General features: G+C 50.6%; 3 protein-coding genes across 3 annotated transcripts; 2 read left to right on the forward strand and 1 right to left on the reverse strand.

The window, feature by feature from the left end:
• Window positions 1-14552: 14552 nt before the first annotated feature.
• LOC309799083 (uncharacterized protein) lies at window positions 14553-33903 on the forward strand (the record flags this gene model as incomplete). The annotated part of the gene is made up of 7 exons (XM_082612109.1): window positions 14553-14668; window positions 15936-15988; window positions 19503-19650; window positions 20796-20971; window positions 23204-23286; window positions 23407-23460; window positions 33781-33903. The coding sequence occupies 7 exons, from the start codon at window positions 14553-14555 to the stop codon at window positions 33901-33903; spliced, it is 753 nt and encodes a 250-aa protein (XP_082468235.1).
• Window positions 33904-35855: 1952 nt separating this feature from the next.
• PLA2G2C (phospholipase A2 group IIC) lies at window positions 35856-47448 on the reverse strand (the record flags this gene model as incomplete). The annotated part of the gene is made up of 3 exons (XM_082616289.1): window positions 35856-36007; window positions 45407-45510; window positions 47306-47448. 3 exons carry the CDS (start codon window positions 47446-47448, stop codon window positions 35856-35858), a joined length of 399 nt encoding a protein of 132 aa, XP_082472415.1.
• Window positions 47449-65334: 17886 nt separating this feature from the next.
• UBXN10 (UBX domain protein 10) lies at window positions 65335-66697 on the forward strand. The gene has a single exon (XM_082615126.1). The coding sequence runs from the start codon at window positions 65503-65505 to the stop codon at window positions 66343-66345; it is 843 nt and encodes a 280-aa protein (XP_082471252.1). The 5' UTR covers window positions 65335-65502; the 3' UTR covers window positions 66346-66697.
• Window positions 66698-70829: the final 4132 nt, after the last annotated feature.

Below are 70829 nucleotides of genomic sequence, written 5' to 3' on the forward strand. Positions count from 1 at the left end.
TCTCCCTCTCCCTCTCCCAGCCCTCTTCACTCTCTCTTTTAAATCTAATTTTCCTTTGTTCCTAGACTCAGTCACCAACTGATCATCTCATATGTGAGAAAGCAATCTGCATGCAAAATAATTAAGCAGCAAGTAAATGAAATGTCTCTGGCATATTCTTTGACACTCCTCCCCTCTGTGTGCTCAATAGTCATTCCCTTATACTCTTACCAATGTGGGACCTTACTGTACAGTCTTCTAGATCTGGGGTCTTGATGGGACATAGGGCTACTCTCCAGAGCCCCAGCTTCCCCCAAGCTGGTATCATTTCGGCAGGAGCAAAAGTAGCCAGGATCTCTGCTGCTTCCAGAATAGATGCTACAAAAAGTTCTCAAAATCTGCTGTCCCAGAGACCCCAGTGCACAGCTGAAAGGCTGAGTTTGAGATCAAAGGGAATGTGTTAAAACTCTGGCTTCTTCTCTTACCAGCTGTGGGACCCCGGGCAAATCACCTGACCTCATGAGCCTTGGCTTCCTCATTTGCCGAATGGGGACAATGTGGGGGCAACGGTCCCTCCTTCCTCTGATTGCTGTGGGGTTTAGAGAACACATGCACACAGCACACTGCACCAAGTCTCACCCACAGAGATGATGCCATTATGGTGACCACAACACGGGCTGTGTAGCATCACATGGAGATGAAGAGGCTGAGAGGTGGGATTCGAACTCAGGCTGCCTCCCCAGTGTTCCAGCTGCTTCACTGGGAGAAAGCTGCTCGGCTCCGTCTTCCATTTCCTCATGTGTGAAATGGGGCAGTGAAGCAGTGTTACTGAACCAAACTTGGGTCTTCTTGCCAGCATACAGTAAAGCCAATCTACTGACCTCGGGCTGTGGTGAACCAAAGTGCATCATTTATTGCAGGGTGCCAAGCAAGGAATCCAGGCTGCTAATGTTCAAAAGGCTTGAATTCCTCTGGTGGCTTTCAGGGAAAGGTTTTTAAAGACAGGATGAAGGAGAGGGGGTTGCGGGGTGTGTGATCAGCTCATGGACATTCTTCTGATTGGTTGGTGGTGAGGTAATTGGGGGTAAATCTCATTAACCTCTGGTTCCAATCATTTGGGGTCTGTTAATCCGCTGTTAATCCTATCCACTCTATCATCTCAGTGTATTTTTTTCTCCCTAGAAATGTGATCTGGGTTTTAAAAAAAAATATCTTCTGTTTCTAATTAACATGCTCAAGCTTTCCTCTATCTTCTTAAACATATAGAATATAGTTATAACAACTGTCATAATGTCTTTATCTGCTAATTCTATCATTTGCGTTGTCTCTAGGTCTGTTTCTATTGATTGCTTTTTTTTTCTTATTATGACTTTTAGGTCACCATTGCTCATTGTTATAGAAAATACTATGGGGAATTCCTTGGTGGTCCAGTGATTAAGACTCCGCAGGGGGCACTGGTTTGATCCCTGGTTGGGGAACTAAGATCCTGCATGCCTCACAGCATGCCCGCCCCCCAAAAAAAAGGAAAAGAAAAGAAAACACTATGATAATAAATCTTTGTCTATTTTTAAAAGGGGGTTTCTTTAAACTAGGTTTTCAGAAGTGAAACTGCTGAATTAGAAGATTGAAGCGTCTTAAACTTCTTCCTCTTTCTGAAATTGGTAGGAATTTTGAAACTCCCTTGCTTCTGGTTCCATCAGCAGCATATAATAGTTGGAACTGGTCATTTCCTGAGACTTGCCAGCAAGTCTGGATTTTTACTTTCCTGGAAACAGTGGGGAAAACACTTGGTGATAATATTAGGCCACAATCCATCAATATGTCCAAGTGGTGGACAGAAAGGAGCAGGAGAAGACTTAGACACTGAAGTGCAAATTCTATTAAGAATAGTTACCATCAGCTGGAGCTCAGAGAGGTTAGAAACCAGGCTAGCGTCATACAGCAGGTACGTGGCAGAATTTGGGTTAGAATAGAGGTCTGCCAGAGCTGCCCTATGTGCTGGGCACTGTCCTAAGTGCTCCACACATGGTAAATGTAAGCAGGTACTGCCCTAATCCCCATTTTACAGATGAGTCCTTTTACCCAGGGGCTACTTCCTTGCCCTCCCAACATAGATGGAGAAGAGCTGGTAGAGCCTGGAGACTGCTGCCCCCAGCCTCAGTGCAGAGAAGAAGGTAGACCCCCATCTCCTAAGAGACACCCCCATGGGGTGAGAACATGTCCTTTCAGCCAGTGACCAGAGTCCTCCACGTGATGCATCCCTCCCCGCAAAGCCCCATTTACTGAAATGATCCCATTGCCTGGATTCCATTCATGATGAAACCTGCCAGAGGGGGTTAGAGATGCAGCTCAGAATTACTGAAGGTTTGCAGGGGAAGAGGAAATTTAAAGAAGCTAGGCTTAGCTAGAGATTATCATACTAAGTGAAGTAAGTCAGACGGAGAAAGACAAATATAGGATACCACTTATATGTGGAATCTAAAAAAAAAAAAAGATACAAATGAACTTATTTACAAAACATAAACAGACTCACAGACTTTGAAAACAAACTTATGGTTACCAAAGGGGAAATGTAGGGGGAAGACACAAATTAGGAGTTTGGGAGTAACATATACACACTACTCTATACAAAATAAATAATCAACAACACCTACTGTATAGCACAGGGAACTCTACTCAATATTCTGTAATAGCATATATGGGAAAAGAATCTGAAAAAGAATGGATTTATGTATATGTATAACTGAATCACTTTGCTGTACACCTGAAACTAACACAACATGGTAAATCAACTACACTCCAAAATAAAATAAAAATTAAATTAAAAAAATAAAAAGAGGAAAACAGGTAAAAAATAATAAAGAAGCTGGACTTCCTCAGGGTCTTCTGAACTTCATCTCTGATACCATCTGGCAGGGGGCGAGGAAGGAGGGAGAGAGTTGAGATTCCTTTGTGGCGTAGTGACCCACTTTTCTCCACCTGCACCCAAGCAGAACTAAAGTAAGTGAATTAAACAACCAGAAACCACTCAATGTCTGTCTGCTGCAGAATGGTAGATGGCGTGATTACATCACATCGACAAACTACAGCTACACATAACAACCCGGGAAAATCTCACAAACATAATGCTGAATGAAAAAAGCTGGACACAAAAGAGTGCAGGTTGTAAGAGAGATTTATATGACCTTCCCAAATAGTCAAGCTAATTGGTGCTTTTAAAAGTCAGGACAGGGGCTTCCCTGGTGGCGCAGTGGTTGAGAGTCCGCCTGCCGATGCAGGGGACGCGGGTTCGTGCCCCGATCCCGGAAGATCCCACATGCCGCGGAGCGGCTGGGCCCGCGAGCCATGGCCGCGGAGCCTGTGTGTCCGGAGCCTGTGCTCCGCAACGGGAGAGGCCACAGCAGTGAGAGGCCCGCGTACCACACACACACACGCACAAAAATTCAGGACAGTGGCTACCCATTGAGGGGCGTGGTGACTGGAGGGGTTTCTAAGAGGGTTTCAGGGGTGCTGCTGATACTCTGTCTCTTTGGGTATTGGTTACATTGGTGTATTCATATTCTGAAAATTCGTCCAGCTGTTCACTATTGTTTCTTTTGGCGGCACCACACAGCATGTGCGATCATAGTTCCCCGACCAGGGATCAAACCCCTACCCCTCCAAGGGAAGTGCAGAGTCTTAACCACTGGGCCAGGGAAGTCCCCAGGCTGTTTGTTCACTTTTGATTTGTATATTTTCATGTATATGTTATACATCCATAAATTTGAGTAATAACAATGATAATTAGGATCCTGACAGTAAAAGCAAGTGGACTCAAACTTCACTAGGAAGTATTGGCTTGGCCAAAAAGTTCATTCGGGTTCATTTTCCCCGAATGAATTTTTAGCCAACCCAACACTTCAGATACCCTTCTAGATGATCACATATCCTTCTGGATGATCAGATAATCTTTCTAGATAACCCAATATCCTTCTAGGTGATCCAGTATCCTTCTAGATGATCAGATATCCTTCTAGATGTTCAGATAGCCTACCAGATTATGAACAACTGAAGTTGTGTAGTAGAAACAAATTTCTACTTTGATATCAGGCAAATCTGGCTTCGAATTCTAGATTATTCATGGCATTACTTTGATTACATTACTTCATCTCTGTGAACCTCAGGTTTCCCATCTGAAACTGGGGCCAATCACGCTTCCTCTGAGGCTTGTTGTCATGATTACAGGTAGAATGGTTGGCACACAGTAGGTGGTCAGTAAATGCATGGCACCTGGTGACCCCTCCGCCCAGGAGAAAAGAGTTTAAAGTTCTGACCTCCCCTCACACCTCAGGCCCAGAGACTCTTGCTTCTAAAGAATAGAGTTGGTCACAGAGCAGGGAATTTCCACTTTGACCTCTCAGACAAGTGGCCACAGAATTACTTTCAAAATCACTCAAAATCCCCCTCTAGGCAGCTTCAAGTTGGTCATTGCTTGAAGGTTCTTCTTGTTTTCAGACTTGGCCTGGGCCCCTGCTGCCTTCCTCAAGGTCACATCATCCTGGAAGGCAGCAGAGCCTGGGTGTTCAGAAGGGGGTTAGACAGGCCTGGTGTGGACCCTGACTCCCCCTCTGCTTTCTCCTCTGTTAAGTGGGCTGGAGGAACATGAGAATGTCCAGCTATCAGAGTTCTTGTGAGGATTCTGAGACATGGGGCAAGGACGGTGCTTGTTGCAAAGGGCAGGTGTGGGTGGGGCCTGGCACCACTTTGCACAAGTTGATTTGCGTGGAGGTGGTTTGATCTGCCTCAGGAGTTGGGGTGTGTGACTGTGGACACCAAGAGATTTGTCTGGTGGCTTTGGCCTGAACCCTGTGGAGAGAGCTCTGCAGAAACTCCAGGCGTAGGCTCTGGTCACTGGCAGGGGCTCTGCAGGGCACAGGGGACAGAGGGGTGCAAACGTGGTGCAGGATGGGTGCGGCTCTGAGGCTGGAGGGTAGGGAGACCCCACTGGGCCCCTGAAGGCCCACAGCTTTGGGGTGCTGAGGCCTCCAGGAACAGCTGCGGAGGTGGGTTTGGCGAACAGAGCAGAAGACTATGAGAGCCTGGGGTTCCCAAGGATCCCTTGGAGACTCCCAGAAAGAACGGCAAGATTTTACTTCGTGGGGACTTAGGGAGGGGCTGACTTATGTGGGCCAGACAAGAGGCATTTCTTACTGTTAATATGATTCCCCCAGGGGCCACAGCCTGTTGAGAGATGGAATATTTCCTGCCATATCAGTAAACAAAGGATGTCACGTCATCAGCGATTGCAGCCCCCCAACGTGAGCCGGTGAACCCTGAGAAAACTCAGGAAGGGAAGACTGCCTGCCATCTAGCAGCCATCAGACTGCAGCCACTCCCTACAGCGAGCCCTGAGGAACCTCAGGATGTGAAAACACAGGACACTGGCCTCAGATAGCTGAGGTGCAGATCAAAGGAATGATTTCAGTGAGCCCAGACTCCTGCATCTTCCCATACATAGAAAAAGTGCTAATTCCTTAACTTGGGATATCTGGTTTTCTTTAATTAACAGTAATCTTTTGATCTTCCTGACTACCTGTCCTTTGTTGCAAAACTCCTATATATTCTAGCTACCCACCTCTGGGGGAGCAGTTCTCTCAGGGTTACTTGAGATGCTGCTTCCAGGGCTTGAAGTCCTAAAAATTCCCACAGAATGAAACAGGACTCTCAACTTTTAGGCTGTGAATGTTTTTCTTAAGTCGACACTCTTGAGACCTGGTGGAAGGGTATACCCAAGAGACACATCATTCACTCCATAGGAAATAGCAATGTTTTGCCTTTTACATGAGGTCTTTAATCTCACCATGTGTATGGTGGGTATTGTCTGTCCCATTTGCAGATGGGGTTAGTGGGGCTCCGAAGGATCAAACCACTTCTCAGGCAGAGCTCTGGCCAGACCTGGTCTCCTCCCTTTGAAGTCTGATTCTTTTCCAGTGGGGCATCGCCATGGGCTATATGCACAATGGGTGGTGTTATGGGCTGAACGTGTCCTCCCACCCTGTAAAATGTATATGTTGAAGTCCTAGGCCCCAGTATCCTATATGGAGATAGGGTTTTTAAAGAGGTAATTAAGTTAAAATGAGGTCATTAGGGTGGGTCCTATTCTAACATGACTTGTGTCCTTATAAGAAGAAGAGATTGGGACATAGACAGATACAGAGGGACAAACCATGTGAAGACACAGGGAGCAGATGGCCACCTGCAAGCCGAGGAGAAAGGCCTCAGAAGGAACCAACCCTACTGATACCTTGATCTCCGACTTCCAGCTTCTAGAACTGTGAGAAAACAAAATTCTCTTGTTTAAGCCCCACACTCTGTGGTGCCTTGTTATGGCAGCCTGAGCAAACCAACACCGATGTTAAGAGAGCCCAGAAATAATAATGGATGCATAGGCAGGCTTCCTGAAGGAGGTGAGCAGCTGCTAGTCATTGCCCTCTTTCTTCTGCTTGGTCCTCTTCCCCTCCCCACAATGTCCACATGCACCATGCCTGCAGTAGAGACCTGGTCTGAGGGACTGGCCTGGTCCTCAGGCTGCTGCCTGTAACCAGGCTTTCCCTGACTCACAAGGCTGAGCCCAGCTTGTTGCCTCAGTTTCCGCCTCCATAAGATGGGAATAATGTCCTTTGATGTCTCCCTCCTCCAGGATCAACTGCTTAATGATTAGGAATTATTTGGCGATATAGTCATTATATACGTGTGTGTATATATAAAACATTTTTGTTATAAATGTAGAAGCAGTATATGTTTCTTAACTTTTTGTTTCTTTTAAAGTCAACTTTACTGAGGTATAATTTCCACAAAATTTGGTATAGCCAGTATTTTTAATTTCCAGCCCTCTAATAAGTATGTAGTAGAATCTCGTGTGGTGTTAATTTTCATTTCCCTAATGACTAATGATTCAGAGCATCTTTTCTCTATGCTAATTTGTCAATCAATATCTTCTTTGGTGAAGAGTCTGTTCAAATCTTTTGCTCATTTTTAAAAATTGAGTGGTTTGTTTTCTTATTGTTGAGTTCTGAGAGTTCTTTATATATTCTGCATACAAGTCCTTTATCAGATGTGTGATTTGCAAATATTTTCTTCTGGTCTGTGATGTGTCTTTCTGTTATCTCAGTAGAGTCTTTAGAAAAAGCAGAAGTTTCATTTTCCTGAAGCCCAATTTATTGTTGGCTTCATATCTTCTATATTCTCTTCTATATCATGCTTTTGGTGTTGTACCAAGAAATCTGCCTAATCCAAGGTCACAAAGATTTTCTGCTATGCTTTCTTCTAGAAATTTTATAAGCTTAGGTTTTACATCTAGGTCTATGATCCTTTTTAAAAATAGATTTTTAAAAAGTTTTGGTAAAATATACGCAACGTAACATTTACCATCTTAACTACTGTTCACACTCTTGTGCAACTATCACCACCATCCAGCTGCAGAATTCCTTTCCTCTTTGCAAAACTAAAACTCTGTATCCACTAAACAAGAACTCCTAATCTCGCCCTCCCCCTCCCCTCCTCCCTGGCAACCACCATTCTTTCTGTCTCTGAATTCGACTCTCTAAGTAGCTCATACGAATGGAATCATGCAGTATACATCCTTTTCTAACTGACTTATTTTACTCAACACAATGTACTCAAGGTTCATCCAAATGGCATGTGTCGAAAATTTCCTTCCTTTTTAAAGCTGAATAATATGATCCATTAAAAAATAGCTTGGGGCTTCCCTGGTGGTGCATTGGTTGAGAGTCTACCTGCCAATGAAGGGGACATGGGTTCGAGCCCTGGTCTGGGAGGATCCCACATGCCGTGGAGCAACTAGGCCCATGAACCACAACTACTGAGCCTGCGTGTCTGGAGCCTGTGCTCCGCAACAAGAGAGGCCGTGATAGTGAGAGGCCCGCACACCGCGATGAAGAGTGGCCCCCGCTTGCCGCAACTAGAGAAAGCCCTCACACAGAAACGAAGACCCAACACAGCCAAAAATAAAACTAAAAATAAAAAGAATAGCTTTACAGAAATATAATTTGCATATCACACCATTCATTCGAGTGTATAATTTGATTTGTTTTGGTATATTCACCGTTATGCAACCATCACCACAATCTAATTTTAGAACATTTTCAACATCCCCCAAAGAAACCCTCCCCATTAACAGTTACCAACCTCCTCTACCCCATACTCCCTCCCCCAAGCCCCAGGCAACAACTAATCTGCTTTCAGTCTATAACGTTGCCTAGTCTGGAATTTCATATAAAGGAAATATGTGGCCTTTTGTGGCTGGCTTCTTTCATTTAACATAATGTTTTTGAGGTTCATCCATGTTATAGCTCGTATCAATATTTTATTCCTTTTAATTGTTGAATAATGTTCCATTGTATAGATATTCCTCTTTCATGTATCTATTTATCAGTTGATGGACATTTGTTTCTCCTTGCTTTTTGGTTATTATGAATGATCCTGTTATGAACATCTGTGTGCAAATTTTTGTGTGGGTGTATGTTGTCATTTCTCTTGGGTACATACCTATATACCATATATATAGCCATCCTAGTGGGTGTGAAGTGGTAACTCATTATGGTTTTGATTTGTGTTTCCCTAATGACTAATGATGTTGAGCAACTTTTCATGTGCTTGCTGGTCATTTGTTTATCTTCTTAGGAGAAATGTCTATTCAAATCCTTTGCCTATTTTTAAATTGGGTTGTTATCTTTATTGTTGAGTTATAAGAATTCTGGACCCAAGTCCCTTATCAGACATATGATTTGCACATGTTTTATCCTATTCTGTGGGCTGTCTTTTTATTTTCTTAGTGGTATAGTTTGCAGCACAACATTTTTAATTTTGATGAAGTTCAATTATTTATTTATTTATCACTTGTGCTTTTTTTTGTAGTATCTAAGAAACAATTGCCTAACCCAAGGTCACAAAGATCTACTCCTATTTTTTCTTCTAAGTTTCTTCTGAGTTTTATAGTTTTAAGCCTTACAGTTAAATCTATCATCCATTTTGAGTTAACTTCTGTGTATGGTGTGGGGAAGGAAACCAGTTTCATTCTTTTGCATGTGGATATCTAATTGTTTCAGCACCATTTTTTGAAGACCTCTTTCCCTATTGAATTATCTTGGCACCTTTGTTGAACTATGATCCATTCTGATTAATTTTTGAATATAGTGAGATGTATGGATGAAATTATCTTTTTTCCCTCCCTCCCTCTCTTCCTCCCTTCCTTCCTTCCTTCCTTCCTTTCTTCCTCTCTTTTCTTCATATTGATAGTCAATTGTTCCAGCATCATTGTTGAAAATCCTCCACCGGGGCTTCCCTGGTGGCGCAGTGGTTAAGAATCGCCTGCCAATGCAGGGGACACAGGTTCAAGCCCTGGTCCTGCAAGATCCCACATGACGCGGAGCAACTAAGCCCGTGCGTCACAGCTACTGAGCCTGCACTCTAGAGCCCGCAAGCCACAACTACTGAGCCCGCGTGCTACAACTACTGAAGCTCGCACGCCTAGAGCCCGTGTTCCGCAACAAGAGAGGTTACCGCAGTGAGAAGCCCGCGCACAGCAACGAAGAGTAGCCCCCACTCTCCACAACTAGAGAAAGCCCACATGCAGCAATGAAGACTCAATGCAGCCAAAAATAAATAAAAGAAACAAAAAGAAAGAAAATCCTCCACGGGACTGCCTTTGCACCTGTGTCAAAAATAAATTTTCCATAAATGTATAGGTCTAATTCTGGATCATCTATTCTGTTCCATTGATCTATTTGTCTATCTTTATACCAATCTACACTGTCTTGATTAAAGTAAATTTATAAGCCTTAAAATCAGATAGTATAAATCCTGCAGCTTTGTTCTTTTCAAAGTTGATTTGATATTCTAGGTCCTTTGCATTTCCATATGAATTTTAGTATCAGCTTGTCAATTTCTACAAGAAAAGTCTATTAGGATTTTGAATGAGAGGGCATTGACTTTATAGAGCAAATCGGGATAATTGGCATCTTAACAGTATTCAGTCTTCTGATTCATAAACATGGTCTTTCTTGATTTCTCTGGGCATTGTTTCATAGTTTTCAATGTACAAGTCTTCCATATATTTTGTCAGATTTATCCCTAAATATTTCATATTTTTGGATATTATTGTTAAAGTATTTTTTTCAATTTCATTTTCCAGTTGTTTACTGCTAGTAAATAGAAGTACAATTTTCTTGTATTTTCATCTTATATACTTCTCCCTTGCTACTAAACTCAGTTATTAGTTCTAGCAGTTTTTTTGTAGATTCTACAGGATATTTTTTTTTACATGGACTATCATGTTTATGCCAATAGAGACAATCTTACTTCTTTTCCAATCTGAATGCCTTTCATTTCTTTTCTTGCCCTAGTGAACTGCCTAAAACCACCAGTAAAACATTGAATAGAAGTAGTGAGAGTGGAGATTCTTGTCTTGTTCCTAATCTTAGAAGGAAAAGTAATCAGCATTTCCCCATTAAGTATGATGTTAGCTGCAGGGGTTTTTTTGTAGACGCCCTTTTTCAAGCTGAGGAAGTTCCCTTCTATCTCAGTTTTCTGACAGTATTTTTCAAAAATCAGGGACAGATGTCAGATTTTGTCAGATGGATGGGTTTTTTTTTGCATTTATTAAGGGGTTTTCTTTTTTAGTCTGTTAATCATTGATTGATTTTTTAATGTAAAACCAAACTTTCATTCCTCACTTGATCATTTTGTATTTTCCTTTTTATATCTTGTTGGACTCTGTTTGCTAACATTTTATTAAGAATTTTTACATCTCTGTTCATGAGAGATATTAGTCTGTAGTTTTCTTTTCTTGTAATGTCTTTATCTGGTTTTGGTGTCAGAAGAATAGTGGCTTAATAGTATGAATTGGGAAGTATTTCCTCCACTTAAATTTTCTAGAAGAATTTGCGTAGAATTGTGTCCTCTCAAAATTCATATGTTGAAGTTAACCCCCATTATCTCAGAATGTGACTGTATTTGGAGATAGGGTTTTAATTGAGTTTAAATGAGGCCATTAGGGTGGTCCCTAATCCAATCTGACTAGTTTTTATGAGAAGAGGAAATGTGGACACACAAAGAGACAGGAGGGATGTGCATGCACCGAGGAAAGACCATGTGTGGAGCCGTCTGCAAGCCAAGAAGAGAGGCCTCAGAATGAAACCAACCCTGCCGACACTTCGATCTTGGGTTTCTAGCCTCCGGAAGTGTGAGAAAGTGAATTTCTGTCGTTTAAGCTACCCAGACTATGGTACTTTGTAATGGCACCCCTGGCAGCCTGATACAATTAGTATTATTTCTTCCTTAAGTATGTGGTTGCATTCACCTGTGAAGTCTTCTAGACCTGGGGTTTATTTATGAAAAGGTTTTAAACTGCATGTTCAATTTGTTTAATAGATGTAGGGGCTATTTCCAGTTGAGTGAATTCATGTTTCTCAAGGAAAGTGACTGTTTCATCTTAGTCATTGAATATACTGCCTTACATTCATTTTAACACACAAAAATGACAGACAGTAAAACCACCAGTTATTCTACTGTCTAAAAATAACCACTGCTAATGTTTTGCTGTATATCTTCCAGATAATTTTTATGCATGTGCCCACCCACCCCTCAACAACCTCCCCCCCCTTATTTTTTTAGTTTCCAATAGTCTTTTTTTTTTTAACTGGGGTATATTTGCTTGAAAATGTTGTGCCCACCCTGCTTTTCTTTTGTTTGTTTTACAAAATTGTATTACCTTTAATATCCAGGTTTTTTGTATTGGTAAATCTTTGAAAACATAATTATGGATGGATGGTTAATCATTTGCTTAACTAATTCCCTAACTGAACGTGCTTCTGATTTTGCATCGTAAAGAACGCCACAGTCAGTATCCTCTTTCATTTGTCTCTGGGAGCTACTCAGGTTTGTATCTTGGTTTATAGTCCCAGAAGTGGAATTACTGGGTCGACCAGTCTATTGTTGACTTTTGATATTGAGCACTCTGCGATTGGGGGAGGAGGGGGGAGGGAGGGGGAGGGAGCGCCCATCCTCCTCTCAAGGGACCAAGCCCAAATCAACGCAGCCAGTGGGAGTGTGTGATGAGAAAATGGCACAGGACTATGCAGGGGCTCTCAGGGCCTCCCCCACTGCCACCCCCCCACCCCAGCCATGGCCTCCTTGGCATAGATCTAAGTGCCTCCTGGTTACCTGCATGTTGGCGGCTGTATCATCAGTATGTGGACTGGACTGGGCCTTACTTCTTGGTTCTTCCTCCTTTGGAGTGAGTTATATCATTAAGAGGCATCTGCAAAAATCAAAGTGAGTACTGAACTGTGCAGGCAAGTGAAGGCAGAGACCAGCCTTACCCTCCCATCACCACGCTCTGTTCTCAGGGAGCTTACAGTCTGATGGGGCAGATGCAGCCCCTGTCCCAGGAGAACCCCTGGCTTTTTTGGAGGAAACGATAGGATCCCTGGATCCCTGGTTTGAGTGCAATGTCAAGACTCACAGACCAAAACACATACAGGTGCCTACAAAAGACTGTATAAACAAGCACAGGTCAACACCTTCCACGTAAGGATGTGTGATTGGATGCACTGGGGCTTTTCTAGGATAACTTCCTGGGAAGGAGAAGGGCCTGGACCCGCACAGAGGAGGTTGGGCAAGGGAAGGGTGAGGGCTGGGAGAACGGGGAAATGGCATGTGGGATTGGCCAGCCAGTTGGTGTGGTAGAGCCAGAAGTGCAAGCTGGAAAAACTGGGGGTAGGAAGGGAAGTGCTGGTGTGGGGGGAGGGGCGGTTCTCTTCTGTTCCTTGCCAGCAAGTTTGGGACCATTGGGAGGGAAGGGCCAATGGAGACGATTTGGATTCTCATTTCCAATGGTACTCTTCTTCCCCCCTTCCTTTTTCCCCTCCCACCATCTCAGCTCACCTCAAGGCTGGAGAACAGACCTCTGCTTGGTAACAAACAGGTCTTTATCTGAGCACCTACCACATGCCCCCATAGCACACAACACCTGTAATCTGTTATTATCTGTGAGCAGAATCCTTGCTCAGTGATGCCCGGTTATACCCATCGTACAGCTGAGGACACAGAGGCCAGGGAAGGGAGCTATCCTACCAGGATCTCAGAGTCAAGAAATCAGGGTGTTGGGATCGGAGCCCCTGTCTGTGCAACAGTCCACACTGCCGGGGGCTCCCAGGGCTCCAGCCCCGCTCTGTTCCTCCCTGGCCCCATCTTTCCCCCACACGTGCCACCTCCAAACAGAGGCAAATGGCACTGACCCCCAGGCCACCAGGATCTCAACCGGAGGCGACTGGGCCCCCCAGGGCACATTTGACGATGTCTGGAGATACCTTTGTTGTCACAAGTGGGGGTGGGGGGGGAGGGAGAAGGAGAGGAGCATGGGGAGGGGTCACTACCGGGTCTAGTGGTGGAGGTTAGGGATGCTGCCCAGCCCCCTAGGATGCCTAGGGCGGTCCCCACCGGAGAGGTGTCGGGTCACATGACAGTGGTGGTGGCGCAGAGTAGCCCTGTTCCAGATCTGCAGGCTCGCCCTTCCGAATGCGAGCTGGGGGCTTCCTGCTGGATGCGTGTGCCCGTGCCCCTCCAGTCTTAGCCAGAGGTGGGCACCAGCAGCTTGCAGATGTGGGTAGGCAGTTCTCTGCAGATTCTGGACTAAAGCCCTTCCAGATGTGAAGGGATGGCTTACAGATGTGCGCATATCCACACGGAGGGCCTTCCGGGCAGAGCCTCTCCTTGACTCAAACTTGCTTGGTCTCCTTGAACTCTTCTCCTCCTAGGCCTCAGCTTCTGGGCTCCCATGTCCATCTAGGCATTGTCCAGTTTTAGCATGACATCTGCTAAGTCACTTCAGCCAGGGTCCCTCATCCTTGATATCTGATGGGGTGCCTCACCCACCCCCCCACCAGCCCCAGGTGATGTCTGATCACCCTGCCTGCCTTCAGCAAGAATCCTATTGGGTGGGTTTAGCCAGAATCCCCCCAACCCTGATGTTTCCTCTTAGGAATTTCCCATCCTCTGACCCCCATGCTGTGCCTTGGCTACAAATTCCCACTTTTCTTTTTTCTGTTTGGAGTTGAATCCAATCTCTTTCCAGCCCCGCAAGACCCCATCATAGCGGTCCCTACACTATCCAGTGGCCCCCTTGAATAATTAGTCTGCCTTGCTGTGCTTTAACAAGTGTCACTGGATAATTTTTTCATCCTTTTCAGATGGGAAGAGAGAGAACTTTGGGCTAATTTCCTTTCAGATGCCTGGGGAAGGGCCAGCTCCTCTTCAGGTGCATCAACTCCCACGCCCCGCAGGCCTGAACACCCTGGAGTGGGAGTTACCAGGCAGCTGTGGGCAGGGCTGTGGGGGGAGGTGGAGCCTCCTTTTTCTAGGCCATGTGTCACCTGCGTCCTGCCCTGGGGCATTGCCCCGCACTACCGTGCCACTGCAACAGAGAGAAGCTGGGGTCTGCTCCCCGGAGACTTTGGGGTGGATCGCGGCTCTCCTTGAGAGCCCTATGTTCCTGGCCCCCCAGAACCCAGAACATGGCAGATGGGACTCAGGCCAACCCCAAAGAGTTCAGGAAGAAGGGGCTGGTTAGACACCCCTCTGGGCAGAGGGGCCCGAGCCTCAGGGCCTCTTCTCCTTTGAGAAACTCCAGGTACATGCCTGCTTCCCTGGGATGGAGCCCTCCTTGGAGAGGAGCAGGGATGAGGGTGGGGAACTGGCTCCTAGAATCCGTTTCTTCAGAAAGGAGAGCTCTGAGTCTTTGACGGTGGCTGAGATATGTCATTGCATTTTTAGCACTACAAGGGCCCTTGGGATCATCTAGCTAATCCTTATAGGCACTTGAGGCCCAGAGAGACTAAGGGATCTATGGATGATCACACAGCATTTTGGAAGTAGAGCTGCAGCTAGAACCCAGGGACCCAGGTCTCTTGGCTCCGGGCGCAAGAGCCAGCCAGCAGGTTGGGTCACGTGACTCCCTGGCGTGCAAATGGAAGGGGTTGGTTCTGATCTGTGACGAGGTCCAACTCCATGAGACAGGAGCTCCCTGTCTTGGAAGCTGATTCTTGCTCAGAGTGGGAGGGAAGGAGGCTCCCGGTGCCTCTGGGCTCTGCCATCCTGGGGGCTGTCCCTCCAGGAGGTGCAGGCAAGTGGGAGGTGCTCAGATCTTCCTGGAGGAGCTAATCACAAGGCAAGAGCAGCAGGAAATGGGGCATCAGGAGATGGTGTTGGGCTTCCCTGGTGGCGCAGTGGTTGAGAGTCTGCCTGCCGATGCAGGGGACACGGGTTCGTGCCCCGGTCCGGGAAGATCCCACATGCCACGGAGCGGCTGGGCCTGTGAGCCATGGCTGCTGAGCTTGCACATCTGGAGCCTGTGCTCTGCAACGGGAGAGGCCACAACAGTGAGAGGCCTGTGTACCGCAAAAACAAAAAAAAAACAAAAAAAAAAACAAAAAAACCCGATATAGACAATAATTTAATTTTTTGAGTAATGATTAGAGTATCAACACCAACAATTTTTTGGTTTTGTTTTCTAAATCATGAAGAACAATCCACTTTTTGAAGATGCACAACATCAATCCTTCAATTCTCTTCTAAAAGTGACAAAGGGGGCTTCCCTGGTGGCGCAGTGGTTGAGAGTCTGCCTGCTGATGCAGGGGACACGGGTTCGTGCCCCGGTCCGGGAAGATCCCACATGCCACGGAGCGGCTGGGCCTGTGAGCCATGGCTGCTGAGCTTGCACATCTGGAGCCTGTGCTCCACAACGGGAGAGGCCACAACAGTGAGAGGCCCGCGTATCACAAAAAAAAAAGAGATGGCGTTGACCACACCTGTAACAAGGCCCAGGAGGGAGCCGCAGGCCAGGAACCGCACGCAGGGGGAAGGGACGGACACAAGACCAGGGTTTCTTCCTATCTCAGGTCTTACCTAGGGACGAAGACGTTCATCGCCATCGCCATCCTGGCCAGCTGTGGTGAGTGAAGGCGCTGGGAAACTCCTCCTTCTTCCCCGACACCCCCAGCCTTTCTGCTGTGACTCACCCACGGTCCACAGGACCTCAGGCCTGCCATCAGGTCTCTGCTTCCTGGCTCTGCCCCTGACTGGCTTCATCCCCTCTTTGGGGCTCTTTACTCCTCCAGGCACCTGTAAACATAGCCGGGTTGGTCGGCATTTACTATTTACGAGCCTCAAGGGTGCAGGGCCTACAGCTGAGCAAGCATTGTAAAGTGGTGGTGGTGGCTTGGCGTCAGGGCACTTAGGGACACCGGGGTGCTTGTGTACATAGGAAAACGTGTTTGTGTGCGTGTGTACATGCAAAGCTAGTGAGCTTGCGTGCAGATAGCCGCATGTATCTATGTGTGTGTGGGTGTGTCCGAGCACGTGGTGATGTCTATGTGTGTAACACACATCAGGATGATGTGTGTGTGTTCACAGTGGCGTGTGTGTCTCTAGAGCGTGTATATGAAAGTAGGCTGTACACATCTGCACACGGCAGGTGTGTAGCAGTGTCTGGGTATGAGATGTACTGGAAGACATGGAGCAGGTCTGGGGGCCTTCTTCCTTCTTCTTTCTGGAGGGGGGCCACCCCCCTGGACAGCTGAGGCTCCTGCCACACAGGCAGGCATCCTGGTGGCAGTTGCCCTGTGTAGGCGGAAGATGGGCTGAATGTCCCACTGGCTTTCTGTCCACCTGTTCAGCATTCCCTGAACCCAACCAGGTTTGAGACAAAGGAAGAAAATATCAGAAACGAAATAAGGTTATATGTGGCCAGACGTGAGAAACAGTTGGTTGAATTCAGGCGAAGTGACTTGTTATTTAGAACGTAACCCCTTGAGTTCAGCCCCGCCCAGGGGCCTGGGACAGAGGCTGCAGCCTGAGTGCATGCAGGTTTTGTTCCTTCCGCTTGGAGTGGAATGTGCACGTGGCCACTCTGGGTGCTGTGTGTGTGAGAGAGTGGGAGTGCGTGTGCATGTGTACAGGCATGGGGGGTGAGTGTGGGTCTGCTTGTGAGACTGTATGAGTGTGGGAGGTATAGGGGAAGGGCAGGCCTGGCCCAGGGGCCCAACAAATCCTGGGAGGGGGCACCATGGGGGAAGCAAGGGTCTGGTGCTTGCCAGGCCCCGAGCTGGGCGCGGGCCTGCCCGATCTCTGGGGGCTGGGATTGTTATTCCCATTTTGCAGATGGGAAAACAGAGGCCCAGGGAGCTTTAGTTCTGGGCCTGCCTCTGTCTGACTCCAAAGTGAATGTGAGGTTGGCGAGTATGAGAGTGTGTGTCTATGTGTGAGGCGTGTGAGAGCACAGGAAGTATGGGTGGGCGTGTGTCTGCGTGCGTGTGTACACTTGTGTGGTATGTGGAGGAGAGTGTACGGTGGGTGAGTGTGTGTTTACGTCTGTGTGTGTGTTAGAGTGTGTGTTTGTCCGTCCTGTGTGCAGATGGGTAAGTTTTAGGTGGGAGCTGATGGCTGGGGGCCCTGGGGATGGAAGCTGCCCCCTGCCAGGGGTAACACCTCCAGGATGTGGGAGTGGGGGTGAGGAGGCCAGGACCTCACAGCGGGCGATGCAGCTGGTGCCCTGCAGGGGAATGACTTTCTTGGCTGCTCTCAGATTTGGGAATCGAAGTCAAAGAATTTAGGCAACCTGCCTCCGGCCGCACAGCGCTAATGGAGAGACCTGTTTGCAGATCTGGGTCTGTCTGACCCCCAGGCTGCTTGGCACACATTTGATTCCAGCAGCAAGAGCCCTGCAAGGCTGAAAGGGTGGGGGGAGAGCTAACATTCCCGGGGACCCCTCTTGGCCCCCCTCTTCCACTCTCTTCAACAGCCCACGTGGCCAAGTCAGAGAGAGGCCTACAGGATGCAGGGACCCCTCTCACCCTGCCCCGGACCTAACATAACCATTTACAGGCTCTAAACCATCCTCTTAAAATTGTCATTTCTCCCCACTCCTTCTTTGTTTCCTCTCTTGTGTGCTACTTATTTTCTGTAATGATGAAAATCCTGGAGCCAATAGACAGGAAGACACAGGTGGAGCAGAATTCCTAAAATCAGCTCTCTGAAAGGGAGGGCAGGCCTTGCCCAGGGTCCCAACAAGCCCTGAGAGGGGGCACCATGGGGGCAGCGAGGGTCTGGTGCGTGCCAGGCCCTGAGCTGGGCGCGGGCCTGCCCGATCTCTGGAGGCTGGGATTGTTATTCCCATTTTGCAGATGGGAAAACAGAGCCCCAGGGAGCTTTAGTTCTAGGCCTGCCTCTGTCTGACTCCAAAGTCTGTGCTCTTCCCACTGAGGCATGTGGAGGTGGTGAGTCCCTTGTCATCACTAGCGATGTTGGACAACCACGTCTCCAGAAACAAGTAATTTCGGCCTTTGGGTTTCCATCCAGTCTCCGTTTCTGAAATTCTTAGCTTCCTCCTTCCCCCAGTACATTTCCTCTTTCAGGCCATGGAGCTGGGTGGGGGATGTAGAGAGAGTTAAGGTTAGGCTGAACTGGGTGCCTAGCCCCGGGCACAGATGGAGGAGTCCAGGTTGGGGAGGCATCCCAGCTCTGGGGCACACAAACCTGGGTTCAGGTCTGGGCTCTGTCACTTCCAGGCTGCATGACCTGGGCAAAGCTTCACCTTTCTGAGCCTCAGTTTGTTCATTCATAAAATGGGATGACAGCGGCCCTCCTGCCTGTGTGGGTGGCGGCCTCACCCAGGTAAGGACCCAAATGCCAGGCTCGATGTTGACTCAGCAGTGAGCCAGCACATCTGGGAGCCCAGGAGGCAGGGATGCAGGGGAGGGGAGAATGTGTCCCTGGGGTGAGTGGCCTGAGGATGCCGGGAAGCTGATTTTGTGATTTTGCTGGTGTAGGAAAGGTTGTTGCACTACCTGTGAGACAAGGACAACGGGGAAGAAATATATATGTGTGTGTGTGTGTGTGTGTTCATTGAATGATGCACTGGCCCCAGGGCCACGTGGGGATGCTGAGTCCCTGCTGGGAACAGAGGAGCCAGGCCAAGCCGGAAGGGCCCAGAATCGTGTTCAGAAGAGCTTGTGGCATTTGTGAAGCCCCTTAGAGGGTATAAGGCACTGGGCTCTCACTGGCTGGGTCCAAATTCTGCTTCACCTCTTTTCAACAATGTCTTCTTGGGGAAGTTACTATATGCTCTGGGTCTCGGTCTTCTCATCTGTAAAATGGGGATAATATCAGCACTCTGTAGGGTTGCAGGGAGCACTTGATGAGTTAATGCATGGAAGGGGCATAGGACAGTGCCTGGCAAATACTATTATCATATTCTCAGGGCCATAGGGCTCAGTGTAAGGACGTGTGTAACGCACCATACCGGCTGCTTTGTGGATTGCACCCTCCTCCTGCTCTGCCCTCCCTCTCCTGCTCCCTCTCTCCCTTCCCCTTTCCCCAGCCCTGGGGTGTTGCAAGGACAGCCAGTCAAACAGGAGAGGCCACGCACAGGGCAGGGAACTCACAGCACCCCCTCGGTTCTCTCGCAGTCCTGCCCGCGGCCCACAGTAGCCTGCTCAACCTCAAGTCCGTGGTGGAAGCCAACACAGGATGGAATGCCATCTTGTCCTTCGTGGGCTATGGCTACTACTGCGGGAGGGGTGGGGGGCATGGCCTGCCCATGGATGAGGTGGACTGGTAGGTCCTGGAGAGTCTGGGCTGCTGGAACCGGGCAGGGACAGTGAAGGTCAGACTGTCTCCATCTCTGAGAGGTGGGAGAGGCCCCTTCCCCCAAGGAGGAGGCTTGTTTGATGAGTTAGTGGCCAGAAGCCTGACCTTTGACCCGTGTCCTCCTCAACCGTCTTGGATATTTTATTTTCTTTTTTTTTTTAAAGTGTATAACATTGTGGGTTTTTTTTTTAATTCTATCATTAGCATGTTTTATTTTATTTTATTTTTATTTCTTTTGGCCGCGAGGCTTGTGGCATCTCAGTTCCCCAACCAGGGACTGAACCTAGGCCCTCGGCAGTGAAAGTGCAGAGTCCTAACCACTGGACCGCCACCTTGGACATTTTCTATCATCCCTTTCCAAGGTCTTGGGCTTGGAGGCATTTGAACTTCCGTTTTTACCGGAAGGAGCCTTTGACCTGCCTCCAAATACACATGAGAGCAATAGTCACACAGCTTATACTTGATAAAGGCAAGGGCTGTGACCACTGGACCCTCAGACTGGAGGCTCCGGTGGACAGGACTGTGCTTCCTCCATCAGACTGGGAGTTCCTGGAAGCTGTGGCTTATCCTTTGCTCCTGTCTCCCCCCGAAGCAGCCAGCACCAAGTCTGGTATCAGTGGAGGCTTCATAAATGCATGTTGACTAATTGCCTGCCCTCCACTAGAGGGGATGGGACAGCCATACCACATTTGCTTCCTGTCCCCCATCCCCAAGCCCCACTTAACTCTCCAGGCCTTTGTCTCTCCCTGGCCATCGTGCACAGCCAGGTATAGCCCCTGCATCTAGCCGGTCTCTTCCTACTTTGACTTCACCCAGGCCGCTCTCTCCCACCCTGACCCCTCCTGAAGCTGCAGCCAGGGCTCCAGGGGGTGGGGGGGAAAGCTAGGGCTCTGGGCGGAGGGCAAAGGGAGAGGATCACGGACGAGAACCTGGGGCACTGGCCTGGTTCTGCCCGGCTGTGTGACCTAAGGCAAGTAACTGCCCTCTCTGGGCCTCAGTCTGAAGGTCTGACTCGTGAGGGACAGGAACAGATGATCATGATAGAGGTCACTGCCGGTGGGAGAGGGGCCAAGCCTGGCTACGCCTGCCTGCTCTCCTCTCCCCGCCCCTACGTGCGGCCATGCCCACGACTGCTGCTACCAGAAGCTCTTTGACCTGGGATGCCACACCTATGTGGACCACTACGACTACACCATCGAGAAAAACACCAACATTGTCTGCAGTGAATCCCTCTCCCACCATCGCCCCTTCCCCTCAAGAAAGTGTGTACTGCCAGCCCCCTCAGCCTGTGCTAGGGCCGTGGGCCGGGTTGCCAGATGAAATACAGGATGCCCAGTTAAATTCAAATTTCAGATAAACAATGAAAGATGTTTTTATGTAAGTATATCCTAAATATTGCATGGGACATACTTATACTAAAAACTAAATGTTAGCATAAAATTAATAAGTATTAGTATGAAATGAAGAATTAGCATAAGTATATCCCATGCAATATTTGGGATATATTTATACTAAAATATTTATTGTCTGAAATTCAGATTTAACCAGGTACCTTGTTTTTTGTTTGCTTGTTTGTTTACCAAATCTAATAATCCTGGCTGTGGCTCTGGCACATCTCCCTGATGTGCTCGGAGCCCCCAGGCCTGAACTGGCCCCCAGGTTCTCCAGTCCCCGAGATTCTTAAGCTTCGGAGAGCTTAGGGAGTGATCCTGATTCAGTGGGTCGGGTCTGGGTGGGGTCCAGGACTCTCTGTTTTTAATCAGATCCTCAGGTGATCCTGAGACTTTGTGTCAGGCTGGCATGGGAGTCAGGGGACCTGGGATGGAACCCAGGTTCTCCCAGCATGTATGACCCTGGGCAGGCTCCTTCCCCACCTGGCCTCAGTCTCCCCATGGGTACATTGAGGGGTTTGGATCTGAGCAGACCCATTCCCTTCTAGTTCTGTCATTGGGATCCCAGCAGACGAGGTGGCCCCATCCTAGACACCCAGGGTTTCTAGGGATTTGAGGTGTTGGAGCCAGGCCTGGCGGGTTCCCTCCTTTACCATGGACTCATTCCCCACCTGACGGGCACAGCATCCAAGCTGATGGCCCAGGTGTCCCTGCCCGGCCCCTGCTAGTGCCCCACCCTGGGGCAGCAGGTACCCCTTGGCCCAGCCCCATGGGCAGCCCTGGGCTCCCTTTTTCTCCTTATCTTAACCAGGCTGTGTGTCGTCCCTTACTAAGAGCTCACAAGCAATGCCAGCTTTGCAAAGATACTCAAGACTCCTGTTCTCTGGGAAAGAGTCTGGCGGGGGACTGGGCACATCTGGGGACCCTTGGCAGCCCAGGGCTGTCTGGTCCTCATATTCTGCTGTTCAGATGTGTGGTGGAGGGTCTGGCTTGAGAGGGGAATTCATTAAGCAGTTCGAGGAGAGGAATCTCCCTCCTCAACCCCCAAGACAATGGACTAACCCAAGCGGTGGTTTTCACACTGGGTTCTGGGGATTTCTGGGGCCATCAAGTCAACTGCTGTGAGAGCTAATGGGGGGGTCGGTTATCCCTGGATTGGTGGTCCAGCTGGCTCTTTAATGTATTTTGTAGCTCAAGTGGCTTCTCTTTCAGCTGTTTTAAAAAAAATGTTTTTATTCTTATCTTTTTTATTTTGGCTGCACTGGGTCTTTGCTGCGGCGTGCGGGCCCCTCTAGTTGCAGCTCTCGGGCTCAGTTGCTGTATATGGGATTTTAGTTCCCCAACCAGGGATCAAACCCGGGCCCCCCCTGCATTGGGAGCACAGAGTCTTTTAACCACTGGACCCCCAGGGAAGTCCCCTCTTTCGGCTGTTTGATATATTAGTCTTTGGTCAAGAGTTTCATGTCAGAGAAGGTATTCTGCTGATGGAGAGTTTGCAAGTTTGCAAACAATTGGGCTAGTGGGTGGTTCTCGAAAGGTGTTCCCCAAACCCGCAGCATCAACAGCGTTTGTCAGAAGAAGCTCTACGGGTGGGGTCGGGCAGCCTTGGTTTTCAGGAGCGCTCCAGCTGATTCTAATGCGCTCCTAAGGCTGAGAACTCTGGGGTAGATGATTTCTGAAGGCCCATAACAACGACAGCATTTGCTCCCTGGGACGCACAGCGCTAAGCTCTTCTCACTCCGTCCTCACCACGAACTCCCTCCAGGGTGTGTGTGCTGTGACTCTGTGCTTGAGAGAGGCCTGCGATGGTAGAAAGTAACTGGGCTGGGGGGGAGTTCCTGACACCTGAGTTTCCGTCCCAGCTCTGCCTTGGGTTTGCTGGGTGACTTAGGCAAACGTACCCTTTCCTGAGCCTCAGCTTCCTCCTCTTGACATTGTCCTGTTGGGCTCAGGGGTTCTCTGTTTACCATGCGCCAGGGGCACCTGGAGGGCTGTGAATGCAGAGGCTGGGCCCCGAGCGTCGGAGCCTGCAGGCCTGGGGTGGGCCCGCTGATGGTGCTGGTGCTGGCCTGAGACCACCTTCCGAGGTCCACTGTGACCTCAGAGTCCGTGCGCTGCACTCCCCATAGGCGAGCTCAACCAGACGGAGCATGACCAGCAGACGTGCGAGTGTGACAAGAGCGTGGTCCTGTGCTTCCAGAAGCCGATGGACGTAAAGGGAGGAAGGAGCATGGCAACGACCTCAACATCTACCGCCAGAGCCCCACGCCCAACTGCAGCATCTACGGGCCATGCCCCCCGCCCCTCCCTAGCGCCCTCTGGGGGCTGACAGAGAGGAGGGTTGGAGGTTCCGGTCCTGGGGATCAGCCAGATGGAGCAGGTGGAGGTGGGGGCGGGTCGGGGGCCCCTGGGCTGCCCTCCTCTCTGGAGCCCTCCAGCGAGACCGGCCCCAGAGGACTCAGAAAGGCCGGGGCCCTGGCCCTGGCCACCTGGCTCCTCCAGCCCAGACCTGGGTGTGGCTTCATCCTGGACATGGCAAGGGGCATATGCCCTGTTGGGGTCTCTCCCGAGTGTGGAAGGCAAGACCTGCGAAAGACTGGGGGCCTCTGAGGGAGGGGGGCCTCTCACTGGCACTAGCTTGACTTCCTCAGCCAGGCCCTCAAGGCTGGGGCCCAGAGTCTTCGAGAGCCAGACCTGGAACAGCCAACATGGGCCCAGAGCTTGGCATGTCCTAGGACCAGGTTCCCAGGCAGACAGAGCGCTGGTCACAAGGCCTGGTTCTGGGGCCCCTTGGCTGCTCCCAGGGGATGACTCAGGGTGATCCCTGCTTTGGGAGCCTTGCAGCCCTCCAAAGCCCCAAGAAACAGCAGGTGGCCCCATCCTGGGCTTTGTCAAAGTAGCACGAGTCCCAGCCCAGACACCACAGGATGGTCACGGGGCTAACGTCCCAGGCCTGAAGTCTGGCCTCAGTTACCCAGAGAGCCTCAGAGCAGGCTCCTGGGCACTGACAGAAGCCACATGCACCGCCCCCAGGCGCACAGGGACCGAGATGGGAGCACACTCAGATGTGTCCCCACCACTCGGGTCCTCTGCCGACCCATTCATGTCAGAGGCACACCCTGGCCGCCGCCCTGCAACGCTGAACTGCTCTGAGGGGCGCCCCGATCCTAGGCCGCCCGGGTCCCTGACAAACACGGGAGGGGGAAGCCCCAGGCCTCCAGGCGCTCCCCCTGCATCTCTCCCCGTGCAGCAACCAGGCCAGGGGCTGGAAGGGACCAGAACACTCATTCCCTGGGCAAGGAGAGGCAAGGCTGCAGCCTGGCGACAGAAGCCCTCTCGATGGGGAGGAAGCTGAGAGCTGGGACCCACCTCGGTGAAGAGGAGACAAAGGCAGGAGAGACCAGGTCCAGGCAGGAGGCCGTGGGGAAGATTCCAGAAGGCAGCAGAGAGGGAGCAGGATGTGAAGAGGGAAGGGAGAGGAGAAAGTGGGAGAGAGGTGACACAAGGTGAGGGCCAGACGTCCAGACCAGAGTGGTCCTGGCAGGAGGAGGGGGGGCAGAGGAGCCTTGGGGGTGGGGTCCCCCCTGGGGCCCAGGTTCCCGCTGGGGCTTGTGGGTTTACCAGCAGAAGAGCAGGAGGATCAGGCCTCAGCGGGCCTGCTCTCCTGACTCCGCCCCAGCACTGTTGTTTCCCCCGCTTCCCAGTCCTTCCTCAACTTGTCTCTTGACCTCAGGGTCAGCGGCCTCCAAGTAGCCAGTGTGCCCTGCCTTGCTCCACCCTCTGCCTTCACCCAGCGTCAACCCTGAGGGCCACTGACACAGCGCTGTGACCCCGCTGGACACTGAGAACATCCACCAAGAATCTCGGCCCAGCCTGCGGCCGCTCAGGACCACCAGCACAGGGGGGAGGGACAGTCAAGAAGAGCACAGGTGGGGAGGGACGTGGGGGTAGGGAGAACATCTACAAAAAAGACGGCAGGGCTGGACGGAGTCCCGCCAAGCTGCAGCTTCTAGAAACCCTCCTTGGGCTCTGGAGTCAGCTGTCACTGTGTATGGGAGGCCTTCCTGCTGCTCACCCCCTGCTGTCCTGCTGGCCGTGATGGGTGATGGCTGTGGTCCCCCGTGTGCCCGCACCCAACCTGCCCAGTCACCGAGATGCTCTCAGGAGCCCACCTGCTCCTGAGCTGACCCCATCAACTCTGAGCTGAAGCCCCGCCCCACCCAGCAGGAATGGAGCCAGGATGGGGAGTCCCCCAGAGGCGGGGGCAGCAGAGGCCTGGGCCCCTTGCCTGTGGGAGCCTGGGTTTCTGGCTGTGCCCCTCTACCCGTGCAGACAGCCTCCCCTCCTAAAAGTCTGGGTGTTGGGATGGGATTCCGCTGCTAAGGGGTCCTGCCTGCCCCATGCCTCACCCCAGACTTTTCCAGATACTGCAACCCCCAGAGATTGTCCACAGGCCATGGCACCCCTCTTCAAACTAATAAAGGCCTCCTACCTCAACTCCCCACTGCTGAGTCCTCCTTGGAAAGGCACCCACTGGCCAGGGAAAAGCACAGTGACTCCCTCCTGGGTCTCCAGCTCTGGGGAAAGTGGGTTCCCTGACACTCAGCATCTGGCATGGCCTATCCCCTTCCTGCTCCTGGCCTGGGCGAAGTGGCCCTCCTCCAACAGAAACAAAAATGTTGGGAGGGTTGGAAAGTGGGGCTGTGGTCCAGCACTCGGACAACGATAACAACTACTGGGCTGAGTACTTGCTAGACATCCATCTCCACAACGCTCTCCCTCTACCCCATCCTTTTCTGTTGAAAAAACCAAGGCCCAGAGAGGGTAAGTAACTTGCCCAAAGTCACACAGGTCATTAGTGATGAGGCTGGGATCTGAATCCTCAGCATCTGACTTTTTTTTTTTTTTTTTTTTTTGTGGTACGCGGGCCTCTCACTGTTGTGGCCTCTCCCGTTGCAGAGCACAGGCTCCAGATGCACAGGCTCAGCAGCCATGGCTCACGGGCGCAGCTGCTCTGCGGCATGTGGGATCTTTCCGGACTGGGGCACGAACCCGTGTCCCCTGCATCGGCAGGCAGACTCTCAACCACTGCGCCACCAGGGAAGCCCAGCATCTGACTTTTAATGTCATCTCTTCACACCTTCTTAATGAAGACTTGGGCAGCTGGGGTCAGTGGGACAAGTGACTGAAAGTCCAGCAGGGTGCCAGGTCCTGGGTCCTGGCCTTAGCCTCTTCCCTGTGATGGGCATCAGTTTCCCCAAGTGCAGAGAGACCAGAGCCACTGTTTCAGACGCTCCCCAAAGCCATGAGTTTTCCTGGGACTTCTAGGGGTGATCTCTGGGGAAGGGGAGGCTGAGCAGATGGGGGTCTGAGCCCCCCACCTCGTTCTTCCATGAGTAGCCGTGCTTTTCCTGTGTTACATATTGACCCTTCCCATGAGCTACCATAAGAAGAAAAGAGAGTCTTCAGCTAACATTCTGAAAACCCCTCGACATGATCATCCATTGGTTCATTCATTCAACGGACCTATCCCGATGGTCTCCTGTGGACCAGGCATGAGGCTGGGCTTCGGGGTAGACACCACTTATCAGACACAGCTTCTGCCCCCAGGACCCCACAGCCTGGGAGGGGGAGGCAGACACATGGACCAATACCCTTGACATACGGTGCCAGGTGGTGTCAGGGGAGCACGAAGGATGCAGCCAATCCTGGAAGTGGCCCCCAAGGGGATGGGGTGGAGATGGGATGGTGTACTTGATGCCTCTGGAGGTGGCGAGGGGGAGTGGGATCACAGTTTTTGAAGGGCACTTTGCTTCCACAGTATGGGTGGTCTTTCTCTCCTCAAGTTAGTGAGGTCTTTTATGCAGAGGCTCGAGGAGGGGGCTGGACTTGCTTCCCACTGGTCTGGGGGCTGCCATTAACAAAGACTCTCTCCTTGACCAAAATTTAGTCAGGCTCCTCTGAGATCTTTTCTCAGCTAGGTCTCAACATTTTGGTTTCTATTGCCTCGTGTTAGCAAGAATCCTGCTGTGTCAGTTTAGTGAGAATCCCTACCCACCCTCAATATCTGATCAGATTCCTCATCCTCCACCATCCCCTGGGTGAAACCTGATTACCCCACCTGCCTTCTGCAAGAATCCTGTTAGGTCGGTTTAGCAAGAATTCCCCAGCTCTTATCAATTTTCCACCTCCCCCCAGTCCCTGCTATAAACCCTCACTTAAGAAATGTAAGGATTTGAAATTGTATTTGGAAATGAGCCCAATTCTATACTGGCCCCTATTGAAATAGTTCTGGAATAAAATCTGTTTTGGCCGCTTAAGCTACTGTCCGGCTCTGGTTTTCTAAGAGTTGTGACTCAGATGGAATCAGATTCATCATTGGACCCCGGGATCTCTGCCAACTAAAAGTTGTCGCTTGCCATTCTTGTTTCTATAAGAATGAAGTCACCAGCCACTGCAGCCTCTGACCTTCAACACCCCCTGAAAGGAGTTAAGGGTGGAGATCAGGCACGAGGCGCTCTGTGCTCTGGGAAAAACTGGCAGAACAGGTCTTCAGATCGTTTGATATTTTCAGGAGGAGATTTTATGAGCTCAATTTCTTGCATCTTCTCACATCTAGAAAAGCACTAAAATCATTCACAGAGACATCTGGCTCTTTGTGGCCCTCACCAACCTTCTTGACTAATAGCAACTTTTGGCAAAATGTGTGCCTGACTGCACCAAAATCACACGTATTCTGACCCCTCCCCCCTTTACCTCTTTGGAGCAGTTCCTCAGTGCTATTTGAGATGCTATAGTTCTCATTTTGCCCCAAATAAAACTTAACTCACAACTCTCACGTTGTGCATTTTAAAAAATTCAACACCTCTCACTTTCAGTGGGAAGTATAGCACAGCCTCGTGGGTTATTACATTACAGTCCTGTTCATTGTCTTTGAGCTATTTTTCACCCTCTTGGTTAGATTCCATTTTCCTTTCTGCTTTGTTACCTGTCTGTAAACCGGAATGAATCCTGCCATCCTGCACATTTTGTTAATTCTTCTAATTTTCTCCAAAATCTGGCTACAACTCTTCAAATGAATGTTTCCAATTTTTCTCCCACCCTCTTGACTTGGAGTCACTGAGAACTAAAACCCAACTGCCCAGATCCTTATTGGGACTTTCTAAAGAAGCCCTATGAGCTGAAGCTGGATGCGTCCATGCTCTTCTCCAAGAAACAAGCATGACCATGACACCGATGTCGGTGCCATCACCAGAGATGATGCAAGCTGCAACCAGGAAGACCAATGGATTGCCACCTCTCTCCTCACTTCACCATCTACAGATGCTTCAAGCTCAACATCTAGACATCTCAACTGGCTGTCCTTTGAACCCAGAAACTGGGTTTAGCTGCTCCGATCATTAATCTTTGTTTTTCTTTTTTCATAGATATCCCCCTCATTTAAATGCTTAATGGTTCACACCATCCAGAAAATACCCTTTACTACCAAGTCTCAACAGGTGGTTCCACTGGTCACTAATGAACAAAAAATGACCAATCGAGAAATGAACTCATATTGTTCAGAAGAAAGAAGATCTCCTCTTTCCCTGAACCAGAGGAGGGACTGGCAAAGACTCTCCCCTTGACCAAACTTTGGGCTCCTCTGAGAAGTTTCTCAACTTGGCCTCAACCTGTGGGCTTCTGTGTTCATCTTTGCATCATTCTTGTGTTTCAGCAGGAATCTGGCTATAACAGTTTAGGGAGAATCCCCACCCTTCCTCAATATCTGATCAAATTTCTCACCTCTCACTAGTCCCCAGGTGATATCTGATCACCACGACCTGCCTTCGGCAAGAATCCTGTTAGGTCAGTTTATCAAGAATCCCCTACTCTCTTAGCAATTTTCCAGCCACTGATTACCCCCACCCAGCTCCTTAGTTAGAAATCCCCATTTTTCTTTGTTCTATTAAGAATTGAGCCCAGTTCTATACTGTCTCTTTTCCCCCACTGCAATAGTTAATAAAATCTACTTTTACCACTTTAACTTCTGTCCAGTTCTGATTTTCTACACCACCATCTCTGCCCAGACCTAGGTTAGTCTTCCATTCTCGGAGAAGCACTGCCCCATGCCCCCATTCTTCAGACCCCTACCCCCCGAGGGAGTGGCTGTCAACTCTTTTCTAGAACATGGGCGACACCTAGTGGTCATGATAGGTCACCACCTATGCTTTGCTCCACACCTCCTGCCCCTCTGGGTCTGAACCCAAAGGGAGAGACCCTGCCCCAGGCTGGCAATGCCCAGGAGAGCACTAGGAAACCATCACTGTCACCTCCACCTTATCATTGCCATCGACACTGCCTCTCACAAGGAGCAGACTGGGTGCAACCCTGGCTCTGCCGCTCATGGGGCCACTGGCCTTGGGTTAGTTGCCTCACCCCTCCCAGTCTCCAACTCCCCCTTCTGTAAAATGTGTGTAATAAAGAAGAGTACATCGTTGGGTCTGAGGACTACATGAGGCCGCGGAGGAGAATGCTCCCAGCACAGGGCCTGGTGCAGAGACTGGAAACTCAGTGCTGGAGACTGGGGCCCACCCTTGACAGCATGTTGGGCCAAAGGTCCTCAGGGCCAGGCTGGCAAAGGGCAGTAGGTGGAAGGAAGGAAGATGCTGATGGAAGTGTATGGCCTGGGACATTCTCCCCCAGATGGAAACCTGGCAGAGCAAAGCTGTGGTTTACCAAGAAAATCCGTCTCTCTGCACGTGGGTGTTGGGGGGAGGGGAGGGGAAGGAGAGAGGCAGAGGGAGAAGGGAAGGGGGCAACTTAGTGCCCCAGCTGCACAGCCAGGCCCCTGGTGCCTGCCCGGCCCTGGTCTCAGGTGGGCCTGGGAGCCACCTCTCTTCATGCTCGGGACCGACTATGAACGCAGGGAGGTGGCCCTGTCCTCCCCAGCGGTTGTCATGGCAACACTGCTGTCAGCTTCCCCAGCTGTGGCTTCTAACAAGCAGCTGATGCCACCAACTGTGACAACAAGCAGAGTTGGGCATTAGGAGACAAGGGTGCACAGTACCAAGGTCCGGGTACATGGCCCTGCAACCCTGCCCAACACCCTGCCTCCTGGGCTGGCCATCTGGTACCTCAGCATGTCAGGGCCCTGTGAGCAGAGCAAGATTTATTAAGCACTTACTGTATGCTGAGCACCGGGCTCAGAGCTCTGTGTGTGCCATCTCACTGAACCCTCCTAGCAGCCCTATGAGGTGGGGCTATTCATAGCTTTGTTTATAGAAGGAGGGAAGTGAGGCCCAGAGAAGCCAAGTAAGTTACTCAACGTCATGCAGCAGAAGCAGGGTTTGAACCCTGACTCCAGAGCCTTAGCTTCAGAGAGCATCCCTTCATTCTGAGAAAGGGGATGGGAAAAAAGAAACTTAGAATTGGGACTTCCTTGGCGGTCCAGTGGCTAAGACTCCGTGCTCCCACTGCAGGGGGCATGGGTTCGATCCCTGGTCAGGTAAGTAAGATCCTGCATGCCGTGCGGCGCGGCCAAAAAAAAAAAAAAAAAAGAAATTTAGAATCAGAAGAAAAAAAAAAAAAAGAAGAAGACATGGCCAGCCCCACCTGACTGCTCAGACCCTCCATTTTCATCTGTGAAAAGGGAATGAATAATTTCTGAGGTCCCACTGATGATCAACAAGTTGGGTGAAAAAAAGTTTCAGGAAGGGTCAGATGTACACAAATAGGAACCTGGGGCCCAGGAAGAGGAAGGGGCTTATGTGAGGTGGTCCTCACCCTGGCTTCCTTCTCTCCAGCCTCCTAGCTCCCCTCCGTCCAGCCCCCTTCAGCCCCACACTCATCTCAGCTATGGGCTGCCTCTCTCCCTTGCCTGCCTCCCGGCCTCTGCTCAGGCCGTTCCCTCTGCCTGGTGCCCTCTCCCTCCTCTCTGCCTTGCCTGGCTGACTTGCACCTAACCTTCAGGTCTGGAAGCCTCTGCTGACCGGCAGGTCTGGATGGGGTGCCCCTCAGGTATGCCCGCCTCCGGGCTCCCTGCCCCTCACTGTCTTGTTATCACCTGGTTACTTGTCTGCCTTCAGCTCCATTGTGAGTTTTAGGGGTCAAGGGTGTACCCTCCTATTCCCACTGAAACCAGTGCCCACCCCATCTCGGCACACTGGATATTTGTGCACTGGGTGAATGAATGAATGAAACCACACAACGACTTAGTGGCTTGGCCAGAACCAGAACCTAGGCCTCCCTCTAGGGCAAGTGTTTAAACCCTGGGGGAACAGCCTCCTCCATTACCCCTCCCCCAAGTCTCACCAGTACTGGATTCCTTCTGAGATGAGCCAGGAGAGGGGAACCTTAGGGCAAGGAGAGTCAGCCTGGGCTCTAGCCGCTGCTCTGCTATGTGTTAGCGGTGTGGCCCTGAGCCTCAGTCAATTGGGGACTTAACAGCAACTGCCCGAGGAAGGTCGGGTATACTATGCACAAAGGGAGTGCTGTGCCCGGGACGAGATGAGCCTCAGTACCTGGAGGCTGCTTGCTGCAGCAACCAAGGCTTGGGGGGCACATCAGGATTCCCCTTCTCCCCACTCAGCATCCCGGGGCCTGGGTCTCGCCCCCTGCCCCAGCTCTCTGTTCTCCCACCGGACATGATTTCGCTTCCAGATGAGCTCAGTAATGCCTGGCCCATCCCAGGCGCCCCGGGAGAGCCTCTGTAGCCACTGACCCAGTCACCTCTCTCCCCGCCAGGCCGGCTGCCCTGCTCCAGGCCCCCAGCTGTGCCCACGCTGCTGCTTTATGCCAGACTCCCCACATCTGCTCATCCCCGTACCTTTCACAGCTTTGCAGACACCCCGGAAGGGGGATGGGGGACAATGGCTCTGCCTGCCATGCACACAGTCACCCCAAAGCAGTGACAGCCTCTCCCTGTGGGGCACCGAGCCCAAAGCCCGCCCTTGGTGGAGGGCGTGCCCACTGCTCCACCTCTCCCTGACTGCCTGGCAGCTTCACCCAGACAGCAAGAAATGCAGCTGTGGAAAAGATGCAGACACAGAGCTGTCGCAAAAATGCATCTACACTTGACGTCTGTCCCCTTTGAGGCAGGGCGTTCGCTCCCACAACAGTGCCGAGGTGGAAGGGAAGGGACACCACTGCGCCCCCGCGATCGCCACAGCCCTCCCCGTGTTAGTCATCATGCTCCCTGGTCTCGCCGTCCACCCGTCTGCCTCTTTTCCCCTGAGGACACTGAGCTGCCCAAGGTCTCCCAGGTGGAAAGTGGTGATGGCTCAGAGCACTGGGACCCCCACTGCTCCCAGGATCTGAGCCCAGACTTCTTAAAGTGGCCACAGGCTTTCCTTGACCTGGCCTTGCCTTCCTCATCTCTTCTGCTCGCTTGAAAATCGACTCCCACATTCCATGCTCCCCACTCTGAGCTAATGCAATCCCTTCACGTTGACCTCACTTCAACATACACATCAGGGATTAGAAAAGAACACAGGTCCTTGCCCCCAGGAGCTCATCTTTCAGCGGGAAGGCAGGCAACGAACAGTGGTATCCATGCGTATACGAAGCCTGGGGAAACAGAGAACAGGATGAAGGGGATGGGAAAGGCCAGGGGAGGGTGGGCAGTATTAAAGGGGGTGGTCGCATAAGCTTTATTAGGAAGCTGAGATTCCAGCAGAGACTTGGAGGAGGTAAGGAGTCAGGCACGTGGGATGCCCCCTCTAGGCCGAGGGAGCCACTGTGGGCAGGGTCCTCGGGAGGGAGCGTGCCCGCCATGTTCAAGGAACAGAACAGCATGGAGGCCATTGGCTGGGGTGGAGGGAGTGAGCAGGAGAGTATAGGAAGCGAGGCTGCGTGGGTATGGTCAGGGGGGTTTCGGGGCTGTGGAAGGACATCGGCTCTTACTCAGAGGCAGACGGGGAGGGCGTGAGGAGAGGAGTGACACGATCAGACGCCAGGCACCCTGCTGACCAGCTGCTGGTGGATGAGAAATTGCAGAGGCTGAGGGTGGAAGTGGAGAGAATGATGAGGGGCAAGCCTTAGCCCAGGAATGAGGTGATGGTGGCTCAGACCAAGATGGCAGCCCTGAAGGTGGCCCAGGTGGTTCTAAATGTTTCCCCTCTCATCTTTGTCTTTTTTTAGATGTGTACATTTTACTGAAGTATTTTATAAATATAGAATCTAAATGTATTTTGAAGGCGCCAACACATTAGATGTGGGATATGAGAGAAAGAATTTGACATGCATGTTTTTGGCTTGGGGGAGGGGCAAACATGGAGGATGGCCCTTCAGCTGATCCGGGGGGGGGAGACTGGTGGCAGTGGCGCTTTCGAGCAGGTTTGTTGAATCACCTTCCATCCCTCTACCTCACTTGGCTACCCCAAGTCCTCCTCATCTTCAGCTCTCAGGTGAGACGTCAGACCCTCAGCATTCTTCAGGGAATGCTGACCCCCCGCCCCGATGGCGATCATGGCTCCCTGAGCTGACCCCAATTCCAGCATCTCCCAGCCTGCCTTGTAATCACCCACTGACTTGTCTTCTGCCTGATCTGAGAGCAACCGGGAGTTGGATGCAGCTTTATTTCTCTGCTTTAGCACAGGGGCTGGCTTGCAGCAGGCCCTTGATGTGGATTTGTTGAGGGGATGAATGATTGACCTTCCAGGAGAGCGGGCTTTCCCAGTGAAAGCCAACGACCTCCCTCCACAGTCCCACCACCGTCCTGTCCTCCCAGAATCAGGGCATCGACGTGAGCACTTCGATACCACCACGGGCCCCATTTTACAGATTAGAATCGGAGGCCCAGGCGGTGGACCATGGCCTGGATCTCACACTGAAATCCCTGCCCCCATGCTGAGCCCAGCCCTGGCCTCCCTCCCTCCACTGTGTCATTTGGCCAGTCCTGAGCTGGTCTCTGTTGTGGTCCGGAGTCCCCAAGGAGGGGAGGTGCCTGGCTTGGGCCCAGCCACCCTGGTTCCATGCCTGCCTTTCCATGGTCACTCCCCTCACCGCCTTTTACAACCTTCACCGTGACGCCCATCAACCCCAAGCTTCCTTCTGCAGTAGCAATGACTACAGCACGTGGGCAGGTGGGAAAACAGACCAGTTTCCCCTGTGACCTGCCAGCTGAGCCAGGCAGAACCCCAGAGCCCTAGTTCCCAGACCCTCTGCTGACCACCCACCTCTAGCTTCCCTTTCTGGCTTCACACCCGTGATGGCGTCACTCAATCCAGATTGTAAGTGTCTGAACTTGAACTTCTAAAAGCTGCTCTGGCTCTCAACTTTTTCCCCAGGATATTTACACCTGATTCTCTGTTTGTTTTCTTTAAACCTCTGAATCCCTACTGCCCAGCTCTGTGCCTGCCGCCTAGCAGAGTCTCAATGAACTTTTGGTTGGATGACTGAGTGATTACAGCCTCTGTGTGTTCTCCGGTATTGCATGAGGATGGCCTTTCTCCTCCCAAGCCCGTCAGGTAAGGGGCAGGGGCACGTCCACGCTGCTCACGTGGCCCCCAAGCTCGGCACAGTGCTGAGAACCCCAGAGTCTCGGGTAGTGAAGACCAACGACATCAGTGAGTTACACCGCGTGGCAAACCACACCAAAACTTAATGACATTAAACAAACCCATTATTTAGCTTGCACTTCTGCAAGGTGGTGGTTTAGCTGGGGCTCAGCTGGGTGGTTGTTTTGGTCTCAGTGAGGTTCTCTGGTGTCTGTGGTCAGCTGTGAGCTGGCTTTGCTGATCCCTGCCGAGTGCTCTCACGGGTCTGAGGTCCTCAGCCAGACAGCTGGCCTGACGACCTTGATCCGGGTGGGCTCCTGCCCTCCTGCAGGTGGGCCCAGGGTGTTTCTCATGGCAGTGGCAGGCGTTTCCGAGAAAGAGGGGACGTGCGTTGGGCCTCCAGAGGCCTTGCTGGCGAACTGGTGGACCGTCACTTCCACCATGTTCTATTGACCACAGTAAGTCACAAGGCCAGTCCAGAGTTCAGATTCAGGGGTGGGGAAAACAGTCTACCGCTTGACCGGAAAAGCTGAGCATCACATCGTGAGAGGTGAGGATACAGAGAGGTAAGAACAGTTGTGGTCATTTTTGCAATCTACCCCCAGGCGTCAGAACGATCAGCATCCACCCTGACTGGATCACTTTAATATTTATTAGAATTTATGCCTTATAACCAGGGGCTTCTAAATGTGGATCGAAATCTTGGATACCCCCCATTCCCTCTCCCTTGCCCTCTTTCTCCATTTCTTTGTTATCTTCCTGGCGTGACACCCAGGTGGCAGCCGTGGGAGCTGATGTTCTCATGCTCTGCTTCCTGGGAGGTGAAAATGGCATCGACTTTTTCCTACCTCAGGGTTCTCTGGAGAAGGCAGAACTCCAGCAAATGAGAAACAGAGTCCAAGTGTGCTTCTCGGGTGCTTGGCATGTGACCAAGACCTGGTTTTCCAGGATCCCTGCTTGGCTCCGGCTGGAGCTGGGTTGTGGGTCTCGTTTCCAAATCTGCCCTGTATCCTGACTTTGAGGTGGGGATGGAGGGAGAGTTTAAGGTGGATCCTGGTGCCTTTCCCCTCCTGGAAATTTCCTGGGATGGGGGTAGGTGACATCTCTCTACCCTGTCACCTTGTTTTATTGCTTCCTAGCGCTTAACTGCTATTGGAATGTACTGTTTATTTATGTGTATGTTTATGGTCTGTCTCCCTCCATAGAAAGCCAGGATTCTGTCTTTTCCACTGTTGATCTCCAGCCCTCTGATGTCCAGTGACAAAGGAGTATCCCAGACCAGACCGACCAGGGACCCGCGGCCTCACTAGCATTGGAGTTTGCGCCTGCCGCAGCAGGGCCAGCTGGAGAAGAACTGCTTGAAGTTTGGGCAGGTTCTCTTTGAAGCAGATTGTGTGTCACACTCGCAGGTCCTTAGCCCACAGAGGCAGCCGGCACCAGGACCAAGGGTGCATTCAACTGAAGGGAGACCGAGGGTCACAGGGGGCTTCCATCCACTCCCAGGGTTTGATTCTAAAGCTGGGGAGAACTGGGAGCTTGCTGCAAGGGGTCAAGGGTTGAAAATAGAAAGGAAAGGAACTGGGAGTTCTTTTCTTTCATCCCCAAGCCGTTCCCCCACCACACCTGGACATGCCCCAGGGAGAAGCCTGGAAGGAAGCGAGAGAAGGAGCAGGTGTGGGCTGCACGGAGGTGCCCAGGGGTAGTGCTGCCAGGCAGCACCCAGGCCAAGGACATGAAACCTATTTTTTCAGAACTCAGCCCCTCCTTCCAACAGCTTACCTGGCATCTCACCTGGATGTCGCGGGCATCTTCAATGTAAGACGCCCCAAAGGAAGCTCTTGATGTAAGTGTCCCCTTCCGGCCCCCCGCCCACTGAGCTGGTCCTCCACCCACACTCTTGGCTTGGGAAATGACACCACCTCCCACTCAAGCCAGAAAACCAGCAGCCAACCTTGATTCCTACCCCCCTTCCACTTTCACAGCCCATCCACCCAAAGTTCCATTGAAGTCTCTATGTTTAGAATATTTCACTCTGCCCCCTTCTCTCCATCTTCTTGGCCACAATCCCAATCCCTGTCATCACCAGCAATTCCACCCTAATGGAAGGAAGTAAACAGGGACTGTCTTTAAGATTTTTAAAAAAATTTTATTTATTTTTGGCTGTGTTGGGTTTTCGTTGCTGCACACAGGCTTTCTCTAGTTGCAGCGAGCGGGCTTCTCCTTGCGGTGGCTTCTCTTGTTGCGGAGCGCGGGCTCAGTAGTTGTGGCTCACAGGCTCTAGAGTGCAGGCTCAGTAGTTGTGGTGCATGGGCTTAGTTGCTCTGTGGCATGTGGGACCTTCCCAGACCAGGGCTCGAATCCCTGTCCCCTGCATTGGCAGGCGGATTCTCAACCACTGTGCCACCAGGGAAGTCCGAGACCGTTTTTAAATGTAACTTGAATTATGTTCACTCTCTTGCTGAAAGCCCTGCTGTGGTTTCCTACTATTTGGGCAAAGACATCCTAAATCCTTGCCGTGGACTCCGAAGCAGGCTTGCCATGATGGGGTCCCCGCCAACCTCTCCATCCTCACAGACCCCCACTCTCTCATCTTCACTCTGCTCCAGGACCAATGGCCTCTTTCTGTCACATGTTTTGTTTGATCTTGTCCCAGGGCCTTTGCACTTGCTATTCTCTTTGTCTGAAACACTTCTCTCCAGGATTTTTAAGTGGCTGGGTCCATCCTACCTTCGGGTCTTGGTCAAATTTCCTCTCTTCAGAGGGCTCTCCCTGCCCACTCCTTCTAAAGCTTCTCCAACCACTCTCCCTCACATCGCCATTTGTTTGATTCACCATACTTCTCACATCTCTTATTTCTCTTATTTGTTTGATTGCTTGTGTCTGTTTCTCATCAACAAAGTGTGAGCTCTTTGAGACTGGGGCTTTTTCTGTCCTGTCCCTCCCAGTATCCCCAGCTGGGATGTTATGCTGGCACATAGTAGGTGCTCAACAGTCATTGAATAAGTGAATGAAGCCTCATTGGGCCTTTGGGATTGAGTGTCTGCACTGTGGCCAAGTGACCACTAGATGGGCATCTTTTTTTATTTGTTTTTTGCGGTACGCGGGCCTCTCACTGTTGTGGCCTCTCCCGTTGCGGAGCACAGGCTCTGGACGTGCAGGCTCAGCGGCCATGGCTCACGGGCCCAGCCGCTCCACGGCACGTGGGATCTTCCCGGACCAGGGCATGAACCCGTGTCCCCTGCATCAGCAGGCGGACTCTCAACCACTGTACCACCAGGGAAGTAGATGGGCATCTTTTATTTAGTAGTCAGAGTTATAGTGCTCTGTGCATGGGTGCATATGCATGTGTGTGTACGTGCGTGTGTGGGGGGGGTGTAGGGGATGTCTAAGGCAGCCTCCTTCTAGATAACTCCACCCCATTTCCACTCTCTTTTGAGGGTTGGGGGTGGTGAGGAAGTGAGGTGGCCAGACTCCCTGATGTGTTGGCCCTGGGCAAGTTAGTTTCAGTATCATTTATAAAATGGTGATAGGGCTTCCCTGGTGGCGCAGTGGTTAAGAATCCACCTGCCAATGCAGGGGACAGGGATTCGATCCCTGGTCTGGGAAGATCCCACATGCCACGGAGCAACAAAGTCCGTGTGCCACAACTACTGAGCCTGCACTCTACAGCCTGTGCTCCGCAACAAGAGAAGCCACCAGAATAAGAAGCCCGCGCACCGCAACGTAGAGTAACCCCCGCTCTCCACAACTAGAGAAAGCCTGAGCACAGCAACGAAGACCCAATGCAGCCAAAAATAAATAAAATAAATAAATTTTAAAAAATGGTGATAAAAGCAATAGTATCGGGCTTCCCTGGTGGCGCAGTGGTTGAGAGTCCGCCTGCTGATGCAGGGGACACAGGTTTGTGCCCCGGTCCGGGAAGATCCCACATGCCATGGAGTGGCTGGGCCCGTGAGCCATGGCCGCTGAGCCTGCACGTCCAGAGCCTGTGCTCCACAACAGGAGAGGCCACAGCAGTGAGAGGCCCGCGAACCACACAAAAAAATAAATAAATAATAAATAAATAAATAAAAGCAATAGTATCAAAAGTAAATAATGGTGTCTACTTCACAGGATCGTTGTGAGGATTTTCACTGTTGTCGTTACAGATGGAGTGGTCTGGATGTGCTCAGAACACAGAGAGGCCTCTATAAATGCTTGTTATTATGACGATGGTGCACGCTTAGCTTCACATGTTGGAAAAAGAAGGGCCCTTTGAAGCTGGACCAGTGCTGGTTATCGTCTGTTTGTTTGCGTTTCCCCCTCTCCGAAGTCTACACAATTCCTGCAGGAAGCTGTCCTCCCACATCTCACTGGATCCTGGATTTCTCAAGACATGTTGACACCCACCCTACGCCTCAGCTGTACCTCTCCACTCACCCTCAGGAAATGTGCCAGGGATGGTTCCTGCCTCTCCCACTGTTCCTGGCGCCTGGATCACCTTTGCTTTCACGCTCTCCCTTCCTCATCTGTGACAATCCTTCAAGACCCATCAGGCCCCAGCTCCTGCAGGGACTCCCTGAGAGCCTCCGTCCCCTCCATGTCCAGGTCTCTCACCTCTGCCCAGCATGCCCCTGGCTGCCCTCCCCTGGCAGCCGCCATGGTCTTCAGGGGCTCACTGGGTTGTCTGGCTGCTGCCCTTGGTGGGGCCCAGGGCTACTTGGGCACAGGGCCCTGCCCCATCCAACCTCGCTTCCCTCCCAAAGGGCCTGGCACCTGGTGCTGTCACTTACCCGGGTGCTGCTTCTCTGGAAACTGGAAGCGAGGCACTTTTCTTACCCTTTCCTCTTTCTCATCCTTCTTCCTTTCTCACCACCCCCTTTCTTGCTTTGTCTTCTGGTCTTTTCCAACCTGTGGAGTATAATTCTCTCCTGCTGTTCAGTTCTACGTCTATCAGCTTGCCCAGGGTGCAGGCTGTCAGGACCGACCTGGAGCAGCGGTCTATTGCTGTGGACATCCCACAGCTGTTGTAGCACCAGGCCAGTCATGGGCTGGAAGAATAGGCATCCCTGGGCCAAGAAATGCCATGTTTGGAAGTCATCTTTTAAAAACAAGCCTAAACCCAGATCCTGCATCTTCCAATTTGCTGATGGGGAAACTGAGGCATGAAGAATGGAACTGACAGCTTTAGGATATGCTTTCTCATTCCATGAAATATACCTCCACCAATGAGACAAAGCAAGAAGGTCTACGTTCCTGCCTGGCCTAACCCAGACTGCCTGCCACGCTGCTACTCTCTGTGCCCGGCCTCCGACCTGCTCTCTAAACCCTCTCCTTGGGAGCTCTTGTTTTAAAGCTCAGGGCTCTAAATACCACCGAGCACTGCTGACTCTCCAGTTCTCACCGCAGCCTAGACATCTCCTATGCGCTCTAGATGCCAATAGGTTTGTGTTCATGTGACTCCCTCTTGGGTGTCTGATATGCATCTCAAACCCAACATGGTTCATGCCAGGCTCTTGCTGTGTCTGCAGAGTCTGCTCTCCCCCATCTGCACAAGCTCGTAGATGCACCACCATCCATCATTGCTCAGACCAAGAACCTCAGAGTCAGCCTCCCTTACCTTCAAACTCCACATCTAATCCATCAGCAGGTCTTATCAATCTACCTCCCAAACACACGCAGCATCTGGCACGTCTCCCCAGCTATTGATATGTACTATGGTCGCTTCTCCCCAGTGCTACAGAAACACCCCACTAATGGCTCCCCGTTTCTTCCCCTGCTCCCCAACTTCTCTGTACAGGGGCCAGAGTGATCTTTCTAAAGCAAAATCTGAGCAGATCACTTCCTGCTTTAATGCTTCCCCCTGCAACCGAAGGAGAAGAAGGTGAGCCCCTCACCCCACGGCCAGGCCCCACCGGACTCATTCCTGGTGGGACGCCCACCCCCCAGCCCCTCGTCTCCTTCCGCACTAGCTAAATGCCACCTCCTTAGCGAGGCCTTCTACAGCCACATAAGGTAGCCATCCTCCCCATGCACCCACACCCCCTGCCCTTCCGCCCACTGCCATCCTCATCCTTTAGCTTGTGGCCTTATTTTAGATGCTTCATAGCACTTGTCACTACCTAAGTGTATCTTTCTTTCTGAATATTTTATGGGCTGTCTCTCTCCCTGCACACAGGCAGGGAGTTTGTCTTTTCATTGCAGATCTTCAGCCCCAAACACGCTGTAAACGCTCCATCCCAGTTTGCTACTGCCTTACTGGCTGGGCTTACACGGCCTGCGGGGCAGTGAATGAAGCCCCCTTCCCAAGGAACAGGGAGTCGGTTTCTCGGTCCAGATCTGCCACCTGCATGTTCTAGCATGGCAGGCAAGTTGTTCCTCTCTGAGCATCTTCCCTCAGCTTTCAAATGAGGGGACGGGTGCTTGCATTGACTATTTCATGAATTTTTTTCATTCACTCACTCATCAAACGAACAGGTATTGAGTTCCTAACCCGTGCCTGCCCTTTGGCTAGGAAGTGCAGAGGTACAGGTCTGAGCGAGCGGACCCCACACTGCATAGCTCTGGGCATCCTCTGTGGCCTTATGAGGATAAGCGCCGCCCCCAACAAGTGCTCCCCACTCTCCTGGAATTCACATGCCAGTCGAGGGGAGAATCAATGCATAAATAAACAAATAAGTAAACAAGAAAATGAGATGATGTCAGGTTGAGACAGATGCTAGGAGAGGAAATGGGTGATGTGTCAGCGAGCGGAAGTGTTGTGAGGAGGAAACTCAGTAGCAAAGGAGAAAGATCTTTGCAAACTACAAATTCCAGTGGTTACCTGCTTCACCCTCCCCCTTCGGCAGAGGGAGAAGTCACAGGCTCAGAGATGGAGGTGATAGTGGTACCTCTGGCTGGAACCTGGGCTCTGCTGCCCACAGCCGGGCTCCCCACTGCACTACAGATGCATTCATGTGTGGGTGGAGGGGGCGTCACCACTGGCAGATCTTAAAATCCCTTGCGAATGCAAAGTACTTATGTAAGCCCACTCAACAGAGGGCTAATGACCTCCCTGGTTACCTGAGGGGAGCCTCCGCCCCGCGGCAAATTGGCCCCAGGGCTTGGGTTCCAGGCCTTTCTCTGCACTGAGCTCCCAGTGACATTTACAGACATGGGCAGACCAAGTTGTTTTTCTGCTTTCCCTTCCCTGCTCACACCAACTGCATCCTGGAGCAGCCACTGGTTGCTAGGCAACCTGGGACCAGGCTTGGGTGCGGGATTTCAGAACTTGGAGGCTGGGGAGGTGGTTAACCCTTGCAAGGCAGCTCCTTGAACTGCAGTATAACCGGGGGTAGAGTGGGCGAGCTTCTATCCTATAAGGGGTTAATAACATTAGCTCAAGCGGAGGCAAATGCAGAGGAGATGCTTCCAAGAAATCTCTCAACAGTACTAAAGAAAACTCCCAGTGCTTTCCCACAAAGTAAAGGGGAAAAGGAAACTGAGATTAAACGAAAGAATTCTCAACTTCTAAAAGGAGGGGCATTGAGGCTTCCCTGGTGGCGCAGTGGTTGAGAGTCCACCTGCTGATGCAGGGGACACGGGTTCATGCCCCGGTCCGGGAAGATCCCACATGCCGCGGAGCAGCTGGGCCCATGAGCCATGGCCGCTGAGCCTGCGCGTCTGGAGCCTGTGCTCCACAACGGGAGTGGCCGCAACAGTGAGAGGCCCGAGTACCTCAAAAATAAATAAATAAATAAATAAAAGGAGAGGCATTAACTAACTAAGCACCTGCTCCAAGCTGGGTTACTTTAGTCAGTCCTTTAGTGACCTTATGAAGTTCTGATTAGTATCTCCATTTTACAGATGAGAAGACTAAGGCCCAGGGGGTTGTGCAATTATCCAGTTAGAAAAGGTGAAGCTGGGATGCAGGCCCAGCTCTGCCTGACTCCAAAGCGTGTGCTGTCTCTGGGCCTCTTAGCAGGGTACATAGAGCTAGAACAGAAAGATCTGGGTCCTTGCAGAGGGGCAAATTCCTTCTGCTCTTCTTTGCCCTTTGGGCCAGGGCTGAACATTCTAACAAGCCTGTTGTAGATAATAAGACTTGCATTTGTGTGAGCCCCCAGTCAAGAGCAGCGCCATCGCCCTCCCAGCGGCCCCATGCCCCTGGGAGGATGGTGGGAGGCAGGAGCACCAGCTGGGGTCAGATGACCTGGGTCCGAATCCCAACTCTTCTTTCCCTGGCTGTGTGGCCTTGGCCATCTCACTTAACGTCTCTGAGCCTCAGGGGCCTCCTCGATAATGGGGAGAATAACGCCCACCTCAAAGGTTTATCACGGATTCACAGTGCTGAGTGTAAAGCCTCTGTCAGGTGCTCATGAACTGTAGCTGTTGTTACTGCACCTATTTTATGGATGAAGAAACTGAGGCCTAGAAAACTCAGGTCAGCAGTGTGTTCCAGAGCACTGGAAAGTCTCAAGACGTATGAGTTTTAATCTTGCCTGTTACCTTGGATCAAACCCTTCCCCATCTCTGGGTCTCAGTCTCCCCAGTGCTACAATGAGGGTTTGGTTTGGATGGTCCCAAGGGCACTTTCAGCTCTGGAGAAGGCCAGGACAGCAGGGTCTGCAGCTGGCTGCCTTGTTCTGTGCCCCTGGCCCTGGCACAGCACTGGCCCTGGATGGGCACCCAATGGGTGCTCAGTTGATACTGGGCAAGTGAATGGATGTGTGCGGGGTTCACTTGGGGTCTCAGCACACACTGGAATAGGGGTTTGTCAAGGTGGGGGTGGGGACAACAGGGGGTTCAGCCTGGTCCTCACTAGCTGGGTCAGCTGAGGAGGGGGATGCTGATGTCCTGGTGAGGACGGGGAAGCATCCCTCCATGCTAACTCCCTAAGCAAGATGTTGGACTCTGGGAGCCCTGGTCAAGCTTCGGGAGCAACTGGCTACTGCTGCTTGGCAGGGCCCAGCATCTGCAGAAAGCAGGGCCAGGCCACAGACTTTCCAGGCCAGCTCCCGGCCCCTGCCTACACCTCTCACCACCCCCCAGCCTGATGTGCCAAGCAGAGGACGTTTCCTGTGCCACCTCCTGGGGCTCCAGCCTCTGCCCCCAGGTCACTCTCCTCCATTTCCTGGGGTCCTGGGCTGCACTCTGATCCCCACCTGGGAGGGTGAAGAGGGTTGATAAGGAAGCTGCTCCAGGTGCAGAGAGCCCGGGGTTGGCCCCCGTGACACAGGAGCTGCGGGCGGAGGCTTGGCCTGGGCCTGAGACCACAGGGCCGGAAGGTCCTTTGCACTTACTGAAATTCCACTTCCCCCCTCAGAATTCTGTTTCCCTCCTTCCTTAGTCCCTGCGCTTTCCAGGGGCATCAGAGGAGAGAGCTCTTAGAGCACATTTTCTCTCAAAGTGATGCTTTTCAACCATTCTAAGGTAACACTTAACATGACAGATGTTAAGATCAAGGCGGAAAGAGGTGAGAAGAAACCATGTGAAAGTGAGACCGTGAGCTGGGCTGAGAGGAGTCAGGGGCAGCTTTTCTGTGTGCCTCTCCGCCACCAACCGACAGCCAGGCTTGGCCCCTGCCTTCCACCATGTGGAGCCCAGAGGGGTGGGAGGAGGACGTCAGAAATTTGGGCCCTGGCCTCCAGAAGGCATCATGTGCCGAAGCAAACAATCCTCTGGGGACCACCTCCTCCAGTCACCCCCTCCCCGCCCCTCCACTAGACCCTGATGCCTCCCCAGCTCCTGGACATGGCCTTGGGGCCTCACAGAGGGGACGCCTTGCTTTAGGCCTAAGGATGGTCACAGCCAGAGAGCTCCAACACAGGGTCTCCTTGAGCTCACATAAGAAAAAGGGGGTTCCCTCCCCAGCGGTGGTGTGCTTGGGGGGGCTGAGAAGCAGACTCCGCTGAAGCTGGCCTCCTGTCTGCAGGGGCCTGAGCCATGTTTCACCACTGGGACCAAGGAGACTGCACCATCCTAACGCTCAGTGTGTCCTAGGCTGGAGCCCTGGCTGGGGGCTCTGGGAGATGAGTGGAAGGGAGGTGGTCCCCCGGCCTCTGGAGAAGACAGGTGATCTCCAAGACACACTCACAGCTCTGAATAAACACACAAGGAAGGGGAGGACAGTGGTTCACGCAACTCCCCAAGGCCAAGCGGAAGGCGAGTCACACATTCATAGGGGCATTCAAACCACCGGTTCTGCTGAAATGAATGGCGTTCACGACAAGGCCGGGGCCCAGCATCTGTGAGTGGGCTTGTTCTTTAGATCCAACTTGCCCTATGCACCCAGCAGTCCCAGAACATGCTCTGGGAGATCAGGGGCCCCTCCCTACGTGCTGGACACTCAGTACTTGCCCACCCTGCCCTTGGCCCTCTTCCTTGAATGGCCTCCATGACACATGGGTTCCCTTCCCCGTCCCCCTCCTATTGACTTTGGTGCCCCCCCTCCCCCCCCCGCACTTATCCCAGTGCTTGGCACGCAATCACCCTTCACAAATATTTGTTCAGCTGAATGACAGCTGAGCTGCTTTGTTAACACATGACAGACATCGGGAAGAAGCTTCTCAACAGCAACAGCTGCCAGGCGAAGCTGCAAAATTCACTGTACTCTCGAGTCAGCAACTATTTATGGAGCACATGCAAGACCCTGGGCGGGGGCGGGGGTGCTGTGCCCTGCACCCTGCCTCTGGAGAGAGCTGGGGGCACGGCTGCGAATGCGGACCAGGGAGGGACCGGGCCAGGACTCTAAAGAAGCTCTGATTCTCGGAATTACAGCTCTCCATCCCAAAGCACTTGGAAAAAAATCTCATTTCCCCAAAATTCTCTGGGTCCACAAGGCTGACCTTAAGGAAAGGCCCAGTTTCAAAGACATTCTCTACAGAGAAGGTAACTCACAGATCACGGTCCAGTTGGCCACGCGGAACTGGTAGCTGTTCAACACGGGCTGGCAGCTGAGCTGCTTCAGTTTCTCGCAGCAGCAGTCGTGGGCCAGGCAGCACCTGGGGGCTAGATGGAGGAAGATGAGAGCTTTCCTGAGGGTGGCCCTGGGGAACTGGCTGGAAAGGATTCACATGCCTCCTCCCCCCCGCAGGGGGAAGGTGCTGAAGGCAGGGAGGTCACTTCCTGATGACATTAAAAATCACAAAAAGAGCCCTCCTCTACCTACTGCCGTCTCATGAGTTCCTCACAGTAACCCTAGGACGTGCAGTCCTTGTCCCCGTTTTATAGGAGAGGAACTGAGATCCAGAGGTGGATTTCCCAAAATCATACGGCTGGCAGATGATAGAGTCAGGACTCAAATCTAGGTGCCCATGACTTATTCATTCATTTAATGACTTTTGACTGAGCACTGAATATGTGCCCAGCCCTGGGAGAGGCTCTGAGCAGACAAGGGTCAGCACATCAGACATAAGCCTTCAGTCTTTGCTCTCTTGAGGCTCAGGGTTGGCCAGGGGAGGGGTGGGCGTGTTGGGAGGGGAGAGCACTGGAGGAGAGGAAACAGCTGGGGGACGGCCTCGGCCCCCCTCTTCCACCATGTCTGAGTGGCAGGAACACAGATCTGGGGCTGGATTCTAAGACATGAAAAGGATCAGCTTCTGGCCGATGCCCTGGGCTGGATGCTCTGTCTTCCTCACTCACCATCCCCATCCACATGTGGGCTCTTTGCCATTGGTCATTGTTGGCTAATAGTGTTAAAATTCTCATCAGCCACAGGACTTGGAAGGGGAGGCACAGAGTATCAAAGGGCCCAGACTTTGAAACAGGCAAATTCTGGTTCAAATCTTGACCCTGCCACTCAAGGGCTATGTGTCTTTGGGTTCTGCTGTTTTGTTTAGTGGGTCCCTCACCGTTGTCATCTGTAGAATGGGGATGGTGGCACGGCCTCGGCCATGTGCTGGGAGCATTAAACCAAGCCCTGCATGCAAACCACGAATCCCAGGGCTCAGGATGTGACAGGCATTTCATCAGTGTCAGGTCCTCTCAAGGGCTCTGGGATCCTTCCAGCTGGAATATTCCATGGTCTCATGAGCCCACCCCAGAGGACTCAAGCTCCAGGGGTGATATTCAGGCCCTACTATGGGGATATATTTACCCACACTATGGTGAAAGTGACCAGGAACATTTTGCTTCTTATTTCTTCAAATAAAAAGACACACAAACCATCCTGTTTCCTACCTCCCTGTTCCCTCCCCAGATTAACACCAACCTCCACCTATTCTGGGAATTCACCCTCCCCCACCCCCATCCTTAGAAGTAGGCCTGGCAGCCAAGTTTGTGCCATGTGTCCTCACCCAGATGGACAAATTTTCCAAACTGGGCCACTTGGATTCTCTTTCCTGGAAAATGGAATTAGGACTGGGAGACAGTTGGTCAGTCTTGCTGCATGTGTAATCCTAAAAACTGGAGGCCTGAGAGAAGACCACATTTACCACGAGGACTGAGAGCTGAACGTTCTAGAGCTCTGGGCAGGGCTGACAGAATAATCTGCAACGCCTGGTGCAACATGAAAACGAGGGGCCCCTTATTCAAACATTGTCAAGCGTTTCCAGAAGGTGACAGAGCCGGGAACCTCATGCGGGCCCTGTATAGCTGCATAGGCCACAGGAAGCCAGCCCCAGCCTTGGGTTCCTCAAGACCACCCTCCCACTCCCATTCTGTTTTTTTCTTACCCTCAGGCTCACCTGAATTGGTTTCAGTTCCTTACAATGCAAGGGTCCTAACGCCCTCTCTCTCTTCAAGCCGGGATTTCAATGCAAATCAACCGACAGGAGGCCTCAGAGCCTCTGCACTCACCTGTCAGTGTCATCCGTGGGGGTCCCTATGCCCCCAAGCCCGCAGTAGCAGCCGTATCCATAATTTGAGAAGAAGGCGCTCCGCCCTGTGATGTGTTTGACCACCCTTTGAAACTGCCAGAAGCTGCCATGGGTGGAGGCCATCACTGCCAAGGAGAAAATAAGGAAGAAGAGAAGATGCGATGAGAAAGATGCTGCTTTCAGGTCCCCTAGTGCTTAGCATTCAGATATCAGGAGACCCCTAAATGTGGTGCCTGGGCATCAGCCCCTTTAATGGGGACAAGGTGGAAGAGGGGGGCCGAGGCCGTCCCCCAGCTGTTTCCTCTCCTCCAGTGCTCTCCCCTCCCGGCACGCCCACCCCTCCCCTGGTCAACCCTGAGCCTCAGGAGAGCAAAGACTGAAGGATTATGTCTGATGTGCTGACCCTTGTCTGCTCATGTCTACCGCGTCACACAGCTAGCGTCTCACTAGCCCAGGATGAGAACCCAGTTTCCATGACAGTCAGGACAATACTATCAACTACAGTCTTCTTCCCAAAGTAAAAGACCACCATCCTGGGCAGAAACACTCTCAGATCTGATGTTAAACATTAACGAGAAAGGTTCAAAGCCAGAAATGTCAGTCCTTGCAAATACCAGCAGGCATTTACAACCTCACAGGAGAAACAAAATACTCAAGAGGCAGAAAAAGTTGTGGTCAATCCATTTTTTTAATGGCAAATACACATGGACCTAGCAATTTTCACTTCTACAAAATGCTTAGGAAAGTGAGGGGGGGAAATTATATATATATACAGGGATGTTTGCTGCAGCATTATTTGTGATATCAAAAAATTGGAGACTACCCGCATGCCCACGGACAGGCAGATAATAACTAAATGATGTCTTGAAAACATACTACTTTTAGCAATATCACTAGGCAATGGGACTGAGGAAGTAGGTGGAGAAAAACAACTGGCAACATTTATCTTAAATACTTTTCTGCTGTCTGATATATATATATATATATTTTCTTACAAAAAGCGTGTTTTACTTTTCTATCGAAATGTTTGAAATGTATGTATATAAAGGTCTAGAAGGATGTATATCAAACTCTGAAGAGTGCTTACATCTGAGTGTAGGGAAAGGATCAGGGTCTGGGAAGGATGAGAAGGGGCTTTATCTTTTTTTTTTTTTTTTTTTTTTTTTTTTCAGTACGCAGGTCTCTCACTGTTGTGGCCTCTCCCGTTGCGGAGCACAGGCTCCGGACGCGCAGGCTCAGCGGCCATGGCTCACGGGCCCAGCCGCTCCGTGGCATGTGGGATTTTCCTGGACCGGGGCACGAACCTGTGTCCCCTGCATCGGCAGGCAGACTCTCAACCACTGCGCCACCAGGGAAGCCCGGGGCTTTATCTTGTGACTCCATATTCTGTATTCTTGTAACTCTGTGTATTTTTCTTTTTAATTACAAGCAGATATTAATTTTACAGTAAAAATAAAATAAAAACATGAACTTGAATAAGCAAACCAAAGACAGGAGGTTTGGGGAAATTTTCCCAGGAGCCTTCCCACCTCATTACTGTGATTTTGGAGGCCTTGTTGTCACAAAGCGTTGCAGAGGGGGCCAAAGCCTGGGGGTGGTCTCTGGGGCCGGAGCAGCCCCCGGAGAGGGGGCAGGACCACCCTCAGACACTGCTCTTGGGGTACTCGATGGGGGCTGCAGCAGTGGCTCTTCCTACACATGGGTCCCCTGCCTCTAACATCATGATCTTGAAAACTGTAAATTCCACCACTGACTAAGGGAAAAGGGAACCCCATTTTTGCCATTTTGACTTAGGAAGCCCAAAGCGATTGCTTCACAGCTGAAACAGATAGAAAACTGGATTTGAGCAAATCTCTACTCATCTAATCAAACCAAAGAGTCAAAGAGTTTTCCAACAAACCCAGCACGGTTTCTTTCACTTTGCAGAGGTAGGTAATCGGATCTCCTGGTCGCAATGACTTATAATTACTAATTATTCCATAGGTCACCGTAAGAATGGCTTTCTGATGAGAATTAATCATTCCTAAATTAGCTAGATATATGTCTGCATTTTTGTCCTGGAATCCACAAGACTTTAAATAAAGGCAACTAGCATCCAAATGAAAAAAAGACTCCTGAATGGTGTGTGTGTGTGGTAAAACAATAGTCAAATGCCCTCTTCTTAGCAAATGGTTAGCAACCTTTGATTTTCTAGACATTCTGTGAGATCCCAACACCAAATTAACCCATTCTGTAGAAGCAGCAGAAGCAGGAGGACTTTGGTGGGGGCCGTTCCACTCCCGATTCCCCTTTGAGTGAGACCTGATTTCCCCTCACCTGATGCTACCCGAGGAGGGGCCACCCCGGACACAGACACACAGACAGGACAGCGCCTTTGAGCTCACTCAGCTGATACTACTTATGGCAGGAGACAAAGACCATGAGAACCCAAAGACCATCGTTCCTGAGGAGACCAGGGGGTCCGAGGCACCAGGAGCACACTTTCCTCTGCTTTCGAGGGCTCTGCCAGCTGAACTCCTGTTTGGGGAGGAAATAACCAAAATGAGGGAGGCCACGTGGATGTGAAACCCCAAGCACAGTGCAGGCCTTCAAAAGCCCTCAGTGGAGGGCTCGGAGCAAAGAGACCTTTTTCAAACCTAATTATCTCTGAATATGATAATCCCTCGGTTATTTAGACCTAAATATAAAGATGAGAAGGGTTCAATTGTTTGAAAAGTGCAAGGCTTTTTTTTTTCCCCCTTTGGCAATACTATGCCTTCATCTTTTTTTTTCTTTTGAAGATTCAGTATTTCCTCTGTTGCCAAGTTGACAGGCAAATGCTATATGGCTTGTGTTGGAAATGCAGTGTGGGAAAGTCTGGCCCCGTTTGCATGGTAGTCCCCCTCTGTTTTCCTTCCCTGATGCCCAGGTATCTTATTCACAAACTTAGCCCCTCTGAATCTGGCTTTCCTCTCCTAAAGAGACTAAAATTGGGGCTTCCCTGGTGGCACAGTGGTTGAGAATCTGCCTGCCAATGCAGGGGACACGGGTTTGAGCCCTGGTCTGGGAAGATCCCACATGCCGCGGAGCAACTAGGCCCGTGAGCCACAACTACTGAGCCTGCGCGTCTGGAGCCTGCGCTCCACAACAAGAGAGGCCGCGATAGTGAGAGGCCTGCGCACCGCGATGAAGAGTGGCCCCCACTTGCCACAACTAGAGAAAGCCCTTGCACAGAAACGAAAACCCAACACAGCCAAAAATAAATAATTTTTTTAAAAAAGAGACTAAAATTGCCTATCAGTAATTTCAAACATTTGTTAAGAAATTAGTTGGAATCTAAAAAAAAAAAAGATACAAATGAATTTATTTACAAAATGGAAATAGACTCACAGACATAGAAAACAAACGTATGGTTATCAAAGAAGGCAGTGGGGGAGGGAGGGATAAATCACGAGTTTGGGATTAACACATACACACTACTGTATATAAAATAGATAAACCACAGGGAACTCTACTCAATACTCTGTAATAACCTACATGGGAAAAGAATCTGAAAAAGACTAGGTATATGTATATGTATAATTAAATCACTTTACTGTACACCTTAAACTAACACAACATTGTGAATCGATTAAACTTCAATTAAAAAAAGAAAAAACACTTAGCAGATCATTGCAGCATAACAATTTATTATTTCTTTTTTTAAAAAATAAATTTATTTATTTATTTATTTATTGGCTGCGTTGGGTCTTCGTTGTTGTGCACAGGCTTTCTCTAGTTGCGGCAAGCAGGGGCTACTCTTTTTTTTTTTTTTTTTTTTTTTTTGCGGTACACGGGCCTCTCACCACTGTGGCCTCCCTCTCCCGCTGCAGAGCACAGGCTCCAGATGCTCAGGCTCAGCGGCCATGGCTCACGGGAGAGGCACCGGGGTATGAACCCGTGTCCCCTGCATCGCCAGGCGGACTCTCTACCACTGCGCCACCAGGGAAGCCCAACAGCTCTCTTTAAATACAAGTGGTTTTTATGCACTCCATCATAAATCAGGCTAAATCTGATAAGGTCAAGACTTGGAGTATGAACACTAGCTCAGCAGAGCCTAGAGGATTTGGCAGGTGTAGAGCTTCAGCCAGATTTGCACTCTGTGGCAAAGTTTCCCAGGAAAATTTCAAAATGAGCGACCTGCTGAAGCGTCCTGGGAGAGTTTGCCATTTTTGCCCTCGTTGGCAAGTTTCTGGTGGATGCTTCGAGACTGGGCCCTGACCGGGCCTGGTCCCAGGCAGCCTTCGTTTCAGATGCTGCACGGGATGTTTTTAAATGAGGTTCCATCTTACAGGCTAGCTTCCTTTGTCTCTTTTGAGTGTGAAAAAATAACTGTGTGGTGGTTTAGCCCATGATGAAGGGACTCATAGCTTTCAAAAGATCGGGTGGTGACACTTTGGAGAGACAAAGAAAGGGACCTGGGTGCACTACCAATAACGAGATGGTACAGACTCTTATTAAGCACCAACTATGCATTCTTCTAATGAGACAAGATTGTGGCCCAAGGTGGGCCTCCAAGCTGACCAGAGACCAAATAGGTAAATATAGACCATATATAGATCAAAAGCCCCATGTGCAGAAATTCTATTCATTCTCCATTGATCCCGAATGCTTGGCATAGCTTCTGGCAGGTCTTCTCTTTAGGGATGGGGTATCAGCTGTTCCTGACACTCTCACTCACTCACTGGGAATTGCCTCTGTCTGCTCAAAGGTTAGGACTCTGCCAGGTGATGGGGGGAGGAGTAGACCCTGGTCAAGGTGATGATTTAAAGGGCCAAGCCCCCCACCCCCAGGATGTTGAGAAAAGGGAACTCTCGTGCACTGTGGGTGGGAATGTAAATTGGTGCAGCCTCTGTGGAAAACAGTATGGAGGTTCCTCAAAATATTAAAAGTAGAACTACTATACGATCCAACTATTCCACACTAACCCGAAAACGCAGATGACCCATATGTTCATTATTTTCAGTAGCCAAGATATGAAAGCAATCTAAGCATATACATATATATATATATATATATATATATATATATATATAATGAAATATTACTCAGCCATAAAAAAATTAAAATTTTTGCCATTTGCAACAACATGGATGGGCCTAGAGGGTATTATGCCAGCTGAAATAAGTCATAAAAAGAAAGACAAATACCATATAATTTCACTTATATGTGGTATCTAAAAAACAAAACAAATGAACAAACAAAACAAAACAGAAACAGAGTCATAAATATGGAGAACAAACAGGTGGTTACCAGAGGGGAGGGAGGTGGAGGGTTGGATGAAAGAGGTGAAGGGCATTAAGAGATACAGGCTCCCAGTTATAAAATGTCACGGGGATGTAATATACAGCACAAGGAATATAGTTAATAATACTATAATAATTTTGAGTGGTGACAGACGGCTAATAGACTTATCATGGTGATCGTTTCATAATGCATTTCCTCAGTCACTCTGGTAAACCCCTGAAATTAACATGATATTGTATGCCAACTATACTTCAATAAAAAAATAAATTAAAAAAAAAAGGGCTGCCCCCTTGCGTCCTTCGGGACAGCTCTGAAAGGCCATCCCAGGTCTCCCAGAGCTCACTGGGGGACCAGCTGTGGCCTTAGCAACTGTCTCCACGTGTCAGCTTCTCCTGCTCTCCCACTTCGCCTGGTTCACTTCCGCACAGGTGTCTCTCCAGGGAGCCTCCCGGCAATGCACTTCTCCATCTCAGAGCCTGTGTCTGGGGAGGCCAGTCTAAGCGGGTGCAGAGTGATGAGCCTCGCTCTAGTGGTTGTATACATAAATGCCTTTGAGCTCAGAGACAGGAGCAGTGGACTCACCTCCAAAAGGACGGAGGCGTCTGAGGGGGCCTTGAATGACCTTAAATTTGTATTCTGCTCCTACTTCCTCCTCACTACCATCCTACCAGGCAGGACCTATCACTTCTTCATTTGACAATTGAGAAACCAACTCAGAGAGGAGAGGTGACCTGAAATAGATCCACACGGCTACGAAGTGGCGGCGCCAGGACTAAGCTCTGTTCCTTAACTTCAAATCCACCTTGCCGGGCTCCCTACATAAACCTCTTGTCTGTGTGGCATTTTGAAAGTTACAGAGGCTTTTCATAGATACTGACCTCCACAGCTGTGACTTAGGCAAGACAGACATGATTCCCTCCCTTTGAGTAATCGTTTACGGGTGCTTTGAATTGTGCTGAACCAAAGCCAAGAGCACAGGGCTAGGGGCCCAGAGATTTGATGAAGGGGGAGACGGAGGGAGGGAGGGAGGGAGGGAGGCATGACTCTTACGCCAGCCTCTAGGGCAGCAGCCAGCTAGTTGGCAGGTCCCTAGGAGTGATTCTCTCAAACCCATTACTTCATCTTACATGGACAGTGATGAAACATTGGCTGGCTTTTCTCCCCATGGAGAAAATAAGGAGGAAAGAGCCTACAAGATCCACAAGTCAAAGGTCATTCTAGTTTGTTCACCTAGAGTCTAACTGGCACAGTGCCGGGCACAAACTAGTAACTAATGATGACGGTTAACAAGTGTATCATGTTTATTTTACACCTGGCACAATTCTGAGCACGTCAAATATATTTACTCTTTAAGTCCTCATATCTAGTCCTCAGCTAGATAACAACTGTTATTATCCTCGTTTTGAAGATAAAGGAAACTAGGCATGGAGAGATGGGCAGTAATAGTTATTTGAGGGGTGAATGAATGAATGAATGATCCGAGGCCTATCATGCTTCAAGTCACAGAAATAAAAACGAAACTACAATCCATTGAGGAGCAGAATGGGGCTAAGCCTGGTACGTGGATTACCTCCTCGAATCCTCTTTCAATCCTCCCAAAGAGGCACAGGTGATCAAGCCCAGTTCACAGATGAGGGGATAGAGACTGGCAGAGGGTAGGTAGGTTGCCCTGCAAATTGACAGAGCCAGGGCTTAGTCCAGGTGTGTCTGACTCCAAGGAGAGCACCCCTAACCCCTTCGCAGTTCTCTTGCTTACCTGTGGGTCACTGAGCCAAACCCTGTAACTATCCAACGCACAGCTGAGAAAACAAAACCGAAGACTCCCCTGAGCATCCAAGCACATGGCACAATGTTCTTATTTTAGACAAAATTCTAGCAAGAGCGTCAGCCTCTTTTTCTCAGACCCAGAAGTGGAACAGAAATTAGAAAAAAGAGTGGCTGCTCTTAGAAGGAAGGCAAGGGAGAGAGAGGAATGATTAAAAGGATAACTGACCAAGCCCGCAAACCTGGGGCCAGGACTGCAGGGCAGATGGCTCTAGCCACGTCAACAGTATTGCACCTGGAGCGTAGTTATTGCCTTCCAAGCCCCAAGAAAAGGTTGTAGTGTGCAGAGATGCCACTTCCTGTCACAGCCACTGCAGCTCCCTGAGCCTCAGTGTCTTCATCTGTGAGATGGAGACAATAGTCCTGGCCCCAGACGGATTGCCGGCAAACTTCAACAAGCTCCCGATGGCAACAGCACTTGGTCAGCAGTAGCCAAGGTGAGTTACCATGTCTGGTATGTTTTGCTGAAGAACACTGGGAAGAGTAGGCAATACATTTTTGGAAGTTTTCCAATAATATGGCGGAAATAATATTTAAAGAAAAAACAACTGCAGTATGTCAAGGGGTGCATTTCATTTTCTAGAAACTTCTCTCTTGCAGTGCCCTCAGGAAGCTGATTCATCGGGAGGCATGACTAACTGTGGCAGCCTCTTGGCCCCTTTACCAGAAGAGCCACCCAGTTCACCTTCTGCTTGAAGGTTATCTGTGATCTCAATCGACATGTCTAATGGGATTTAGGACAGACACAGTAGGACACTGGGTACAGACTCCAAAATCTACAAGTCGCTAGTTCAAAAAAAAAAAAGGCCGATTGCTCTTTGGGGACAAGCTGCTAAGAAACTGAAGCTCCTGCCTTCAGCCCAGACCCGGGGGAAGGCTCATTTAGACTTCAAGCCACATACCCTTGGGGGAATACCAACTGGTAACTTGCTGGATCCCTCATAGAAAAGCCAGCTGTGCAATCAACATCACCATCATCATTAATTGAATTCTCATAGGTACCTACCACAAAGCAGGCACGTGGTGGGCAAAGCAGGAAACTCAGACACAGGCAAGTTCCTGCCCACAAGGAGCTCATAATCTACTGAAGGAGCTGTGCACCGTGAGATGAGAACGACAGGAGGATGAACTTAACCCTCACCCAGCACCTACCACGCGCCAGGCACTGTGCTAAGACCTTTACACGTGTTATCTCATTTCACCCTCGCTACAATCCTATTCTCATCATCTCCGTTCTACAGATGTGAAAACTGAGGTCTAGAGAAGTTAAAGCAGTTACCCAACGTCTCCAGCTAGCAAGGGGTGGAGCTGGGATTCAAACTCAAGCCTTGACCCCAGAGGTCACGCCTGCAACCCCATGACCAGCGCAATAGGCAGGTACAGGTAAAGTGCCAGGTGGGAATGCTGGGGTGGGGGATGGGCCTCTGGGGTACAGGGTGGGCTTTGGAATCAGCTGGACTGGGGTTCTAAAAGTGCTCTGCCAATCATTAACTTGGGGGGCCCTGAGATTCAATTGTTTTCTACCACTACATGGGCAGGGAGGAGAGTCCTGAAGATTAGAGGAGTTGACCTAGTGGGGTCCATGGTGCCATCTTGGGCATCTTCCACTGGACCAAAAGGGATCAGAGAAAGCACAGGAGGGATGTGTGTGTCGGGGTGTGTGTGGGGGGGTGTGGTCAGGAAAGGCCTTCAAGAAAATGGTGACTTTTAAGATGGGCCTTGAAGGATCAGTAAATTTGGATTAACTTCAAGGAAGGGAGCAGGGTCGGGCAGGCACACGCAAAGACCCTGGAGGTGAAAAAGCTGAGGGCCCACGTGGGGGACAAGCTGGCTGGAGCCCAGGAAGAGAGCGGTGGAGTAGAGAGACCCATGGCTGGGAAGGAGGTGAATCCACATTCAAGCTGGCAGGGCAGTGACCTTTGGCCACGTTTACTGAGAATCCACTTTGTGTGTGTTTGCTGAAGACCTGGCATTAAAGGGTTCATCCTTGAAAGACATCCTCTTCAAAAAAGGTGGAGAGACAAAGGTGGCGGAGTCAGCCCTCTCTTTAAAGAGCAGGCAGGCACAGCAGTTGGCTGGCCAGCTTCCTTTCCTTCCCTTCCCTCCAGCCTCTGCGCTAGGGCTGTGCATTCCATGGCCCCTGGGAGCAAAAGGCACACACTGCTGAAGATTAAACAGACCCTAGGCATAAGCACCGTTTCACTGTGTGCACACATGGGGACACATCCACGCACACAAACACACTCACGCACACAAATGGGGTAAGAAGCCAATCTGATTTTCCAAGAGATTGCATAATTCTTAGGTGATATTAAAATAGCTGATGAAGAATCTGCTTTAATCTTTTTTAGGTGGGCGTTTAAGGGCTGAAGAGCCTTGCTTAGATATTTCTGACAGAATCATTTACAAGAAATAAGCAACCAGCACAGAGCTCTAAAACATTCAGCTCCTAAAACCTCTAGCTCCTGCACCTTCTTGGGTCCTTATATGCCTCCCTAGATGTGCAGGGTGGGTGAGGGGGTGATCCTAGCAGGGGTCCTGCTCAACCCAGGGCCTCGCCAGCAGCTCCCACAGATCAGGTGCTTCTTTTCTGAGATGGGAAGAAACACCACCGCTGAAACGATCCCCTCTTTCCCAGGCTCCCAGAGAACTTCCTGTCTGTGCCAGTCACGTGGCACATCATCATGTCCAGCCTGTGCTGCTCTTCCACCCTTGGCTCAGATTGTACTGAAAAGAATCTGATTTGTAACTGCTTATGCCTGTGTGACTTGTCTTCTCAGCTAATTGTGAACATCTTGCAGGAGGGTTAGAGCTGTGCTCTATTACAGTCCTGTATCCATGCATGTGGGATAGACAAGGTAGCAAACATTTTGCCATTATGCTAGGTAGTGAATCTGAATTTTTTCCTCTGATGATATGGTTCTTGAATGTCTCCTAACATTATCTTCTAATAATATAGTCACTAGTTATTCCTCTGCAAATTCCAAGAGTCTAGAACAGGGCCTGGCAGACAAGTGTCCAGTTAGGACTCCTTCTGAAACTATCTTAATTCCATCTTGGAAGAAAACCTTCATCTATTAAGTTGGGATCTGAAGGGTAAGTGGCCACTAGGCAAAGAAAGAGGATGAGGAGTTGGGGAGAGTGGAGAAGAATCTTGTAGGCAGAGGGGACAGCGGGAGCAAAGGCCTGGAGTATGATGAGGGTGCGTACAGGTGTGACCCTGTGGCCGGGGACGGGCTTCAGGGCAGCCCTGGAGCAGCAGTGAATCTCGGACAGAATCAGAGGATGGGTTCCCTCCCACTGGAACAGGAGGGAGGAAGGAAAGCAAGGAGATGAAAGTAAGCAAGTTTGTAGGTCTGAGGGCAGAAAACTGAGAAAGTTTCCATATGATGGCTTCTATTTTCTCTCTGAGGAGGGAAGTAAGGATAGCTTCTGAGCAGGAGGAGGAACGAGGAGAGGTGAGAGATTTTAGGAAAGAGGACAAGGTTTGAAATAGCCACTGAGAAGAAAGGAGTCAAAACTGGGCTGGGGGCTTCCCTGGTGGTGCAGTGGTTGAGGGTTCGCCTGCTGATACAGGGGACACGGGTTCGTGCCCTGGTCTGGGAAGATCCCACATGCCGCAGAGCAGCTAGGCCCGTGAGCCATGGCTGCTGAGCCTGCGTGTCCGGAGCCTGTGCTCTGCAACGGGAGAGGCCACGACAGTGAGAGGCCCACGTACCGCAAAAAAAAAAAAAAAAAAAAAAAAAAAAAAACTGGGCTGGGGAAAGTGGGAGGATTTCTGTGTAGGATTGAGTGTCCAAAGAAGGTTGGAGACCCCATGTTTCCATGACATCAATGCCTGTGGCTGGTCAAGATTTCTTCAGGACCTTGGTGTAGGTGGACTGGTTGGGGTTTCCTCAGGTGGGAGTGATGGAAAGACAGCAGGACAAGGGCACGGCTCCTTGCAAGGGAACAGCTGAGGTGATGGAGCTTGAACTCAACAGGGTAGGGAAGACGCAGGTTGATATGGAGAAAGCAGAAAGGCAATGGACGGGTCTCTGGAAGATGTTGAATGACAAGCGTGGTAGAAGTGGCTGGAGTTGCAGAAGAAGTCATGGTCAGGAGGGTCAAAGCAGGTGCAGATGTAGCTACAGCAAGATTTCGGATGTGGCCCGGGAGTGGTAGGCTGATAGGGAAATGAGGAGGTCAAGGAACGGGTGTCGAAAGGGCGGACTCAAACAGATGCCCTAAAAGCAGCCGCTCAGATTCTAGGATTCACAAGAATCAGTCAGCTCAGCAGCTTCATCTGACAATCAGAGACACTGAGAGTGTCAGGGCCTGAGCCAAGGTCACGAAAGGGGTTTGGGGCAGGCGGACGTGCAACCCCCAGCCTCCTGGCCAGGGCGCTTCTCCCCTTGGACGCCCTCTCCCCCAGGAGACAGTGCAGCGAGACAGGCAGGCTAGGTGAGGAAAAGAGGAGGCAGGAGAGGCCAGGCCTGAGTTCCCACCCCGTCGCCTCACAGGGCCTCAGCCCCCGCGCCCAGCCCCAACCCCCTCCCCTCCCCTCCCTTCCCCCTCCCACTCCCCTTCCCTCCCTTCCCCCTCCCACTCCCCTCCCCTCCCTTCCCCCTCCCACTCCCCTCCCTTCCCCCTCCCACTCCCCTCCCTTCCCCCTCCCCATCCCCTCCCCCCTCCCCCTCCCCTCCCCTCCCCTCCCCTCCCCTCCCCTCCCCCTCCCCTCCCCGACACACCCTCTCTCCCCAGGCCGGGCTGGTTCCGGCCAGACCGGAAGCATGTGGCCGCCCACCGGCGCGGTTGCCCGGGAGACCCAGGCTGTTTACCCGCGGGACCGAGCCCCGACGACGGCGGCGGACGGAGCGGCGCCGCTAGGTGAGCGCGGCCGGCCGCTGGCCCGCGGGTCTGTCCTCGGCCTCCTGGGGGCGTGGGAGGGGCCGGGAGAGGCCAGCCCCGAGCCCCCCAGGCCCGTCGCCCGGGCGGGCCTCCCCAGACTCTGCCCCAGGGGCGAAGCTCGGGAGACAGGCCAGGGGCCAGGGGGGAAGCGGCTGCTCCCCAGGGGCAGAGCCAGCCCTGCCGGAGCTCACCGTTGCCGGAATGGGAGAGCTCCCGGGTTCTGCGGAAGCCGAGGGGCCTAGGAAACCGCTGGGCCATACCCTCCTGGCTGGGCAGTACAGACCGAACACAGACTCCGAGGGACAAGGGGATGTCCTGTCACACGGAGAGACCGGAACCAGATCTGAGCCTCCCCCCCAGACCCCCGCTGTTTCACCCAGGTCAACTCGCACTTTCTAGAGGCTCTTTCTCGCCCCTCCCCCCACATCCATCCTGCCGTCTAATCTTGCCTCCTTCTAGAGCTGCCAGTACTTGAAAACAACTGAGCTCTTCCACCTACCTCTAATCCCTCCTCCCCACTGCTGCTGGAATCATGCCCAGTTCCTTTTCCAGACCTTTGATCACTTGGTGGCTTGTGGTCCAATTTCTCCACTCCCCCTTTTAAACATGGCACTCTGCGTAGGACAGTGTATTCTAATCTTTAGTCCTGGGTAGAACTGGGAATGATACCAAAGTTTTCTCATTCTCAGGCCAACTACTATCTCCTGTTTGTTCTCCTGAGCGTTTTCATCCTCAAAGCCTCACAAGGAGGGGTGGGGATTGGCAGAGGATAGTATTAACTGACAAACATTTTTAAAAGACCAATTCAAATGTATGCATCCTTGGTATATACCAGCAGATGCTATGTGGGTGGTTATATTTTATTGCATTCATTGTAGGCTTAGGTTTGGGTTGTGAGTGAAATAGGGTGGTCTGACCCCGTGGTGGGAGGTGGGAGCCTTTGGAAAACAGGAAGATGGCGTTAGCTTCTCCTATCCAATTCTCCTTCTTCCCAGTTGATTTGGTGAGTAATCTTAAGGAATGGGCACCTGCCCTTTTGGCAGTTCCTTGGGAACCGTTATCAATGTTTGTTTCCTGACTCCTAGCAGGCCTCTGGGGTGCAGCTATTATGTTTAAGTAAACAGGCCACTTGCCTATTCAACAGGCAGCTTGATGGAAGCCTACGCCTAGAGCTTGTCAAATCACTTTGTGGTTGAGAGTCTGCCAGGCCTAGAGGTGGTGAGATGAGCTGAGCAGGGTTGATGATCGATGCAGCAGAAGCCTCCCTGGACTGAGGCGGGAAGGCAGAGTTTGAGACCCAAGGTGTGAATATAAAGACACCGTTGGCCCAGGTCCCCAAACACCTGTTTCCCCCACCTCCCCTCTCCATGTGGGAGAAGCTGGGGAGAGTTGATGTTCCCTCCGTGTAACAGATGGTTCCTGCGCTCGGCAGGAGGCAGCGGGTTATGAAAGCAGGTTTGATGGAACGGTTTTACCTGAAGGAGGTGTTAATCTCTAAATAACCATGAGTGGGCTTATAGGCATTAGTCATAATTGAGGTTTTTCTCTGAGATAGCTCGCAGTCATGTTATCTTATGACCAGGGTGTCTTGGATATGACACCCCCTGAACATGGATAATTATATAGTACCAAAAGGTATAGAAAGTGCATGCACACACTCAAGTTTTACTGTTAAAAATAATCCAGCAGGGAGCCTGTGAGAACACATGACTTTCCTCATCAAAGTTGTTAAGGAAGAGGTTTCTAAGTTACCAAACTTACTGACAGTTAAGCCTTCCCGAGGCGTGTGTGGGAATTAGAAGCCAAGTCTGTGATAACTGGGTAGAAGCTGTGGCAAATTAGCAGTCCTTCTTCGACGGGGAAGGGTGGGCAGAGAGGGGGAGCCGGTCTCCCAGTTGAGCTTCTCTTTGGCAGAACAGTTGGGCAGTTATGACCTCCCCATGCCACCCTGAGTTAAGTGCAGAGCTGCTTAATTACAAGCGAAAGACTTTGACTAAAATTAAAGGGAACCCCCCACACATTCTTCACAGTTGATCAGAAAATAGATTAAATTAACAAGGAGCTGGGCAGGCTTTTTTGATGCCAAGGAGAAGGCTCCCGAACTCCCAGCAGCCAGATTGAGTGTGAAAGACTAGAAGTGGGAAAATGGGAGTGTGGAAAGACACGGCCTGTGAGCAGAATGGAGCAAACACAGAGGCCTTGCAGTCAAGAAAGACAGGGCAGACTTTTTTTTCTTCTTTTTTTAACATCTTTATTGGAGTATAATTGCTTTACAATGGTGTGTTAGTTTAGGCTTTATAACAAAGTGAATCAGCTATACGTATACATATATCCCCATATCCCCTCCCTCTTGCGTCTCCCTCCCACCCGCCCTATCCCACCCCTCTAGGTGGTCACAGAGCACCGAGCTGATGTCCCTGTGTTATGTGGCTGCTTCCCACTAGCTATCTATTTTACATTTGGTAGTGTATATATGTCCATGCCACTCTCTCACTTCGTCCCAGCTTACCTTTCCCCCTCCCCGTGTCCTCAAGTCCATTCTCTACATGTGCGTCTTACTCCTGTCCTGCCCCTAGGTTCTTCAGAACCTTTTTTTTTTTTTTTTTTTAGATTCCATATATGTGTTAGCATACGGTATTTGTTTTTCTCTTTCTGACAGGGCAGACTTTGAACTGAGTAAGCCTTCAGGAATACACAGGGATACTGTGTTTTGTTTGGTTGTGGTTTTAGTGGTGAGGAAGGGGATACGCCCTAAAATTAGACAATGACGGTAATATGCACAGAATGGGAATATTAGGGTTCAGAGCTAAAGGGCTTGAATTGCATTGCTCAGCATTGTGTGATGAAGGTAGCTTGGAGTAAGTGAATGGGAGGTAAGTATACGATTAAAGTGTGGGATTAGGGGGAATTCCCTGGCGGTCCAGTGGTTAGGACTCCACGGTTTCACTGCCGAGGGCCCAGGTTCGATCCCTGGTCGGGGAACTAGGATCCCACAAGCCATGTGGCGTGGCCAATACATAACTAACTAACTAAGTAACTAAATAAATAAATAAAGGTATGGGATTAGAAGGGACATATTAGAATGCATTTTTGGAGGCAGTTTCATAGGCAGTAGCTCATTGGAGTCAACCTTCCGGCGTTTCTGTGCAGTGGGTGGGGCAGGCATGGGTCCCCTGAGTCACCCAGCCGATTAGAGGTGACTGGGAGTAGACCCACCACGGACACCCTGGGGAAAAGCTCTGAAGCAACAGGTGAGACTTTTGGACCTAAAACAATCGAAAGCACTAAATAAACAGAAAACAAAAACCAAAAGCAGAAAAATGAAGCCTTTACTGTGTGCCAAGCCTGGTTTTTACGGCCTTACCTATGGTGTTTCGTATTACTGTCCTCATGTTGCAGATAAAGAGACTGATGTTTAGAGGTAGTTAAATAATGTTTTCAAGGTCGTATAGCTAATTCTATAGATGAGGAAAGCAATGTACCAGAAAGGTAGAATGATTTCCCATGGTCATCCAGCTAGCTCTTGGCAGGGCCTGAAATAGAACCTAGGTCTCATGACACTTCCCAACGTGCTGCTTCCTGGGGAGGCTCTGGGAAGCTACCAGAAGGTCTTTCGAGGGCTGGGAGAGGGCTGGTCAGGCTGCAGGTGGAGAGAGCCGCAGTCACAGTGGTGGTCAGGATTCAGAGGAGGCAGGGAGCCCAACACGTTGCAGCGTCCTGGGAAGGACGTAACCAGGGACTGGGAAGAAAAGGTGATCAGAAGCGTGTTAGCGAAGGTGCTGTGAAGACGGTGAGGACAGGGGAGGGGGCCTGACTTGGCAGTTCCAGGCCCGCAAGAGAAACACGACTCCCACCGTGCTTTAGGACGTGCACTCGTGCACACCCCCAAATACAGGGAGTGGGAGGTCCAAACACAGGGGCCCTCAAAGTGTTGACAAGGTGGTTGGGAAGAAGAAATGTCAACAGCTAACGAAGAGACTGAATGTGACCACTGCTGGGGGAGAGGCCAAATCTGGTCCTGGAGAACAGGACTGGGTGTCACAGACCTGGGTTCTCTTTCAGCCTCTGCCACCAGCTGGCTTGGTGGCCTGAGGCATTTGCTCTGCTTTTCTGGCTCACACATCTGTAGAATTAGCGTGTGGCCGGAGGCCCCTTTGGAATTGGCCTAGGACGGGGTTTGGTAAACCATGGCCTACAGGCCAGATCACACCACTGTGTTTGTGTGGCTCGTGAGCTAACAATAGCTTTTATACTTTTAATGGTTGGAAAAAATAAAAAGAAGAAGATTTTGTGCCGCATGAAAATGATATGAAATTCAAATACCAGTGTCCATAAAGGCAGTTTTCTTGGGACAAAGCCACACCCGTTCATTTACACACTGTCTGTGGCGGCGTTCATACCACAAGGGCAGAGATGAGTAGTTGTGACACTGTGGCCGACGAAGCCGAAAATATTTACTCTCTGGCCATTTACGGAAAGGGATTGCCAACCCTGGTCTAGAAGCTGAGTGCCCCCGCTTTGAGTTCTGGCCAATGGGTGGACCAGCAGGGGGGTCTCCTTCTCCTCTCCCCCAGCCTGATGACAAAGTGAGGGCAGCAGAGGGATGTTGCATGAAGTGACTTGTACAGAGCCACCTAGCAAGGTTGAATGAAAAGCCAGTAGAAAGGAGAATAAACTATGGAGGGGGAAAGGGAAAATGGGCGTGGCAGAGGGGGGGTGATTCCCCAGTGAATACCAGGCAGGAGCCCCCCTGCCACCTGTGGCAGGAAGCTCAGGCTCTAAGCTCTTTTTTTTTAACATCTTTATTGGAGTATAATTGCTTTACAATGGTGTGTTAGTTTCTGCTGTATAAAAAAGTGATCAGCTATATGTATACATATATCCCCATATCCCCTCCCTCTTGCGTCTCCCTCCCACCCGCCCTATCCCACCCCTCTAGGTGGTCACAGAGCACCGAGCTGATGTCCCTGTGCTATGTGGCTGCTTCCCACTAGCTACCTATTTTACGTTTGGTAGTGTATATATGTCCATGCCACTCTCTCACTTCGTCCCAGCTTACCCTTCCCCCTCCCCGTGTCCTCAAGTCCGTTCTCTAGTAGGTCTGTGTCTTTATTCCCATCCTGCCCCTAGATTCTTCATAACCTTTTTTTTTTTCAGATTCCATATGTGGCACATATATACAATGGAATATTACTCAGCCATAAAAAGAAGTGAAATTGAGTTAGTTGTAGTGAGGTGGATGGACCTAGAATCTGTCATACAGAGTGAAGTAAGTCAGAAAGAGAAAAACAAATACCGTATGCTAACACATATATATAGCTCTCAGCTCTTGCGTGAAGCTGAGCTTGGATTCCCTGCTGGGTAACTGAACAGGGATACTTTCTCTCTTCTGAGCAAAGGCAGCCATGGGTAACGCTCTCTTCTGGGCCTCCAGGTCTGTGGACAGTGTAGGGCGGAGCGCCCCACCCTGGGAGCCAGCAGATTCCGCCCTCAGGACTGGACCCTGGCTCTTCCCTCACTGGGGACACTTTCCCCCTAGAGCAAGGGTGGGCAAACAGCCTGTGGGCCAAATGGGGCCCACCCCTGTCCTTGTAAATAGAGTTGCCTGGGAACACAGGGAACACAGCCGCAGTCCCTTTCTTATGTATTGTCTATGGCTGTTCTTGTGCTACAGGGGCAGGGGGGAGTGGTTGGATCAGAGACCATGTGGCTCCCAAAGCCAAAACCATTTAGAGAAAAAGTTAGCTGAGCCCTGCTCTCGATCGTAACAGGGCTTATTCCTTCTCATCAATCTGGTCTCTCAGGTTAAAGCCCTCCCGACCCCCCGTAAGAATAAGAATTACTCACTCGCTGGTGCCATACTTTATTTTCCTCATAGCAGTTATTAGTCATTGAAAATATCTATTTACTTGTGGATTTAACACCAGCCTTTTCTCACTATGATAATTTAAGTTGCAAGGACTTTGGTTCACTGATATATTCCAATGCCTGGAATGAAGGAATGAATGAATTGCAGCTGGTGCCCTTCTCCAGATGCCAGAAATCCAGAGAGAAGCTCCTCTGCCCACCCCCTCCCGCCCCCATTGTGGCCGGTCCTTATTCTGGGTCCTGGGAAGTGAATGGCTCAGGTCCAGAAGTCCTAGAACATTTAACCCACAGCCTCCTCTCTTTTGCTTCCTTAGGGGGTCTTGAGGAGCAATGGCCACAGAAGCCCCTGTGAAAATAGCCCCCCCCGAACGCAGCACTGTTGTCAGAACAGCAGCTGACAGCTTCGTTTGGCAGCCAGACTCACTAAACATGCACGTCACGAGACCCAAGTCCGCCAAGGGACGTACTCGTCCAAGTCTGCATAAGCCCGCAGGCACGGAGGGATGCGGCAGCCTCACACCATCTTCACCTCCAGCCATTCCCTGCGAGTCGCCGAGCAGCCAGAAACCGGGAGCCTGCACACCCAAATCTCCAAATCAGGGAGCCCCCGATGAGGTCCCGGAGCTGCTGCAGCAGGTGCCCATAGGGGCATCCTCTTCCCTCAATAAATACCCAGTCCTTCCTTCCATCAACAGGAAGACCCTGGAGGAGGGGGCCCTGGAAACAGTTGCTAAAAAGACTGGTTCCCTGAAGCTGAGCAGCACCCAGGCTCTTTACCAAGCGGAGACCTGCACCGTGAAGATGAGTGAAGAAGATTCCCGAGCTCAACCTTGTTCCCCGGAGAGGAAATTCATCGTGCGGACCAAGAGACAAAGCTCCTACAGGGCCAGAGACCTGGAGGAACCATCAGATCAAGAGCCAAGGCTGCTGCTTGCTGTCAGATCACCATCAGGACGAAGGTTTGTCCACCATTTCCGGCCAACTGATGACTTATACACCGTTGTCGCCGTGGCCGAACACAAGAACAAGGCCACCTACCGACACTGCAGCATTGAAACGATGGAAGTGCCCAGGAGGCATTTCTCTGACCTCACCAAGTCTCTGCAGGAGTGCGGAATCCTCCACAAGTCGGTGCTGGGCATCTCACAGGAAGATGCGGAGGGAGGGCCCTGAGTCCGCAGCTACCCAGCTGGGGTCCTGGGTCTCTGAGCAAGGAGCCTGCTTGGGTGCCACAGCCTCCCAGGCAGCTTGGTTCCAAGTGCCATGTGAATCTGGTGCAGCTGTGACTCTTGGGACACTCACCCTCAGAGCATCTTCTCTGAAGCAGTGAAATCTACACAGGCACCAGATGCATTAAGAAGATTCTCTTCCAGTTGTTAAATTCTCTCCACCACAGGAGTGAACTGGCAAGTGACCAAGGCTGTTCCTGGAACAGCTGTGACCAGGCCTTCTCCTTTTCTCCTTGGGTCCTTTCTGAAGCACCTGCTTACCTTTACAATGAACTTGCACTCTCTTGAAGCCAATGGTTTGCCTTTCTGTATTTGATGCAGAATTAAACACTTCCCAGAGAGGATTCTGGTCTGGTAAATAACCAGGGTTCAGGAAATACTGCACTGGCATTTGTGTTTCTTGCAAGCATCTTTAAGAAACAGGCGCTTGACCCTATTTTGGGAGCCACCCCTTTGCCAAGCTCGGTGGCTCGAGTTTCTCGGGGATTACCGTTTGTGTGAAGTGGTTTCAGAGGAAAGAATAGGTCTTCAGCTAATACAAATCCCCCAATACACCAACATTTCAGAAAGAGCCCCAGAGCTGGAAAGTGAATCCCTTCCATAAGCAGGGATTAGCCAGGAGCTACTTTATTTTTAATAGAGAATGACGAGGTTTACAATTTTTGGTAGCTACTCTCTGCACAAAATTTTCCCAAAACTGAGAAAAGCCAGTGTAATCTTACATCCTTTGCTTTTGTCAGTGGTGGCATCTTTTGTTTTGAAATGGCACAAACCTACAAGTCTGCACCAGCTTGTAGGAAAGACCCCCTTGGCTTATCTGGGTGTAGATACATTGTTTTATCCCCCAGTTTCAGGGTCTCCCCTACTTCAAACACGGACGCTCCCTTGAGACGACAGGGGTGCCCCCGTGTTCTGATTTAGAATCCCCCAGAGGAAGAGGGCGCCTCGGTTTGGTGTCGCTTTGCTGTGCCTACGCTGAGACCATGTGCCCAAATAAATGTCTGGTCGATCAGCATGACACCCGTAGCTGTGTGGCAGACCCCGGAGTCTTGCTTTTCCAGCTCTGAAATGGTGACATGGAAATTTTCCAAAGTTCCCTCGTGTTGTGAGCTGAGCAAGGCTCCCACATCTCACCTGGATCCCCTTTATGGCCAAATCACCGTTCAGAGTAGAGAACACCTGCCCTCCCAGAGCCCAGCCATCACAAAGCCCCGAGTACTGATGTGCACCCCTACTTGCTAGGTACACAGAGAAGGCAGGACTTCTAGAAGCATAGCAACGAGTGCATCTCGTGCATAGGTAAGCCCTGTGGTTGGAAATGTTACTCCCAGCAAATTGATACTTGGCCCTGGAGATGAACACCAACATCCTTTCCTCTGAAGAAGGCTCGACTTGTCCTAACTGCATCCCACGCCACCCAGATCATTCTAGAATAGGTTATTTTGGAATGTTTTGCAAAATTTCTTAGTGCCATTTGGTCAGCCGCTCCTCTGACTGCAAAGGTCAGCTGGGGCTGCTGGCGCCTTGGGCAGGCCCAGGCCGCTGGCCACATCCCCCGGCTGCTGACCACGCAGAAGGGCCTGGTGACTCGAGCCCGGTACTCACAGTCCAGGGGTTTCACCCAGGACTCGAGCACGGAACTCTGCCTCTGATCTAGGAGGCTGGGGGAAGAGACTCCCACATTTTATTCTTACCACCTACTCTGTGGTAAGAATAAAATCCCACCCACCTGGGACTTGGTAATTTCTCCAGGCAGGAAATCTTTAGAAAATTGCAGTGAAATGGAGCATGGAGGAGTTAGAATGTTCTGCACTTAGGGGTTTGCTACTGCTATTTAGCTTAGAATTTTGGGGGTAGTGGGAACAAAATGGAAGGCATAAAGCATAGAAATATTTTAGGATATTTGGGGATATGTGAACAAAGCTAGATTTGAAGCAAGTCTTTTGTTTCAAATAAACTTTTTCTGCGGGGACAAAAGATGACAATACTACTAATAAAAACTGATTTGCGTGAAACTGAGTCAGTGGAGAAGTGCATCTTCTTATTTCAGCCCAAGGCTTCAGCCACCCACGCTAGTGGACAGAGGGCGTTGTGAACCCCGTCTTCAGTTCTCTCCTTGGCAAAGCACTTGGCCCTGCTGTTTGATCCAAGTCCTCTTCCCCAGGCACTCCAGATGCCCACCCTTCCGAAAGCTCCTGCGAAATTTCAGCTCATATCAGAGCACTAAGCTGGCCTGTAGGGGAAGAAACTCCTGAATTTCTTCCCCAAATCATTCCACGTACTCTCCTTTTGAGGTTGGCAAGAACACACTGTATCAGAACTTCAGCCTTCTTGGCTCTGTAGGTGGTATTGCCAATCAGGTGCCCTGGCCTAATGGGCTAAGCTGAGCCCAGGGCCTAACTCTTGGTGGCCCTGGTAGGTCTGAAGTTGGCCCACTTTGCAGTCACAGGCCCGAGTCATTCATTTAACCCACAGTCAGTGAGGGTCTGCCCTGTGCCACACCGGCTCACAGGCATTGGCGCCCTAGCAAGAGAGCATTGGCAAGACCATGTGGAACCACCTTGGACTGTCAACTCCAACCAGCTGAGGGCGGCAGCTGTAGCTTTATCTGGGAGGGCCCTGGAGTGAGGGCCAGACTAGATGGCTGCCGGGTCTTCTCCCCACCTTGCGGGAACACAGAGGAAACTCCTCCCCACCTCTTCTAGTGATGGCAGCAGGAAGATGGCTCATTAGGGACATGGATGTTGCATAGGACGAAGCTTCATGATGAGAGATTCCACTCCATCCCCTGATAAAATCCAGTAGGTGAATTCGTCCTGGCAGGAGAAGGAACAGCAGAAGAAAGAAGTGACTCATCATGTAGAATCCAAAAAATTTTCACCAACAGATGGCAGGTGCTTCTAACACAACCACAGCCCTTGCCCTGAAAGTACCTGGGGACCCAGCCCACAGCCGTGAATCCAGGGCTGTCCTGCTGAAGAAGTGAGGTGAACGGGATCATGGGCCAGCGGTCATCCCTGAGCTCCCCACAGAAAACCCTTCACAAACAAACAAACAAAAAGCAAGACAAGCCTTGAGGCTTCCATTCCAATGAGAAACTTTCAAGACTAGTGACAGATCAGTCTCACTATCAGGCATGACAAAAGTAAGGCATTCCACGCACTAGACTTTGCTTTTGTTCATTCTCTTATCACCATTTGAAAGGGGTGTCTAATGTCTAATGCCCCAAGGGGCAAAAAGGTTTCTCTTTACACGATTTTTAGTTGTCTTCATAATATGTTGAGATAAAGGGGTATTCAGTTTCCCGTGGTTTGGGGTATATTTTAGATGAGCCTTTTACAGTGGATCTACTTTTATCCCTTTTAAACAGAATTGCAAAGAAAACTAGATCATTTTACTTCAGCATTAGTGTGGAAATCATTCTGAGAATTAAGCAGGAATATCCGTTTTCTTAGTCCATCGAGGCAACACACCACAATAAAGTTAAAACTTTGAGCATGTTTACCCTCGCCCTGAAATCAGAACCGACCCAACCCCACCATAGAAGCAGAGAGGGTCGGGGGCCACTGCGGAGGAGTTGGCCATCCAAGTGGAGCAGACCTTTGGTGACTCACCAACAAACAAGACAGTCACTCAATTATAAAAACAAAATTGGGTGTTTTATTTTGCGTCTGCACCGGTGATGTGACATTTTCCCTTCCTGGTGAGGGCAGTTTCTACCAGCCCTTGCTGACGTCCCTCTGTGTGCCTCTACCTTCAAACAGCTGAGGAAACAGCAGGAATCCTGAACAGCTGATACACAAGCACACATCTCCGGAAGTATTTTTGGACACACTTAAATCCCACCCCAAGAAGCTGAACAACTGATGTGACAACTGCCAGTGGGTACAACGAAGTGAGCCTCATTCCCAGTCCTGCTCAGAGGAGCGCTTTGGCTGCTGTGTTGAGAACAGACTGTAGGGGTCAGGGTGGAAGGTCGGAGACCAACTACTGGACGTTGACAGTAACCAGAGGAGAGATGGTAGTGGCTTGGGCCAGGGGCGTAGCCATAAATGTTATGAGAGATGGTCAGATTCTGGATACACAATCCATTTTCTTAAGGAAAAAGAAAAGGAAAGATAGTTTGACAAATTGGAATTTACCCAAGTGGATTTAGTTTGACCACATCACCAATGTGGACTGTTTCTGCAAAAACAAAAACAAACCTGACAGCAACAAGACCAATGCATGATAGGCAGGGGAAGAACCCTGACCAGAGGCAATGTGCAGAGGAAGGAAATGCATGAAAGTTTTTGGACAAAGTGTGTAGAGAATTTCAAAGCTATTAATTGCTTTAATTAAGAGATGCAACTAAAAAGTTTGCTATTTCACTTAATGTATAGGTTACATCAATTACCATCTAACTCTAGGGGTATAATTACCACCAAG

Source organism: Mesoplodon mirus, assembly GCF_964341445.2.
Source record: "Mesoplodon mirus genome assembly, chromosome: 3".
NCBI classification, from domain to species: Eukaryota; Metazoa; Chordata; class Mammalia; order Artiodactyla; family Ziphiidae; genus Mesoplodon; species Mesoplodon mirus.

Bases quoted from the DNA above. Each gene is read 5' to 3' on its own strand.
- UBXN10 (XM_082615126.1), top strand. From the start codon at position 65,503: ATGGCCACAGAAGCCCCTGTGAAAATAGCCCCCCCCGAACGCAGCACT.